Below are 54,985 nucleotides of genomic sequence, written 5' to 3' on the forward strand. Positions count from 1 at the left end.
CCTGAAACTAATATAACACTGTATGTTAACTACACTGGAATTAAAACAATAATAACTTAAAAATAATAAATTAAAAATTTTAGAAATTGACTAATCTCTATATTAAGTATGCATTGCAGACAAATCAAAAGGAGCTGAAATGACATTTTATAAAATGTAATAATATGCATCAAATGCAAGTTCACTGGAACTATAAGGAGGACAAACTTGAGCAACTGCTGAATTTCAAATACAAATTTCCTTCATCTCAAGATGTACCATTCCATAATATATTCCTTTAAGGTTAAGAAAAATCTATTAAACAATAGGATGCAACCATAAAAAACTATAATAGATTGAAAGTAATAGGATGGGAAAGGTATACCAAGAAAACCCTAAACACAAGAAAGTTGGAGAGGCTATATTAAAATAGACTTTAAGGAAATAACTAGAGACAGAGAATAACATTTTATAATTATAACGGGGTCAATTCATCAAAAAGATATAGCAATTCCAAATATACTTGCATGTAACAAGGGAACCCCAAAATATATGAAACAAAAATTGATAACTTTGAAAGGAGAAACATATTATTCAGTAATTACAGTTGGATATTTCAATATTTCTCTCTCACTAATTGATAATACTAATTGACAATTAACTATACAGAAAATCAGAAAGGATATAGAATACCTAAGCAATACTATTAAACAACTAGAACACTCCATCCAACAACAGTAGATTATACACTCTTTCTAGTACACATGAAAGATTCTCTAGAATATACCATATGTTAGGTGATAGAACAAGTCACAGTAACATTTATATGGACTGAAATCATACAAAGTACATTCTCTGACCATACTGAAATTAAATTGGAAACCAATGATAGAAGGAAATCTGGAAAATCTCTATATAGTTGGAAATTAAACAATATGCTTCCAAGTAATTCATGGAAGAAATCACAAAGGAAATTTAAAAATATCTCTACTGCAACTTTGGGTAGAATTTTTGGGGTTTTCCACATAGAGTATCATGTCATCTGCAAAGAGTGAGAGTATGGCTTCTTTTTTGCCTATTTGGATGACTTTTATTTCTTTTATTGTCTGATTGCTGAGGTTAGGACTTCTAGTACTATGTTGAACACAGTGGTGATAGTGGACTTCCCTGTTGTCTACTCAACCTTAGGGGAAAAGCTCTCAGTCTTTTCCCTATTGAGAATAATATTTGCTGTGGGCTTTTCATATATGGCTTTTATGATATTGAGGTATGTTTCCTCTATCCCTACACTGTGAAGAGTTTTAATCAAGAAGGCATGCTATACTTTGTCAAATGCTTTTTCTGCATCTATCAAAAGGATCATATGGTCCTTGTCCTTTCTTTTATTAGTGTAGTATATCACATTGATTGATTTGTGGATGTTGAGCCACCTTTGCAGCCCAGGAATAAATTCTACTTGGTCATAGTGAATAATCCTTTTAATGTACTTTTGGATCCTAATGGCTAGTATCTTGGAGAGAATTTTTGCATCCATGTTCATCAGGGATATTGGTCTGTAATTCTCCTTTTTGGTGGGGTCTTTGTCTGGGTTTGGGAGCAAGGTAATGCTGGCCTTAAAGAAAGAGTTAGGAAGTTTTCCTTCCATTTCTATTTTTGAAAACAGCTTCAGAAGAATAGGTATGAATTCTTCTTTAAATGTTTGGTAGAATTCCCCTGGGAAGCCATCTGATCCTGGACTCTTGTTCATTGGGAGACTTTTGATTATTGCTTCAGTATCCTTGCTGATTATGGGTCTGTTCAGGTTTTCTATTTCTTCCAGTTTTAGTTTTGGTTGTTTATGCATTTCTAGGAATGCATCCATTTCTTCCAGACTCCCTAATTTTTTGGCATGTAGTTGCTTATAATACGTTCTTATAATTGTATTTTGCCAGTGTTGGTTGTGATCTTTCATTCATTCATTTTATTTATTTGGGGCCTTCCTCTCTCTTTTCTTGATGAGTCTGGCCAGGGGTTTATCAATCTTTTAATTCTTTCAAAGAATGAGCTCCTAGTTTCTTTGATTTGTTCTACTGTTCTTTTGGTTTCTATTTCATTGATTTCTGCTCTAATCTTTATTAAATTTCTTCTCCTGCTAGGTTTAGGCTTTTTTTTTTCCTGTTATTTCTCCAGTTCCTTTAGATGTAAGGTTAGGTTCTATATTTAAGACCTTTCATGTTCCTTGGAAAAGGCTTGTATTGTTATATATTTCCCTCTTAGGACTGCCTTAGCTGCATCTCGAAGGTTTTGAGTAGTTGTGTTTTCATTTTCATTTGTTTCCATGAATTTTTTGGTTCTTCTTTAATTTCCAGGCTGACCCATTCGTTCTTTAGTAGGATGCTCTTTAATAACCATGTATTGAGTTCTTTCCAAATTTCCTCTTGTGGTTGAGTTCAAGTTTCAAAGCATTGTGGTCTGAAAATATGCAGGGAATGATCCCAATCTTTTGGTAATGGTTGAGACCTGATTTGTAACTCAGTATATGGCCTATTCTGGAGAATAGTCCATGTGCACCTGAAAAGAATGTGTATTCTCTTGTTTTAGGAAGGAATGTTCTGAATATATTTGTGAAGTCCATCTAGTCCAGTATGTCATTCAAAGTCCTTGTTTCCTTGTTGATCTTCTGCTTAGATGATCTGTCCATTGCAATGAATGGGGTGTTAAAGTCCCCTACTATTACTCTATTATTATCAATGTGTTTCATTAATTCTGTTATTAATTAGCTTATATAATTGGCTGCTCCCATGTTACAGGCATAAATATTTACAGTTGTTAGGTATTCTTGTTGGATAAACCCTTTAATTATTATATAGTGTCCTTCCTCATCTCTTATGAGAGTCTTTGGACTTATGAGAGTCAGTTGCATTTCTATACACTAAAAAAGAGACAGAAGAAAGAGAAATTAAGGAATCAATCCCATTTATAATTGCACCCACAACCATAAGATACTTAGGAATAAACCCAACCAAAAAGGCAAAAGATCTGTACTCAGAAAAATATAGAGCACTCAGGAAAGAAACCAAGGAAGACATAAAAAAATGAAAAAGTGTTCCATGTTCATAGGTTGGAAGAATAAATATTGTTAAAATGTCTATGCTACCTAGAGCAATCTATACATTCAATGCAATCCCTATCAAATGCCATCAATTTTTTTCACAGAGCTGGAACAAATAGTCCTAAAATTTGTATGAAACCAGAAATGACCCTGAATAGTCAAAGGAATGTTGAAAAAGAAAACCAAAGCTGGTGGCATCACAATTCTGGACTTCAAGCTATGTTACAAATCTATAATCATCAAGACACTATGGTACTGACACAAAAACAAACATCTATTCAATGGAACAGAATAGAGAATTCAGAAATGGACCCCCAACTCCATGGTCAACAAATCTTCAACAAAGCAGGAAAGAATATCCAATGGAAAAGGGACGGTCTCCTCAACATTGGATAATTGGACAGCCACATGCAGAAGAATGACACTGGACCATTTCCTTATACCACACACAAAAATAGACTCAAAATGGATGGATGAGAGATCTAAATGTCATACAGGAATCCATCAAAATCCTAGAGGAGAACACAGGCAGCAACGTCTGTGACCTCAGTCGCAGCAACTTCTTGCTAGACATGTCTCCAAAGACAAGGGGAGCAAAGGCAAAAATGAACTATTGTGACTTCATCAAGATAAAAAGCTTTTGCACAGCAAGGGAAAGAGAAAAAAAAAGACAACTAACAGAATGGAAAATGATATTTGCAAATGTCTTATCAAATAAAGGGCTAGTCTCCAAAATTTATAAAGAACATATCAAACTCAACACCCAAAGAACAAATAATCCAATCAAGAAATGGGCAGAGGACATGAACAGACAGTTCTCTAAAGAAGACATCCAAATGGCCAACAGACACATGAAAAAATGTTCAACATCACTTGGCATCAGGGAAATACAAATCAAAGTCACCATGAGATACCACCTCATACCAGTCAGAATAGCTACAAGTAATAAGTCAGGAAATGACAGATGTTGGTGAGGATGTAGAGAAATGGGAACCCTCCTACACTGTCGGTGGGAATGCAAGCTGGTGCAGCTACTCTGGAAAACAGTATGGAAGTTCTTCAAAAAGTTTAAAATAGAGCTACCCTACAACCCAGCAATTACACTACTGGGTATTTACCCCAAAGATACAAATGTAGGGATCCGAAGGGGGCATATGAACCCCAATGTTTATAGCAACAATGTCCACAATAGCCAAAATGGAACAAGCCTAGATGTCCATCAACAGATGAATATATAAAGAAGATGTGGTATATACATATACAATGGAATATTACTCGGCCACCAAAAAATGAAATCTTGCCATTTGCAATGACAGGGATGGAACTAGAGGGTATTATGAGGGTATTATGCAAAATAAGTCAATCAGAGAAAGAAAATCATCATATGATCTCACTTATTTGTGGAATTTAAGAATCCACTGATATGTGGAATTTAAGGATCATAGGGGAAGGGAGGGAAAAATAAAACAAGACTAAACCAGAGAGGGAGAAAAACCAGAAGAGACTCTTAATCATGGGAAACAATCTAAGGGTTGCTGGAGGGGAGGTGTTGGGGGATAGGGTAACTGGGTAATGGACATTAAGGAGGACACATGATGTAATGAGCACTGGGTATTATAGAAGACTGATGAGTCACAGACCTGTACCTCTGAAACCAATAATATATGTTAATTAACTGAATTTAAATAAAAATAAAAAACTGAACTGTACCTCTGAAACTAATAATACACTATATGTTAATTAATTGAATTTAAATATATATATAAATAAATAAACAAGAAAAATACCTACTGCATGAACATAAAATCATGATATATCAAAACTTATGGCATACAGGTAAAGCAGTACACAGAAGGAAATCTATAGTCTTAAATGCTTGTATTAGAAAGGAAACAAGAGGGGCACCTGGGTGGCTCAGTGGGTTAAAGCCTCTGCCTTTCGCTCGGGTCATGATCCCAGGGTCCTGGGATTGAGCCCCGTGTCGGGCTCCCTGCTTGGCAGGGAGCCTGCTTCCTCCTCTCTCTCTCTCTCTGCCTGCCTCTCTCCCTACTTGTGGTCTCTGTCTGTCAAATAAATAAATAAAATTTTAAAAAAATCAAATAAATAAAAATAAAATCTTTAAAAAAAAAAGGAAACAAGATTAAAGTCAACAACCTAAAAAAATCCAATTAACTAATCTCTCAACTTAAGAATTAGAAGAACAAAGCAAACCCAAATAAGTAGATTGAAGGAAATACAAAATCTGAATGGGCCAATATCAAGTAAAGACATTATTTACTTGGGTTACTGAAAAATAAAGGCAAGTTGAGGCCCAGAGGCTTTCTTTATTGGTGAATTCTTTTTTTTTTTTTAAGATTCATTTATTTATTTGAGAGAGAAAGAGAGAGTGTGAGAGAGAGAGAGGAGTGCACAGGGGGAGGAGCAGAGGGAGAGGGAGAGAAATCCTCAGGCAGACTCCCATCTGAGTGCTAGGCCTAATGTGGGGCCCAATCCCAGGAACCTGAGACCATGACCTGAGTTGAAATCAAGAGCTGGACACCCAACTGACTGAGCCACCCAGATGCCCCTTTACTGGTAAATTCTATCAACATTTAAGGAATTAATAATAGCAATTAAATACAAACCCTTTAAAAAACAGAAGAGAAGGGAATACTTTCTGACATCAAAACTGCAAATATGTCAAAAGAAAAGTACACACCAATACCCTTCATGAATATACATGTTAAAATTCTAAAAAGAATAGTATTTGGATCCAGTAATGTATAAAAAGGATTATATATTTTGACCAAGTAAGGTTTACCCGGATTAACTTAACATCTCAATATCACTTAATTCAGTGCATATATTAATAGAATAAAGCAGGAGTCAACAAACTATGGCCCACAGACCAAATTTGGTATGTCTTTGTTTCTGTAAATAAAGTTTTATTGGAATACAATTACGCCCATTCATTCATATGTTGTCTAAAATTACCTTCATCCTACAAGAGCAGAGTTGATTTATTGCAACAGAGATCATATAGGCCACAAAACCAAAAATATTTACTATATGGTCATTTCTGAAAAATGTTGCTGACCCATGGAATAAAGGATAAAGTCATATGATCATTTCAATAGATGTAGAAAATGCATTTGATAAAATCCAATAAACATAATAAAGCTCTCAACAAAGTAATAGAACTCCTTTAATTTGATGAGATGCAACTATATAAAACCTACAACTAACATCATGCTTAAAGATGAAAGACAATGCTTTGCTTTCCCTCAATATTAAGTATAAAACAAGGATATCCACTCTTGTCACTTCTATTCAACATTGGACTGGAGCTTCTAGCCAGTGCAACAGATAAGAAAATAAGAATATAATATCAATATACAACCAAGTAGAAATGAAATTAAGAAAAATTACATTCACAACAGTATAAAAATATTCAGGAATAAATTTAACAAAAGAAGTGCAGACTGTACACCAAGATTACAGGACATTATCAAGAAAAACTAAAGACCTAAATAAATGCAGATATGCCTTAAGTCTGGGAATCAGAAGACTCAATATTGTTAAGATAATCTCTTTTCTCAAAGTTGATCCACAGATTCAACGCAATTCTTATGTAAATACCAATAAGGGTTTTTTTTTGGGGGGGGGGAATCTGTAAGCTAATGCTAAAATTTATATGGAAACCCAAAAGCCCAAACACCTAATAGGATTTTGAGAAAGAACTAAGATTGAGAACTTATTTGACCTAATTTCAAAATTTACCATAAAGCTGTAGTAATCAAGACAGTATGACAGAACACTTTCAGAAAAAAACCTTTTTAACCTTAGGTTAGGCAAAGATTTCTTAGATATGATGACAGGCATATTGATAAATTAGACTCCACTGAAGTTAAAAGCTTCTGCTCTTCAAAAGGCATCATTAAGAATAAAAAATAAAAAGAATGAAAAGAAGCCACAGACTGGAAGAAAATATTTGCAAATGTGTATCTAATAAAGAACCTGTATCCAGAACATAGTAAGAAACCCTAAAATAAAAATAATCCCTAGGGACACCTGGGTGGCTCAGTAGTTAAGCGTCTGCCTTTGGCTCAGGTCATGATCCCCGGGGTCCTGGGATTGAGCCCCGCATGGGGCTCCCTGCTTAGCAGGAAGCCTGCTTCTCCCTCTCCCACTCCCTCTGCTTGTGTTCCCTCTCTTTCTGTGTATCTCTCTGTCAAGTAAATAAAATCTTTGAAAAAAAAAAACCATTAAAAATCAAAATTAAGAAAACCAACAACCTAATCTAAAAAAATGGGCAAAAAGTTTAATAGACATTAGGCAATGAATATATATGAATAGCAATTAAACATATGAAAAAACACTCAGTGTTGCTTATTTTAACACTGTAACAATTACTTATTGTGAAATGTAACTTAATTTATTTTTAAAAATTATTTATTTATTTGAGAGAGAGAGCAGAGAGCAACACAAGCTGGGGAAGGGGCATAAGCAAAAGGAGAAGCAATATTCCACGCTAGGCAGGGAGCCCGAAATGGGGCTCAATCCCAACACCTAGGGATCAAGACCTGAGCCAAAGGCAGATGCTTAACCCACTAAGCCACCCCCTGAAAATGTGATTTTATTTTAAATCACAATTATTTACTACTACCTATACTACATACCCACTGGAATGGCTAAAATTTAAATGACTGATGATACCAAATGTTAGAAAGAAGCAGGGAGGGACGCCTGGGTGGCTCAGTTGGTTAAGCAGCTGCCTTCGGCTCAGGTCATGATCCTAGCGTCCTGGGATCAAGTCCCACATCGGGCTCCTTGCTCGGCAGGGAGCCTGCTTCGCCCTCTGCCACTGCCTGCCACTCTGTCTGCCTGTGCTCTCTCTCTCTCTCTCTCTCTGACTAATAAATAAAATCTTAAAAAAAAAAAAAAAAGAAAGAAGCAGGGAAGCTGGGACCCTCATATATTGTGAGTGGAAAATGTAAAATGGTACATACATTATACAAAGCACTTTGACAGTTTTATAAGATGTTATACATATACTTATCATATAACCTAGCAATTCTGTTCCTAGGTGCCACAAATATGTGTATATGAATGGACATTATGTTCACAGCAGCCAAAACCTAGAAATAATCCAAATACCCATCAGCTAGTGAATAGATAAACCATATCAATGAGAGACATCTTACAACAAAATATCTATTTTGGTATTTCCATACAAAGGAATACCACTCTGCAGTAAAAAAAGAATGAATTACAAATACATTCAACTTTGATGAACTTCAAAAAAATTATGCTAAGTTAAAGAAGCCAACAGTTAAGCTTACATATGATTCTGTTTAAATGAAATTTCTAGAAAAAAGAAAATTACAGGGGTGCCTGGGTGTCTCAGTGGCTTGAGCCTCTGCCTTCAGCTCGGGTCCTGATCTTGGGGTCCTGGGATCGAGCCCCACATCAGGCTCTTTCTCAGCAGGGAGCCTGCTTCTTCCTCTCTCTCTGCCTGCTGCTCTGCCTACTTATGATCTCTCTGTCAAATAAATAAAATTCAAAAAAAAAAAAAGAAAAGAGAAAATTACAGAGACAGAAAGCACCTGGGGTTGGAGGGAGGTGGGGCAGAATTTACTACAAATGGAAATGAAAGTTTTTCAGGTTTCACTTTTGACCTTTTTTGAGTTGATGGAAATGTTCTCAAATGAGATTGTAGTGATGGTTATACAACTTTATAAATTCACTAAAACTCATCAAACTGTACATTTAATTGTAAACTTATAGAAATCGAATGACAAAGGAGCTATTTTTTGTTAAAAAAAAGACCGCTTTGGGGCACCTGGGTGGCTCAGTGGGTTAAGCCTCTGCCTTCGGCTCGGGTCATGATCTCAGGATCCTGGGATCGAGCCCCGCATCGGGCTCTCTGCTCAACGGAGAGCCTGCTTCCTCCTCTCTCTTTATCTCTGCCTGCCTCTCTGCCTACTTGTGATCTCTCTCTGCCAAATAAATAAATAAAATCTTTTAAAAAAAAAAGACTGCTTTCTGCTTAAAATATATTCCCTGTATACTATTTGCATTGCTGTTACACAGGACTGTCATATCAGCTTTCTAGGTTACTAACTCAGATTGGAATATGAACTATTCATGCACAAAATCAACACTAACTTGATTTATCTCTCTGTCTCTTTTATCATTCTTTGTCACATAGTTGGCTCTTCTATTTAAACCCTAGTTCAGCAGTTCTCAAGGGGTGATTCAGGGACCAATTCTTTGAGTCTGGTAGGTTTATAATATTTTCACAGTAATTCTAAGACAATATTTGCCTTTATCACTTCTTCCCTCCTGAATGCACAGTGAAGCATTCCATACGACATGTAAATCACAACAGGCTGCATGAAGCAGACATGAGACTCCAACTGTTTTCTTTTCTTTTTTTAAAAAATTAAGCCAGACACTAGATTTAAATGCCACTCTTCTAATTTTGAGGAAAACATAGTTTTAGCATAAAATTGTGTTATGTTAATATATACTAGGTTTATTATTGATATTTTAAGTGAATTGATAACCATTTTTAAAGTCCTTAGTTTTTAATTATAATACGGCAAATATTTATAAGTAAAACCATATTGGCAAATAAAACTACAAATATTGATAAAAAAGCTGTTTGGAATCTTCAATCATTTTTGTGGGTGTAAAGGGTTCCAAGATAATAAAGTAGGAGAGCCACTGCCCTGTCTACCTGCCAGGTATAAGAACTCCTGTTTGTCACATTTGACAACAGGTCATTAGAGAACTGGGCAGTTCTTTGAAAGATAACTTGTCTTGGTTGCAAAAATCATCTGCCTCAAGATAAATCTATAGCTTTTAGTCAGGACATCATTTAGAAATGTAGCAAATGTTAATCCACTATTTCTTTTTCTTGATGAAAATAAGCACAGTCCTAGAAAAGGAGAAGCATAATCATGGAAGGGACTTGGAGCAGTGCCTAGGATAAGAGTAAACTCCTAAAATAGGTAGTAATTACTATGTTATTATTAGACTATGGCAGTCCTTATTTATCTAACAAGTATTCACTGAATGCCTACTAAAGCCAGGCTCTTTGGGTCAACATTGAGGATTCAAAACACTGCCTGTCCCCAAGGAGTTTATAGTCAAGTAGTGGAGTCAGTAGAATAATGACATAAAGGAACACATAATTACGAATTGTGGGAAAAGTTTTAAGTGATCACATCCATCACAAAGAAGTGATGGACATACGAGTGCATAAGGGAGATCTGACCTGATTTTCAGAATCAGATAATAAGAATTCTCTGAGAAAGTGACATTTGGACTGCAATTTTAAGAATGCGCAGCAGGAGGCAAGGAGACACAAGAGAGGAACAGTGTTCAAAGCCCCTTAAGGTAGAAAGATGAGTGGCCAGGGTGGCTGGAGTCCACAGAGCCAGAGCCATTTGAGGCTTTATATGCTTTGCAAGCATATTAGACCATTATCATGCAGTCAGTGGGGAGCCATGGGAATATTTAGGAGCGCGAGGTGTGACAGAACAGAACTATATTTGCACTTTAAAAAAGATCTCTGGCAGCTGGAACATAGTGGAACAAGGGTGAAAATGGAGACTATTCCCACAGCCATGGCAGTATCCAGGCGAAAGATGGAAGCCTGGAACAGAGTAATGGTGGTGGAAGGCCAAAGAAGGAGACGGATTTGGCATGCGTTTCTGCAAGTAGGGCCCAAAGAACCTTATGATTAATTCAAAGTTGAATAGTACAGTTATTGTACAAAAGGGGGAGTTACAAAGCCTCCCCCCTTTCCCCTTGGTGTGGATCCAAAGGCCCCCAGTGATGCCCAGAGCCTTCCGTGTACTCGGCAGAGCAAATGGCACATACAAGGCCAGGTTCCCCAGGCCGCGTACAGGACTCACTGGACTTTATCCTCCGGAGGTCAGTGGCGTGGAACCGCACCGTCTCCTGGGCAACACCATTGTCGGCTCTCCGGGCGGGGGAAGGGTAACTAAGGACAACGGCCGGATGAGAACTCCGGAAGAGAGGCAAAGTCAGAGGGGGAAAATGGGCAGCACGTGCCACAGCCCAGGCGATCGCGGGTGATTCGAGGGCCCAGCACGAGGAGAGAGCGGAGGGCCGGAAGCGCCGCAGAATGCGCCTGTGATTGGAGGGCCGAGGGTATCGGGACGCTTGAGATTGGGCGAGACCAAGACGGAGGGCCGCTTTTTGAACCGCGTAGGGTTCTGGGTAGCAAGGACCTTGGAAGGGTCTTAACCGAAAGGGGGAGGGGGAAGGTCGCCAACAAACGGCTGAGCTCACAATCCGGGCCGGGACCGGGCCGGGGCGTCCCCCTCCCCCCATGGAGAGAGCCAGGCCGGAGCCACAACCTCAGCCGCGCCAACTGCCGCGGGCGACCCCGCCGCGCCCGCTCCGCCCTGCTCCCCCACAGCTGCCGGTCGAGGGCGCCTCCTTTAGGGCTGCGGCCGCAGAGCTGTCCCCGTCGCCGCCCACCCCGTGCGCGGCCGCCATCGCGACAGTGGCCTCGTCGTGCGGGGAGGCCCAGGCGTCGGGTGTACAGCCCGTGGCGCGGCGGCTGCTGCAGGTTAAGCCGGAGCAGGTCTTGCTCCTGCCGCCGGGGCCACCGCTGGCTCAGGCCCGGGACGAAGGCGTCGTCGCCTCACCAGCGCAAGCACGGCTGCTGCAGCTGAGGCCCGAGCTGCTGCTGCTGCCGCCTCCGCCTCCGCCCGCGTCCGACGGCGCCCCCTGCCGACCGGAGTTGCACCCGGCGCAGTCCCGGGCGCTGCAGGTCAAGGCCGAGAAGCAGGAGCAGGGGCCCGATTTGGATCCGTCCGCCGGGACGCGAAGGCCTGTGGAAGCAGGCCCTAGGGCCTCCAGGGCGGCCAAGGTAGAAGGCCCGGGGCCAGCTCTCGACTGCCACGGAGGGGACGAGAAGAAGGGCAGGCTGGAGGCGGAGGAGGTCATGAGGGACGTGGTGAAAGGCGGGGAAGGCAAAAACCTGGCGACCATCAGAGAAGGAGTCATCAAAACGGAGGAGCCCGAGAGACTGCGCGAGGACTGCAGGCTGGGCACGGAGCCCGCGTCCAATGGCCTGGTCCATGGCAGCAAAGAAGTCATCCTAGCCCAGCCATCCAGTGCCTTTGGGCCACACCAGCAAGACCTCAGGATCCCTTTGACTCTCCACACGGTCCCCCCTGGGGCCCGGATCCAATTTCAGGGACCTCCGCCTTCAGAGCTGATAAGGTTGACCAAGGTCCCCTTGACACCAGTGCCTATTAAAATGCAGTCCTTACTGGAGCCTTCTGTAAAAATTGAAACCAAAGATGTCCCGCTCACCGTGCTTCCCTCAGATGCAGGTATTAGACGGCAGGGGAATCTGGTTTTCAAACTTCGTCCATGTTGCCCCATAGCTGACATGTCAGCAGTTCAGAAGCCTAAACTAGAAAAATAAAATCATGGAACTGATTCATTACAGGGCAAAGTCTGCACAGGTATCACTTCCAATTGACTTGTACGCATGCCAGTAAAATACACTAAGATGTTCTAAGATTCCCAAACATTTTTCTAAAAATCTATTTTAAGGCCCAGTGAATGATGAGATTTAGAGGTGACTAATGTTTATACACAAAATAAGAATATTCTCACTATAAACACCGTTATTTCAGCCCTCAGTTTCTAAGCTACACTTTATTGTATTAGTTCAATATTTTTACATGTATCAAGAAGAAAATTTTATTTTTAAAAACATTTTATTTGAGAGAGTGAGTGAGAGAGAGAGAAAGCACAAACGAGGGGAGGGGCAAAGGGAGAGGGAGAGCTGACTTCCCACTGAGCAGGAAGCAGGACCTGAGGCTCCGTCCCAGGACCCTGGGATCCTGATCTGAGCCAAAGGCAGATGCTTAATAGTCTGAGCCCCCCAGGCACCCCAAGAAGAAAATTTTAAATAGTGTTTAATGAAAAAATGTTTATACTCAAATAGGAAAGTTTATACTGAATTTGGAGATGATTTCTCTTCTTTAAAAATGAATAGTAACCATTTTTCTAAGAAAACAGTACATGGTTAATGTAAGACTTTAGTATTCTAAAAGCTAAGAATGTAGAGAAATACAGAAAACGAAGATAGAATAAGCTAGAAATTGTTTTCAAAAATGACTATAGTTAGCAATAACAACTACAAATAGATATTTTGTCACTAATTATTTACAAATATATAGTTAGGAAATTCTTAAGATTTAATTCAGATAATTTTATGCCAATGAATATCATGGAAAATCATACCATCAGTTCATATTTTTATTCACTTTAATATTTGCTATTTTCTTATTTTCCTTGCTGTTCCTTTCCATGTCACCCTCTTGCTTTTAATAACTTCATTTTCTAAAGGAGAGAAAGGGAAAGATTTCTTTATAATACTTATTTAATCCTTTGTGTATCTAAAAAAATTTTGTATAATAAGTAACTAAAATAAAGAGAGACAATATAAGAAGTTTATATGAATTAGGTGAGAGGTGTGAATTTTGCAACCTTTCTTTATTGTAATTTCACCTGGTTCTATGACTCTCTAAAAGTCACTTTTATTATTTTTCTTTTATTTTTTTTCTCCCAGGTCATAGGATTAGTGTCAATCACCCACTTTGGTAAGAGCTTCACCTTCATAATGAAATAGAATATTGTATATTACAAATATTTTAACTTAATGGACACTATAGGGGCATGTAAATGAGTTCCTTTAAACATTTAGGGAGCACCTAGCAAGTGGTAAGATTATAGTTATGAATAATTCCTAGTTCCTGTTCCCCAGTAATAGAAGATTTTAAGTGGGAAAGAAACTAAATGTTAACTATTGGCAGAGGTATTCCCAAAGCCCAAGGAAGTAATAAGCCAACAGTTTACTGTGTCTTCAACATTATCACTCCTACAATATCTTCAACAATATTACTTTTTTGAGGAAAAGAAGAGTCATTCTCAGCTATAGTTTAGAATGCTGAGTTCAGGGGTTATGAGGCATTCTGGAATACTGGCAGTTCTTTGTATTTCCTCCAGTTAAAAATAAATACAGATGAAGGTGCACTTCATTTTAACATTGTGTTTGCGTCTGTGTGTATGGCACATTAATTCAGCCTTTTAATTTTTGTCATGTAGGAATACCAGATACTCCCTTCAGTAAGGACAGAAATGGTCATGTGAAGCGACCCATGAATGCATTTATGGTTTGGGCAAGGATTCACCGGCCAGCACTAGCTAAAGCTAACCCAGCAGCCAACAATGCAGAAATCAGTGTCCAGCTCGGGTTAGAGTGGAACAAACTTAGTGAAGAACAAAAGAAACCCTATTATGATGAAGCACAAAAGATTAAAGAAAAGCACAGAGAGGAATTTCCTGGTAATCAAATGAAACTTCGTTCTAATTTCTTTTAAATTTATTTAGGTAAAGATTAGACAAAAGTGCATAGAATAAAGTGCAAGAATAAAGGCTAATAGTATAGTAATGATGGAATTGACACAGGCCATACATTTTCTTAAATAGAAGCAAGTAGAGGACTATCTGGTCTCATATTTGCCAACTAATAACAAACCGGGGGACATAATTTTGCTGTGTGTGTTTTTTTTTTAAGATTTTATTTATCTACCTGACAGACAGAGATCACAAGTAGGCAGAGAGGCAGGCGGGGCGGGGGGGGGGCAGGCTAGCTGCTGAGCAGAGAGCCCGATGTGGGGCTCGATCCCAGGACCCTGGGATCATGACCTGAGCCAAAGGCAGAGGCTTTAACCCACTGAGCCACCCAGGCACCCCTTTTACTGTGGTTTTGATTAAATATACAGATATGAATTTAATGAAGGTAAAACTCCAGAATGTAAGTCTACAATTTTGCAAGTATACTAGAAAATGAAGAGTTAAAATCATAGCAACAGAAACAAATACGCATCATACACTTAAAGACAATGAGAATGCAGGGATTGGCACCATGCTCCATTTTGATGTTATATGGTTATCAGAACACAGTTATGTCTTCTAATTGCCAAATTTATCCTCATCATGATGTAGTTTGAAACAATTTCTGATTTACTCCCCAGCCATGAGGGCATTTCAATTAAGCTTGGGTAAAGGCAAAGTGTATGACCAACATGATCATGCATGATGAGAAAATAATTATTTTTTTCTAAATTATGAGCAGAAAGGTATTGGGTGTCAGAGGCAACAGTTACAGAGAACCAGTTATTCTGGTTATACAATGACTGCAAACTGTTAAACTTCACTCTTCTGACTTTGGAAGGAAATTGGGTTGTTTGTGGACTTGAGACTGCCAAGGAGTCTTAGGAGACTGACTCTTCCTAAGCTAGGTATAAATATAGTGACTGGTCATTAATGACCATTCCATTGTAAGATATAAACAATTATATCTCATAGAAAGTGAGGGAACAGGAGGAAATGAATATCTTACAGAGGCACTTTTATAGGTAAAGGAAAAGCTTTGGGATTCAAACTCAGTGTCTTTAATGTTGATTTTACTGTGGATTCAATATGTGTCTTTGGCTATAAAACTCTTCCTTTGAATTATGGGTTACAATATTGACCACTAGTTGGGAACTATATAGACATTAAAATGGACAGAAATTGCATAATAAAGTTGGGAAAGACATTTTACTTTTACAATAATTTGTTTTTTTAAGAAGTTTTTTTTTGTGAAAAGAACTATTTAAAGGCTAGATAGGGGTCCTTACGTTCAAACTAAAACTTGCTTATCTTCTTCTATAGGTTGGGTTTATCAGCCTCGTCCAGGGAAGCGAAAACGCTTCCCTCTAAGTGTTTCCAATGTATTTTCTGGTACCACACAGAATATCATCTCTACAAATCCTACAACAATATATCCTTATCGCTCACCTACCTACTCTGTGGTAATTCCCAGCCTACAGAACACCATCACTCATCCAGTTGGTGAGTTTATTGTAGATTATGAATTTTTTTTAAAGATCTTATTTATTTATTTATTTGACAGACAGAGATCACAAGTAGGCAGAGAGGCAGGCAGAGAGAGAGGAAGTTAGCAGGCTCCCCGCTGAGCAGAGAACCTGATGCGGGGCTCCATCCCAGGACCTGGGATCATGACCTGAGCCGAAGTCAGAGGCTTCAAACCACTGAGCCACCCAGGTGCCCCAGCAGATTACGAATTTTTAATAGTTGTGTGAAAATTTTACCTTAAGTTGAAATTTTGTTTCTGTTAACTTAAGGATTTTTAGAACAATTGTATTAAGGGAAAAAAAATCAAGAAGAAAGTAAAAACATGAAATTGGAGAAAGAAAAATTTCAGTAGATATGAAAGTATTTGGGTTTGCCAGAGTAGCAAATGTTCTGTGTGTAAAACCTCAGACTATTTAACTAAATTGGATAAGCCCATAGATTAGGCAGATAATGCAGGAAATGATGAGGTAATTCAAAAGGAAATAGGAGTATCTTTTTACTATTAGCATAAAAGAATGCCTTGCTAATGGGGTACAGAGCATCCTGTTCTGGAATTTAGCAATGATGACTGATCTGTTAAGACCATTCTCTTGCTGCTCTAGACAAGCAGTGGAAGTAATCTATTTTCTACCAAATATTTGGTTCTCTATATTGTCTTTACCTAAATTTCTCCTCTATTATCAGTTCTTTATAACATTCCTGTCTGTTCCTTTTAATAACCTAAAGTTGAAAAACTAGTATCTTAAGAACTTGTAAGGCTGTCCCATCATGGGTTTGTTCTTCCAGAATCTATTTTAACCACCTCTTAGGCAGAGCTTTATACATTCACTACTTACTATTACTTGGCCTAAAACTACTGCTCTTTTCAGTTTCCACCTGCTCAGATCCTTTTGGTAATAAAGCCACCCCTATGTGCTGAGAGGTTTAGATATCTTAAAAATTGACTTCTTAGAATATTACACATTTTCAATGTTTTTTTCTCTATGTATCATTATAGCAATTGACAGCAACAAAGCTGCAGTCAAGATGTCTAGTCTCAAGAGAAAGATGCAGAAAGCTCATTCTATTGCCCTATTCTCTTTCAGCAGTCAAGCACTTCCATACTTCACTATTTGGCAGTATCTCCTTTAATTCTGTATTTCAACCTAGGCTTAATTGTGCCTTTCTTAACTTACTTTGTTTTGTCTGCTATGTTATTTATGATTTCTACTTTCATAATCTATGAATTATAGGTTCTAATCTATAATCTATAGATTCTATAATCCTTGAACATAATCTGTGTTTCTCTTTATCCCTTTTTCTAAGACCTCTCTTTTATCTGCTTCTATCCACAGTTAAATGCCTTATGAGACCATTTGTATTTACTTCAGCTGGTATTTTCTCAGTTCTGACTTGGAGTTTCTCTACAGATCTTAGGTGGCATTCACCTAAAATCTACTTCTATTAATTTTGTCAGTCTAGATTAGAACACTCTGTGAACTTGACATTATACCACAGTAGTGTATATATTCTTAACATATCTGCTATGAAAATGACTTGGGGTTCAGACATCTTACAGTCTTTTGTGTCAGAAGGGGTTTATTGAGTCTTTCTGTTCTTCTCTCTGTTCTTCTTTCAGTTGCCTTTTATACTGTAGTGACTATTCCATTGATTCCACTGGGTTTCTTCTTTCTGTGATAGAGTCACTTAGCATTGATGTTGAGGTCCCTCAGATGTGACTCCTTCAATTTTCCTTTGGACTGCCTAATTTTTATTTGCACTTACACACTTGGACTTCTTATTTTACACATTTGGACAAGCTTTTCATCTTTAAAAGATGTCTTTCCTTTTTGATGGGTTCTTTCTGAATTGCTCAGTTAACGATTAACAACTTTCTGAATTATTTGAGGCACAATTTTTCCTTCTGGGTTTTTAGCATTATCATATAAAATAGCCTTCATTTTTTAATGAACTCTTAATTTTAGTTACCCCCATTAGCTTTATTTCCCCCTAGCTGACATCTGTATTTCCAAAAACCTAATACCCCCGGATGGACTTTTTTGTCCTTTCTTGTTGTTGTTAGGATCTTAATATAAGTATGTTGTGATCACTACTGCCTGTATATTTCATATACAGAATTCATGCACTTTATATTAGTCTTTATCCATTATTTGGTTCTCAATCAAGGTTATCTCATTTTACTGTGTATTCTACTAAACCTATTTGTTCTAATAAGCAATTATGTGTTATGTACTATAATACATCAGATGCATGCATCTTAGTATATTTTTATCTCATTAAGTCAATCTCTTTGAAATCTAGCAATGTAATTTGGTATTCTCCCTTGTTTTGGTGAATATTTCCATCTCAGATGTTTTCTCAGTCTGTAGTATATTCCACTGTTAAATTTGCATGCCTGCCTACCTATCCCCCATTACAGAATTTTTATTAAGTACTAAATATAGGTCAAACTCTGCATTTGAGATAGAATACAAAGGTATCTTGATAGTTTCCTATTGAAGAGCTTATAAGGTAGTTGTAGAAAGAATAGATAACAATACAAGTAATTTTACTATTTCTTTGATGGCATCTATAGCACCTTATCTGTTATTATTTCTATGACCAATGCATTGTGTCCACTGTGTCTTTCAGATTTATTTTTTTTAAGATTTTATTTATTTATTTATTTATTTGAGAGAGAATGAGTGAGAGAGAGCATGAGAGAGGAGAAGGTCAGAGGGAGAAGCAGACTTCCCAAGGAGCTGCGAGCCCAATGTGGGACTCGATTCTGGAAGTCCGGGATCATGACCTGAGCCGAAGGCAGTCGCTCAACCAACTGAGCCACCGAGGCGCCCTGTCTTTCAGATTTAATGTCATATCCCAAGCTCTTCTATTTCTCATTTCCAAAAATGATTACAGCATGATAATCTAGAATTCTTTTTAGATATCTTTCTTTTATCAAATGTCTTTGATACTGGTTATTCCAGCATTCTCATTTTATATTAAATATCAAATTTGTTTATTTTAAAGTCTTCTAGAACTCTGGTGGAAGCTATATTTATTTTAGGCTGCCTTTTAAATGTCACTTTATACATATATGAATTTTCTGGTGAATTATTTTGTTCTCTACATTTTATTTCTAAAGCACAAAATTGGTTTGCCTTATTATATTGTCAGTTGACATCTTTCACTCTTCTGAATTTATACATTTTCTCTAAATTTTTGATTTAAAAAGTTTACTACTATTTCAGTTGTTTGGTAGTAGATATGTGTGCCTTTTCAGTTTACCCACCTCTTCTTATTTAACTGAAACAAACCAAAAAACCTCCATTATTCTGATACTGTTATAATCCAAAAAAAATCTGGTCTTCTCTTTGCCTTAAGATCCATTCCAGCAAAGTATCATGTCCATGAGAAACACAAATCTGGCTCAAAAATTCCTTGAAAAGTGATGTAGTTCTTTATTGTAGGTTTTCTTGAGGGGGGCAGGGAAGGAAGAATCACATGGTTCAACATACTGTAAATCATCTTGGGGCTCCTCATTACCATTGTCTCTTTACAAAGTCCCACTTTTTTTTTTTAAATCAGTTCTGTGTTTATCCCAATTCTCCATTTCCCATCTCTGTCTCTGTGTCTCTGCCTGTTACTCTATTTCTCTCCCCTCTCCTCCTCTCTTTGCCTCTTTTTGTCATTGTTCAGCCACATGCTGGTCCTTCTTTCCATACTACCTCCACATAACTTTTTCTTGTAGAGAAATTTGGTCTGTTCTCAGTTTCTGCCATTCTTCATTCCTTCACTATTTATCCCAGTCACACAACAACAGCCTCAGTGCACCCTCCGTCCAGTCAGTACAGACAGTGGATTCTTTCCCTTTCAGAGAGATGGTGGGGGAGTATTGAAAATTAATAACTTCTTTTGTTCCTATTGTATTATATCATAGATCTAGAATTCTGCTCTTTAACTCTTGTAATGATTAGATAATGCTAGCTGCTTTATAAGCACCTAAACATAATGGTTTAAACAGAATTATGGTTTATTTTTATCCATTTAAAGTCTAAAATAGGTATTTCTAGTCAGTGTATGGCTGTCTTTGAAGGAGTGACTCCTGGGCACAAAATTCTACGCTGTGGCACTGCCATCTTTAATATTTGGCATCCAAGGCCACTGGACTATTGTGCATGAATCTACAGAACAGGAAAGAGCATGGAAGATAATGCCTGAAAGGTTTTCAGGGGCCAGGCTCAGAAGTGGTGCACATCTCTTCTACCTTCCTTTAGGTAGCTCTTGGTCACATGGCAACTCCTCTGACTTCAAGGGAGGCTGGGAAAGGTAATTTAACTATGTGCTAGAAGAAGAGAAAATGGATGACTGGCTAGTCTTTTCAATCCCTTATCTAAAGTCTGATACATTAGAGCTCTGCACTTCCCACAAGTCTTCTCTCTTCACTGACAGTTTATGGAGATGACTGGATGTTGCAGACTTTAACTTCTTGCTTAGCAACCAGAATTTCAACATTTAGGACATCTTCCTTATACTTCTATATAACTCTCTATGCATCTCTTTTATTTTTAACCTCAGACCAAAACAGTGCCTGACATATGTTAGTTACTTGGTGAATATTGAGTTAAAGGATGCCTGATTTATCATCTCATGCCTCGTACTGCTTTTTTATAGAAATATCTTTGGTAAAAAAGAACATTTCATTTCAGCTAAAAAATGAGTTCCTTCTTTCTTCAGTAACTAAAATAATACCAGTTGGTCTATATAACTTCACTTTGCCTAGGAAGATCATACTTCTTTACTGAGGACTGAGAGCTTCTTGTACTAGCTATAGGGAAGAGAAACCTGGGTCAGAGGTCTAGCTTTTAGGAGCAGATGGCTTGAGTACAGTGATAATTCAATTACAAGTCATTCTGGCTTCATTGCTGTTTAGATAAGGGAGTTCTCCTTGTACCAGATCAGTGGTAGAAGTGTTATCAGGTATAGATTTATTTGTTAGGGTTTCTTTTCCCCCCCATCTAGTCACAGCTTTCTTAACTATTATTAGCCAAGTTCCGTGCCAAAAACTGGGATGCAGGTATGAATGAAAGTGCTCCTGCTCTCAAGCTTCCAGTTTTGTGATTGTGGGTAAGGGTGGTAGAGAAGCAAGTAACAGAGATTTATAATATTTTGTGATAAGTTATAGACTTATGTGTTCTAAGGAACATGGAAGAGGGAAATTATTTTATGCTTGATCAATCAGGAAAGGTCTAAGGCCTGTGCCTCACGGGGATCGGTGGGGCACATACCTTAACAACTATGAGTCAGGACAGCTTCACTCACACCCTGACTCTGTATTGTCTGTGCTTGACTGGGTCAGGAGCCATCTTTGAAACAGATAGATAGATCCCTTAATTCCCTACTTGCAGGTTTAAGAGGAGCATTATATTCCTTTTCTGGAGAGAAAGAAGGAAGGAAAGGCCTTCCCTGGGCAATGCTAAGAAAAGATCTACATTTCTTTCAGCCTCTTGCAGAGACATATTTCTAATCATAGAGTCTGTTCTTGGACTGCACTGAAGATCTAACTGCACTGGAATAAACCAGATCATGACTCTATTGCTGTGGCTTCTCTCTATATTTCTTTGGGAAAGTTTAATTAAGTTTAGGCTAAATGTGCTATTTGAATAACTTGGTAACTCAATTAGTAGTCCTCTCTTGTTCAAGAACATGATTGTTTCACCTACCTATAAAATTCTGCCATATTTGTTATGCCTTGCTGCAATAATACTGTTTTCATATCTGTCACAAATTGTTGACCTGTGGCAAGTTCTCTTCTCACCTGGGAATTTCCTTTTGTAATCGCATTGACATTGAATGCAATAAAGCAAAATAATTTTACTGATTGTTTATTTTTTCAATTAAAAAATTAAATGTCATTCTAATGTCAATTTAATATAGTGAAGTATATGAAATAGTAGAAAATGACCCATATACTAGCCTGAAATCTCAATATTCAAAGTAAGGTTAATATATTTACACAATAGAAAATTCAAACAATACCAATAGATATATAATAAAAGTCTAGCTGCCCTATTGTCCTTTTCCTTCTCCCAGATGATTGTTCCTTAAAAGTAACCACTGTCAGTAGTTTCATATTATTTTTTTAAATAAACATTCATATATACACATTAGCTTTTGTATGTCTTCATCTTTTACTCAATCACTCAACTTTAGTCATTTATTTATCCATTCAGAAATATTTGTTGAAGGCCATACAGACTTTTGAGCCCTGGATATACAGCAGGGAGCAAAACAGAACAGGTCTCTCCTCTCATGTCACTTAGAATCTAGATGGGAAAGAGATGAAAAAATGTAAAATAGGTAAACAGAATTATTTCAATTTGTTCAAATTCTGTAAAGGAAATAGAGTGGTGTGATGTGATAATGTTATTAGGTGAGATGGTTAGTGCGGACTTTTGGTTGTACAGTTTATTAAATACTGGATAAAGAAAAACATGGAGCAACTCAATTAATGTCAGACCTATGCTGTTTTTATTTCTGAAGGTGATGCCCCACCTGCCATCCAACTGCCCACACCTGCAGTCCAGCGCCCAAGCCCCATCTCTCTTTTCCAACCCAGCGTCTCCAGTACTGCCCAGGTGGGCGTCCAGGCTCCAAGTCTGCCTCTCTGTCCAGCACTCCCACCCCAGCGCTTTGCTGGGCCCTCCCAAACAGACACTCATCGGCTGCACTCCGGAGCCAGTCGCTCTGTGAAGAGACCTACTCCCGTCTCTCTGGAGAACACCAACAGGATTCCAACTAGTGCAAGTACTGCCCATGCCAGATTTGCAACCTCAACCATCCAACCTTCCAAGGAGTATCCCAGCGTTTCCCCTTGTCCCAGAAGTGCTCCAATCCCCCAGGCTCCTCCTATTCCACACTCACATGTCTACCAAGCTCCTCCCCTTGGCCATCCAGCCACGTTGTTTGGGACACCACCACGATTTTCTTTTCATCACCCTTACTTCCTACCTGGACCTCACTACTTCCCATCAAGGTAAATGAACATTTTTTTTCTTTCACCTGAAGACACATACAGCTAATGAATTTTTACCTCTGAAGGTACCCCTTATTTAGAAAGGGACTCCCTCAATTCTGGTTGGAATCTGATTTATATTAGAGGCTGAACAGGGGCCGAGCAGTTAACATAAATACATGAAGGAGGCTAGATGCGGACTAGGAGGTCAAAGAGAGTTCATGCCCCATCTACTGGGGTAGCTGCTACTCAGCTGTAGCTGATGGTAACCACAAGATAATACAGGCTCCAATGTTGTCAGATCTGAATTTTTGGAAGAATCAGTTATAAGGGTCAGTTATAAAGATCATTTACTTACTCTCCCCATACATTATTCATAGAGTTGTGCCTCTCAGACTTACCTTTTGTATCATTCCTAGATGATCTTGTTACAATGAAGATTCTGAGTCAGTAGGTCTGGGGTAGAGCAGTATCCCATACCAGGGTATAGTAGGCCTGATATTCTGCATCTCTAACAAGCTCCCAAGTGATGCTAGTTCTGTTGGTTTGTAGACCAAACTTTGAATAGCAACACTATAGAGGAAAATGCTTGGTCTGGGAGGTTTAATGACTTGTTCAAAGTTACACAGTGGTCTTTTTATTTTATTTATTTATTTTTGTTTGTTTGTTTAGATTTTATTTGAAGACAGAGATCATAAGTAGTCACAGAGGCAGGCAGAGAGAGAGGAGGAAGCAGCTCCCTGCTGAGCAGAGAGCCCGATGCGGGGCCCGATCCCAGGACCCTGGAATCATGACCTGAGCCGAAGGCAGAGGCTCCAACCCACTGAGCCACCCAGGCGCCCCCACAGTGGTCTTTTTAACCCAAAAAATTCCCATATAAATTATCAGTAAAAGAATTGATTTTTATAGGAAAGCATCTAGGGAAAACAAATTTATAATTTTCATTTTGGAGTGATAGAATTTAGCTTCCTTGCAAATATTCTAATATAGTAAAAGTTCTACTTTTCAATTGTTAAGTGCATAAGCAGATAGTTTCTACTAAGATTAGAGTGTTACATGTTCAGTACCAATCTTCTATTGTTACTTACTTAGGAAAATAAAATTACTTCCCACTTAGGCATACCAATAGCTCAAAGAACTTTTCAGGTATATATTACGTTACTCCAATTCATAGTAATATTGCTTGTTTTCAAGGCTTTAGCTCAGTTTACCACAACTGTTCCCCGTTTTATGGTTTAGTGGTGATTGAGGGGTCTGTGACTCATGTTCTGGTACAACTTTTTGCTGTTAGAGGAAGCAATATAGACCTTTTTTCTCAAAGCAATATGGTTGTGCATTTTGACTTATTTGGTGGCTTCCTGAAGAATTGGTTCAAGGGCTTGCCTTCATTTCATGTACCGTAAAACACTCTCAGGGTTTGAGTTGTCTCTCAAGTGGTGCTTGTGAAAAATATTCAAAGGCATATGCTACTTCAGCTTTCTTGGGGGTAAGGGACAACAGTTGGGGCAAGCAGGAGGCACACTGAAAATCCTAGAAGAGGCTGGGAAAGGAGGTACATGTGGAATAAGACCTTTGAAAAGCTCCCATGTATACTGAGAAATCCAGAATGGCACACACGTCCAGGACTAGACACATATTCAGCAAACACCTGAGAAGACTGTAAGCTTTCACCTCTGACTGATCTTTAGGCTCCGTGTAAGTAGAAAATTGAGTCTAAGAAAGAACTATAAACAACCTGGACAAGCACTGAAGGAGTACCCCAACTCAGAAACAATCTGCATAGACTGGGAGGCTGTTTTTTGCTCTGCTTTGCTTTGTCTGGCTCTACATGTTTAAGGAAAGCTCTGCCAAATCACTAACTTAATGGAACAGAGACTTAAATAATCACAAAAGACAGAGAATGAAGTCTTTACAAAAATAGTCTAGAAAAGTCACCAATGAAACACACAAGCACAACTCAAAAGAAACAACAGCATCATACCCTGGGGAGGGGGAGAAACCTGATTTTTAGAAATACTGTATTATAATATTAAAAATGTCCAGTTTTCAACAAAAAATTCCTATACATGTAAGGAAACAAGAAGGTATGGTATTTACAAGGAAAAAAATTAACAGAAACTAACCCCGAGGAAGCCCAGACATTGGATTTACTAGACAAAGACTTTAAATCAACTGTCTTGAGCTAAAGGGCAATAAAAGAAACTATGGACAGAGAACTAAATGAAACAAGGAGAACAGAGTACCACCAAAATGAGAAAAACATCAATAAAAATACAGAAATTATAAAAAGGAACCAAATAGAAATCTTGGATCTTAAAATTACAGTAACTGAAATGAAAAATCACTATGGAGACCCAGCAGCATGTTTGAGCAGACAGAGGAATTAGTGAATATAAAGTGATTAGACTTAGTGAATATAAAGTGAAAGAATTAGTGAATATAAAGAATTAGTGAATATAAAGATAAATATAAAAATATAATTAGTGAATATAAAGATAGGTTAATTGCAGTCATCCAATCTAAGAGGCAGAAGAAAAAATAGTTAAGAGTAAACAGAATCTAAGGGACCTGTGTGACACCATCAGATCTACCAACATAATCATCAGAGTTCCTAGAGAAAAGTGAAAAAAGAAAGGGCAGAAATAATATTTAAAGAGATAGTGGCCAAAAATGATCCAAATTTGAAGAAAGATGTGAATCTAAGAAATTCAATGAATACTAACTAGGATAAATTTGAAGATATCCACACTGAGATACATTATAATCAAACTATTAAATATCAAAGATGAAGAAAGAATCTTGAGTGCAGCTAGAATAAATGACTTATCTTGTACAGGAGATTCTCAATAAAACTAACAGCCAATTTCACATCAGAAACCATGGAGGACAGAAGGCAGTGGGAAACATAGTGCTGAAAGAAAAAAGCCATCAACCAAGAATTCTATAATTGACAAAGTATCCTTCAAAAATAAAGGAGAAATAAAAGCCTGCCAGATAACAAAAGTTGAGGAATTTCAGAACTAGTAGACATGTCCTACAAGAAACGCTGAAGGGACTACTCCAGGCTGAAATGAAAAGACACTAGACAGTAACTCAATGCCAAACAAAGAAATAGAGAACACTGGTAAAAGTTACTATATAGGTAGATATAAAACCCAGTGTTACTGCATTTTCGGTTAGTAACTTCTCTTTTTTTCCTGTATTATTTAAAATGTAAATGCATAAGCAATTATTATAAATCTATGTCAGTGGATAAATAAAGTATATATATATATAATTTATGACAATATAAAGTGGGAGTGGTGTTTTATACAGAGTTTTCATATGCCAATGAAGGTAAGTATCAGTTTAAATTAGATTGTTATACATTTAGGATTTTAATTGTAATCTCCAAGGCAACCATTTAAGAAAATAACTAGAAATATGCAAAAAAAAAAAAAAAAAATAAGGGAACACAGTAGCCCTCTAGAAAAATCCATTAAGTATAGAAGAAGACCTTAAAGGAAAAACTGAGGAAAAACAAAAAAATGACATATATAAAGCAAAATAGCAAAATGGCAAAATAAGTTCTTCCTTACTAGTAATCAATTTAAATGTAAGTGGATTAAACTCTCTAATTAAAAGCAGAAATTGGCAGAATGTATTAAATAGTATCAAAATATATCCTATCTGCAAAAGACTCACTTTAAATCTAAAGACACAAATAGGTTGAAAGGGGAAAAAATAAAAGAAGATATTCCATGCAAATAGTAACCAAAAAGAGATGGGCTTCTATAATAATATTAGACAAAATAGATTTTATGTCACAAATTGTTGCAGTAGACAAAGAAGGACATTACATATTGATTAAAAAGTTAATACATTAAAAAGATACGGTGATTATAACCATATACATATGCAACAAAGGGCCCTAAAACATATGAAGCCAAAATTGGCAGAATTAAAAGGAGAAATAGATAAACTTAACAATGACAGTTGATGTCTTAAATATTTTTTTGAGATATAATGGATATATACCATTAGTTTCATGTGTACAACATAAATTTTTTTTTTTGCTAGTTATGAGAACTTTTAAGATTTAGTCTCTCAGCAACTTTCAAATATACAACATGGTATTATTAATGCTGTACATTATGTCTCCAGGACTTATTTATCTTATAACTGGAAGTTTGTAACTTTAGACCACCTTCACCCTTTTTTGCCCATTTCCTACCCCATACCCCTTCTGGCAACCACCAATCTGTTCTCTATGAATTCATGTTTTTTTAACTTCCACGTATAAGTGAGATCATACCATACCTGTCTTTCTGTGACTTATTTTACTTAGCATAATGTCCTCATGATTCATCCATATTATTACAGGATTTCTTCCCTTTTATACAGCTGAATAATATTCCATTGTATGTATGGAACTTCTTCTGTACATGTACATGGGGGTGCAGTTATTTTTTCAAGTTAGTGTCTTCATTTCCTTCAAATAAATACCCAGAAGTGGAATTGCTGGATCATAAGACAGTTCTACTTTTAATTTTTTGAGGAATGTTCATACTTTCTCTCATAGTGGCTCTACCAATTTACTTTACCACCAATAATATGCAAAGGTTCCCTTTTCTCCACATCCTCACCAACACTTGTTAGTCCTTGTCTTTTTTATAAAACCGTTTTAACAGGTGTAAGGTAATGTCTCATTGTGTTTTTTTATGTGTATTTCCCTGATGATTAGTGATGTTGAGTACCTTATCATATACCTGTTGGCCATCTGTATGTCTTCTTTGGGAAAATGTCTATTTAGATCCTGTGCCTATTTTTTAATTGGATTGTTGTTTTGTTGCTATTGACTTGTATGAGTTCTTTATAGATTTTGGATATTAAGGCCTTATCAGATATATGGGTTGCAAATATTTTCTCCTATTTTGTAGCTTGCTGTTTCATTTTGTTACTGGTTTCCTTTGCTGTGGAGAAGCTTTTTATTTTGATGTGTTCCCACTTGTTTATTTCTGTTTTTATTGCGTTATGATGTCAAGTCCAAAACATCATCAGCAAGGCCAATGTCAAGGAGCTTACTGCCTATGTTTTCTTCTAGGAATTTTATGATATGGGGTCTTATGTTCAAGTCTTTAATCTTTAATTTTTGGGGTGATTTTTATGTATGGTGTAAAATAGGGGTTTCATTATTTCCATGTGACTGTTCAGTTTTCTTAACACCATTTATTGAAGAGACTATTCTTTCCTGATTGTATGTTCTTGAATCCTTTGTAAATTAATTGACCATGTATGTGTGAGTTTATTTCTGGTCTCTCTATTCTTTTCCATTGATCTGTGTCTGTTTTTATGCAAATACCATATTGTTTTATTATAGCTTTATAATATAGTTTGAAATCAGGGAATATAATGCCCCTAGCTTTGTTCTTTCTCAAGATTGCTTTGACTTTGGGGTCTTTTGTGGTTCCATACAAATTTTAGGATTGTTTGTTCTATTTTTGTGAAAAATTCCATTGGAATTTTTTTTTTGAAGATTTTATTTATTTGACAGACAGAGATCACAAGTAGGCAGAGAGGCAGGCAGAGAAAGAAGAGGAAGCAGGCTCCCTGCTGAGCAGAGAGCCCGATGCAGGGCTCGATTCCAGGACCCTGAAATCATGACCTGAGCTGAGGGCAGAGGCTTTAATCCACTGAACTACACAGGCGCCCCTCCATTGGAATTTTGATAGGGGTTGCATTGAATCTATAGATTCCTTTGGGCAGTATAGACATTTTAGCAATACTTCTTTTGATCCATGAGCACAGAATATCTTTCCATTTATTTATGTTTTCTTCAGTTTCTTTCACCAACGTCTTATCATTTTTTAGCATACAAGTCTTTCACCTTTCTGGTTAAATTTATTTTTGGTATTTTATTCTTCGTGAAGCAGTTGTAAATGGATTTGTTTTCTTAATTCCTTTTTATAATAGTTTGTTTTTAGTGTATAGAAATGCAGATGATTTTTGTTTATTCATTTTTTACCCTCAAACTTTACTGAATTTGTTGATTAGTTCTAACTTTTTTTTCAATGGAATCTTTAGGGTTTTCTAAGTATAATATGTCAGTGCAAATAAAGACAGTTTTACTTCTTCTTTTCCAGTTTGGGTGCCTTTTATTTCTTTTTCTTGCCTGAAATCTCTGGCTTGGAGTTCCAACACTATGTTGAATAGAAGTGGCAAGTGTGAGCATCCTTGTCTTACTCTCTTCTTTTTTTAAGATCTTATTTATTCATAGAGAGAGCATAAAAAGGGGAGGGCAGAAGGAGAGGTAGAGAAAGACTCTTAAGAATGCTCCTTGCTCAGCATGGAGTCTAATGCAGGGCTCAGTCCCACGACCCTGAGATCATGATCTGAGCAGGAATCAAGAGTTGGTTGCTTAACTGACTGAGTCACCCAGCACCCCTCCTAAACTTAATCTTAGAGAAAAAGCTTTCAGCTTTTCACCATTGAGTATGATGTTAGCTATGAATACTTTAAATAATGGATAGATCATTCCTTCAAAATGAATGAAGATTATAAGGAAATAGAACACTATACAATACTGGAAAGAACAACTACATAACAGGCATATATAATGTTTCACCCAATGTTCGAATATAGATTCTTCATAATGGCACACAATTGCACATAGGATAACCATATGTTAGATCACAAAGCAAGTATCAAAAGTACTTAAAAAGATTTAAATCATACAAAGTTTATTCTCCAACCATGATAGAATAATTATTCTATAGAAAAATTATAGCTGCAATGACCTACATTCAAAAAGATCTCAAATGAACAAGAATGTTACAACCTAACGAGAGCAAACAAAATCTTCTCTTCTAAGAGAAGAGCAAACATAACCTAAAGCTTGCAGAAGGAAAGGAATGATTAGAGAAAACAGAGAGTTTAATGAAGTAAAAGAAAATCAAGCTTTTTAAAAAGATCAATTGAATTGGTGAAACTTTAGCTAGACTAAGAAAAAAAGAGAAGACATAAATTACTAAAATGAGATGTGAAATTGGGTACATTGCTACCAACTTTACAGAAACAAAAATGACTATATGAGAATACAGTGAATAATTGTACACCAACCAGTTAGATACCTAGATAAAGTGGACAAATAAGTGAATTATCAAAACTGACTCAAGAAGAAAATGCAAATCTGAACAGACCTATATTAAGAGGTTGAATCAGTTATGAGGAATTTGAGAAACAAGACAGGATTATAGGGGAAGGGAGGGAAAAAAAGGAAGCGAGATGAAACCAGAGAGGGAGATAAACTATAAGTCTCTTAATCTCAGGAAACAAACGGAGGTTTGCTGGAGGGGGGGGGGGGGAGGGATGGGGTGGCTGGGTAATGGACAATGGGGAGGGTATGTGCTATAGTGAGTACTGTGAGTTGTGTAAGACTGATGAATCACCAACTTGTACCCCTGAAACAAATAATACTTTATATGTTAATTTAAAAAAAAGAGATTGAATTAGTAATCAAAAACCTCCCACCAAAGAAAAGCCCTGGGCTAGATAGCTTCATTGGTCAATTCTACCAAACATTTAAAGAGGAATTAATACCAATTCTCAAATTCTTCCAAAAAATATGAGGGGGCACTTCTAGGACTAACATTACTCTGCTACCAAAGCCAGACAAAGATACCACATATTACAGACTAATATATTTTGTGAATATAGTTGTAAAATATGCTCAATAAAATACTAGCAAACTGAGTCCAGCAGGATATTAAGAGGATGATACACCAAGACCAAGTGAGATTTACCCTAGCAATGTACATGTGGTTCAACATCTGAAAATCAGTGTAATACACCTTATAAAAAGAATGAAGGAACAAAACCACCTGATCATCTCAACTGATGCAGAAAAAAAAGCATTTGATAAAATCCAACATCTTTTTTATTATAAAAAACAATTCCTGATTTCAAAACCTAATCGTCAGACTAGGAAGAGAAGAGAACTTCCTCAACATGAAAAGAACTTCCTTAACATTGAACAAAACCCAAGGTTAATATCATCTTCATTGATGATGGACCAAAACCTATCCTCCTGAGACTGGGAACCAGAAAAGGATGTCTGCTTTCACAATTGCTGTTCAACATTGTACTAGAAGTTCTAGTCAGAGAAATTAAGCAAGAAAAAAAAAAAAAAAAAGACATCGAGAAGGGAGTTGGGAGAAATTGGAGGGGGAGACGAACCATGAGAGACTGTGGACTCTGATAAACAATCTGAGGGTTTTGGAGGAGTAGGGGGTGGGATGTTGGGTGAGCCTGGTGGTGGGTATTATGGCGAGCACGTATTGCATGGAACACTGGGTATGGTGCATAAACAATGAATTCTGGAACACTGAAAAGAAATTTAAAAAATAAAAAATTTTTAAAAAGACATCCAAAACAAAAGAAATAAAATTATCTCTTTTTACACATGATCCTATGTATGAAAAATCATATATTAAGAAAATCCTAAAGAATCTGCAGAAGTTTATTAGAGCTAATGATAAGCTGCAGGGTATAAGATCAATATACATAAATCACTTGAATTTTCTATACACTAGCAATGTGCAATCCAAAAAGGAAATAAAGAAAACAATTCTATTTAAAGTAGCATCAAAAAGATTAAAATACCTAGGAATAAATCTAATGAGGGAGAAGTACAAGACTTATAAACTGAAAACTACAAATCATTACTGAAAGAAATTAAAGATCTAAATAAATGCAAAGTATTTATGTTCGTCCTTAGAAGGTTTACTATTGTTAAGAAGACAGTACTTCCCGATGTGATTTGCAGAGTCAATACAATCCCTCTCAAAAATCCCAAAGACTTATTTTTACAGAAATGGAAAAACTGACCCTAAAGTTTAAATGGAATTGTAAGTGACCCGGAATAGTTTTAAAACAATCTTGAGAAGGGGGAACAAATTTGGAGGACCACAGTTCCTGACTTCAAACTTACTATACAATGCTACTATATCAAATAATGTGGCATCAAGAGAATGAAAAGCAAGTCACAGACTGGGAGATAATTTTTGCAAAAGATGTATCTGATTAAGGAATGTTATACAAAATGTGCAAAATATTGAATTCTTAAAACTCAACAATAAGAAAACAGCCTATTAAAAATGGACAAAAAAACCCTGGACACCTCACCAAAGAACATATACAGATGGCATTTAAGCACGTGAAAAGATGCTTCACATTATGTATCTTTAGGAAATTACAAATTTAAATGGCATATCACTACAAATCTATCAGAATTGCCAAAATCCAAAATATGGACAACACCAAATACTGAACACCAAATACTGGTCAGGATGTGGAGCAAAGGAAATTCTAATTTATTGCTAGTAGAAATGTGTAATGGTATAGCCACTTTGGAAGATAGTTTGGCAGTTCCCTATAAAGCTGAAAATACTCTTACCATATGATCCAGCAATCACACTCCTTGATATTTACTACACACACACACACACAAAAGAAAGAAAATTGTGTTTACACAACTGTGTAAATCTGCACACAGATGCTTATAGCAGTTTTATTCATAGTTGCCAAAACAGAACAAATCAAGATGTGTTTCAGTAGGTGAATAGATAAACTATGGTATGTGTAAACAGCGGGATATAAACAGGATCTAAACAAGATATACATATTGGATGTGATTATGTTTCTTAAGCCTCTTTCATGCTAGAACAGTACTCTATCCTCTTTTATTGTTTTTTAATGCCTTGTATTCGTTGAAGAAACATGTTATCCTCATCCTGGATTTTGCTTATTTTATCCTTGCATATTATTTACATGTTACCTTATTACCCTTTTCCCCCCTGTGAAATGATAGCTTTTGCAACTTGATTTGATTCAGTTTCAGTTTTTATTTTTTCTTTTACTCTCCTCCTTTCGCTTCCTTTTTCTTTTCTCTCTCCTTCTCTTTTTTTGGCAATGATACCTATGGGTGGTGCTGTGTAATTTGTAGTGTATCACATCAAGAGGTACACAACGTTTGGTTTATTCTAATAGTGATGTTAAGAATGATCTGTAGGTTCAGGTATTATCATGATAGGTAAGTGATGCTTCTCAATTCTTGACTGTACAGTAGCATCACTTGAAGAATTCAGATCAAATAAATTGGACTTTTTGTGTGTGTGTGGGACCTGGGCAGCAGAATTCTTTAAAAGTTTCTCCAGGTGATTGTAATGGTCAGCTAAAGTTGAGAAATACCAGTGTAATGATTTTAGTGCCTATGGGGATCGTTGCCTAGAACCATGAGATTGCAAAATGGTGATTTTTTTTGATTCAGTATTCCTTCACTCATTAGCTAGAATGCTTTTTTGAAGAAAAACTTACCCTCATCAATTAGTTACTCAGAAATACAGAAGGGTAGGATAAATTCTTGATTTTTTCCCCTCACATCACTGAGTCTTGTTTTGTTTTAGGAACACCATCATGAACAAGTAGATTTTTGTATATTTGGTATTTTGTATATTTGATACATTACAGTCATTATTATATCTTTTGATGCTCAAATTATCCATTTATTTCTCTTTGATTTGTCCAGTTGGCTACAAGTTATATCCTATGTCTTTAATCTTTGATAGCTTTTTTGTTCTCTGGCACAATAAGTCCTAGGCTTATCTTGTACATTTTGTACACACCAGACCTGGAATCAGCCATTTTACCCAGAAATCCAGGTTCCTTTTACTGAAATCACAATGTGGGCAATAAGGATGCTCATTGCTACTGAATTTAAAAAGTATCTAGGGATTTGCAGTGGAGAATATGAGAAAATAAGTATTTTTTTGAATGAGAAAAAAATTCATGAGTATATATTGATATTTCCAAAATAAATTTAATATTATAGTTTCAAATCAGGTGCTTTGATCTTATGTGCTAGTATCTTTCCCCCTAAAGGCTTGTTTCCTAATGGTAATAACATATTTGCTTTATCCTACCAAACGTGGTTTTTTTTCTGATGTGTGTCTATATGTTTGTATATATAGAGAGAGAGAGAGAATAACTTCAAAACAATTATATCAATAGTTTCAAAGCAGCAATATCACAAACAATAAAATTACCAAATGCAGTGTAAGATTTGTTTGTGATTCTTTTCTCTTTAGGGTGTATCTTACCAGGAAGGCACAATAAAAATATCAGATTTAAATTATCTTGATATAATGTTTGTGTAGTTAAGGCAACTACAACTTGATATAACTGGGGTTCATCTGTTTTCATTTGCTTTTAATTTTTAGGGATTACTTTTTAAAATACCACATTTGTTTTAAAATTATATAAAGTAATTACGTGGTTTCAAAGTCAAAACCATAAGGCAAAGTCCATTCTCGAAAGTCTAGCTTCTTTGCCTATTTCTTCCCCACTTCTATCTTGCCTCCTACATGCCAGCATTTCAGTTAGTTTTTGTTCTATCTTTGCATTCTTTCTTTTTGAAAATCAATGTTAAACACACATGTAAGTGTCTGTGTTTATGAATATATTATTACCTGTAACTTCTTGTAAAACTAAATAATAATTCATTAAAAGTGTTCTTTGTTTCTAAAGTATGCCTAGATATCCTCTCTCAGGTTCCTCCTGGCAGATCCTTTAAGTTGGCAGAACAGGTGATATTATCTCTGTTTTATATAAGGGGTCCAAGGCTCAGAAAAACTTAGGTTTACTTAAGGTTACCAGGTTTTTAAGTGGCAAAGTAGAGCAAGTAGTGTGGCGCAGTAGTTAGGAGAACAAGTTCTAGAGTTAGCTTGCCTGATTCGGTTTCACTACTCCCTAATTATATGACTTTGAGCAAGTTACTCAGTCTCTTTAAGGTTCTCTACTCCCAGCTGTAAAATGGAGATATAGTATCTGTCTCTACAGATACTATATCTGTCTATACAGATATACAGTATGTTGTTCTAAAGAATAATTGAGATAACACATAAACTCCTTAGCTAATGCCTAGAGAACCTACTAAATGCTTATTGTTGGTTAACATGTTGGCTAATATTACCATTCTAATAATCTAATTGATGCTTTTCTCACTATACCACAGTGCTTCTAAACTTATTTTTCATCCATGCAAACTTCTAGGATTACTCTTATCTTAATTGATCTGTTTTCTGAATATAATGTGTTTTTAACGTATCTATATGGCCATGTAATGTTTGATTTGCATTATAGACTTTAGCACATGTCTAGTATATACCTAGATTCTAGATCTTCTTTTAAAATTAAATTCTCCACAAAGTCTTACATAATATCTTGCTTACATTGAGTCCTGAAAACAAATAGTGGGTAAAATGTTTCTAGCTGAAGTGAGTGCTTTACGGAGGGAGAGGTATCTGTGTGATTCAGTGGATGGAGGGCTGAGGGTAGAGGAGCGACAGAAGCAAAGTCATACTAGCTAAAAGGATAATGTGTTCAGGACATATGTGTTATATTAAAAATTCCTGAAGGAAGATGTGGCAGTAGGAAAGGAAACCTGAAACATTTTGGAACTTTAGCCTCATTATTGTGATATTTAACAAGGGCAAGGCACCCAGCACTTGGGAGATTTGGGAGTGGGATACCAAACCACTCAAGATACCCCATATTTTCAAAGAGTTTGAGATAATAGTCTAGTTTGTCAATTGTACTTATATTTTTAAAGGGAAGAAAACTAAGTTGACCTTTTTTAAAAAATGTAGGCACATGAAGTGAAACCCTCAACTTGTGGGTTTTGCTGAGTGTGATTATTATGTTTATGTTATTCTGTCACTAGATGGAGTCCATGAGTCCAGAGAGCTCTTGCTTGGACATTTGTATACCCCTTCCTATGTTTCCCATTCTGTGCCTTTGAAAGAGAGAATATTCTTAAAAAAAAAAAAAAAATTAGCAAACAGATTGGGATGACGGAATTTTTAGATTTGCCTTAAAAAGCGGTTTGTTAAACAGCAAAATAATCTTTTCGGTTGTTCACTTTGCAAAAATTTTATTTGGGAAAGATCTTTAAAACCACAGTTTAATATCCATTCTAAATCTTTCCTACAGGAACAATATTTTTAATTTAACTTATTATGGAGATCCAATTAAAAAGTTAGGTTGTTATCCTCTGTTCCAGGGTCATGGCCCCCCTGCCCAGGAACTCTCTTTTTTTTTTTTCTCAGTATAGTTGACACACAATTTTATATTAGTTTCAGATGTACAACATAGTGATTTGATGAGTTTATACATTGTGTTATGTTCATCATAAGTATAGCTGCCATCTGAGCCCAAACATTGCTATCATAATATCATTGACTATGTTGCTTATGCAATACCTTTTGTTCCCATGACTTATTTACTTTATAACTAGAAGACTATATCTCCACTCCCCTTCACTCATTTTGTGCAACCTCCCATTCTGAGGTAACCATCAGTTTGTTCTCTGTATTTACAGTCTGGTTCTGCTTTTTGTTTATTTATTTACTTTTTAAGATATCACTTACAAGTGAAATCATATAGTATTTGTCTTTCTCAGTCTGACTTATTTCACTTAGTATAGATGCCCTCTAAGTCTATTTATGTTGTCACAAATGGCAAGATCTCATCCTTTTTTATGACCGCATAATATTCCTCTGTGTGTGTGTGTGTGTGTGTGTGTGTGTGTGTGTGTGTGTGTGTAAAACATCTTTTTTTAAAGTTAACATATAATGTATTACTGGTTTCAGAGGTACAGGTCTGTGATTCATCACAGTCTAATATAGTACCCAGTGCTCATGACATCACATGTACTCCTTAATGTCTATTATGCAGTTACCCCATCATTCTACTCCTCTCCCCTCCAGCAACCCTGTTTGTTTCCTATGATTAAGAGTCTCTTCTGGTTTTTCTCCCTCTCTGGTTTCATTTTGTTTTATTTTCCCCTCCCTTCCCCTATGGTCTTCTGTTTTGTTTCTTAAATTCCATGTATCAGTGAGATCATGTGATAATTGTCTTTCTCTGATTGACTTATTTCACTTAGCATAATACCCTCTAGTCCCATCCATGTCATTGCAAATGACAAGATTCCATTTTTGATGGCTAAGTAATATTCCATTGTATGTGTATATATATATACCACATCTGCTTTATCCATTCATCTGTTGATGGATATCTAGGCTCCTTTCATAATTTGGGTATTGTGGACATTGCTGCTATAAACATCAGGGTGCATGTGCCCAGAGCCCGATGCGGGGCTCGATCCCAGGACCCTGAGACCATGACCCGAGCCGAAGGCAGAGGCCCAAACCACTGAGCCACCCAGGCGCCCCTATTTCAAACTTTTTGAAGAACTTTCATACTGTTTTCCAGAGTGGCTGTACCAGCTTGCATTCCCACTGACAGTGTAGGAGGGTTCCCCTTTTGCCACATCTTCACCAAAATCTGTCATTTCCTGACTTGTTACTTGTAGCTATTCTGACTGGTGTGAAGTGGTATCTCATGGTGACTTTGATTTGTATTTCCCTGATGCCAAGTGATGTTGAGCATTTTTTCAAGTGTCTGTTGGCCATTTGGAGAAATGTCTGTTCATGTCCTCTGCCCATTTCTTGATTGGATTATTTGTTCTTTGGGTGTTGAGTTTGATATGTTCTTTATAAATTTTGGATACTAGCCCTTTATTTGATAAGACATTTGCAAATATCTTTTTCTGTTCTATCTTATTGTCTTTTTTTTTTTTTTTTTACTGTTTCCTTTGCTGTGCAAAAGCTTTTTATCTTGAAGTCCCAATAGTTCATTTTGCATCCCTTGCCTTTGGGGACATGTCTAGCAAGAAGTTTCTGTGGCTGAGGTCACAGACATTGCTGCCTGTGTTCTCCTCTAGGATTTTGATGGATTCCTGTCTGACATTTAAGTCTCTCATCCATTTTGAGTCTATTTTTGTGTGTGGTATAAGGAAATGGTCCAGTGTCATTCTTCTGCATGTGGCTGTCCAATTGTCCCAACACCATATGTAGAAGAGACTGTCCATTTTCCATTGGATATTCTTTCCTGCTTTGTTGAGGACTCGTTGACCATGAAGTTGGGGGTCCATTTCTGGGATCTCTATTCTGTTCTATTTAATAGATGTCTGTTTTTGTGTCAGTACCATACTGTCTTGATGGTTATAGCTTTGTAACACAGCTTGAAGTCCAGAATGGTGATGCCACCAGCTTTGGTTTTCTTTTTAAAAATTCCTTTGGCTATTTGGGCTTTTCTTATTCCATACAACTGTTAGGACTATTTGTTTCAGCTCTGTGAAAAAGATTGATGGCATTTTGACAGGGATTACATTGAATGTATAGATTGCTCTAGGTAGCACAGACATTTTCACAATATTTGTTCTTCCAATCCATGAGCGTGGAATATTTTTCCAGTTCTTTGTGTCTTCCTCAATTTCTTTTATGAGTGTTCTATAGTTTTCTGAGTACAGATCCTTTGCTTCTTTGGTTAGGTTTATTCCTAAGTATCTTACTGTTCTGGGTTCAATTATAAATGGGATTGACCCCTTACTTTCTTTTTCTTCATTGTTAGTGTGTAGAAATGCCACTCATTTCTGCGCATTGATTTTATATCCTGCCACATTGCTGAATTCCTGTATGAGTATTACAATTTTGGGATGGAGCCTTTTGGGTTTTCCACATAGAGTATCATGTCATCTGCAAAGAGTGAGAGTTTGACTTCTTTTTTGCCAATTTGGATGACTTTTGTTTCTTTTGTTGTCTGATTGCTGAGGTTAGGACTTCTAGTACTATGTTGAACAATAATGGTGACAATGGACCTCCCTGTTGTGTACCTGACCTTACTGGAAAATCTCTCAGTCTTTTCCCCATTGAGAATAATATTTGCTGTGGGCTTTTCATATATGGCTTTTATGATATTGAGGTATGTTTCCTCTATCCCTACACTGTGAAGAGTTTTAAGCAATAAAGCATGCTATACTTTGTCAAATGCTTTTTCTGCATCTATCAAAAGGATCATATGGTCCTTGTCCTTTCTTTTATTAATGTAGTATATCACATTGATTGATTTGTGGATGTTGAGCCACCTTTGCAGCCCAGGAATAAATCCCACTTGGTCATGGTGAATAATCCTTCTAAGGTACTGTTGGATCCTATTGGCTAGTATCTTGGTGAGAATTTTTACATCCATGTTCATCAGGGATATTGGTCTGTAATTCTCCTTTTTGGTGGGGTCTTTGTCTGGGTTTGGGAGCAAGGTAATGCTGGACTTAAAGAAAGAGTTAGGAAGTTTTCCTTCCATTTCTATTTTTGAAAACAGCTTCAGAAGAATAGGTATGAATTCTTCTTTAAATGTTTGGTAGAATTCCCCTGGGAAGCCATCTGATCCTGGACTCTTGTTCATTGGGAGACTTTTGATTACTGATTTTGATTGTTGCCATGTAGTTGCTTATAATATGTTCTTATAATTGTTTGTATTTAGCCACTGTTGATTGTGATCTCTCCTCTTTCATTCATGATAAAACACATCTCCTTTATCCATTCATCTATTGATGGACTCTTAGGTTATTTCCATTTCTTAGCTTTTATAAATAATACTAAAGTAAACATAGGGGTGAGTATATCTTTTTGAATTGGTGTCTTCATTTTCCTTGGGTAAATACCCCATAGTGGAATTATTGGATCATATGGTATTTCTATTTTTAAATTTTTGAGGAATCTCCATGCTGTTTTCTATGGTGGCTGTACCAGTTTACATCCCCACCAACAGTATATGAGGTTCCCTTTTCTCCACATCCTTGCCAACAGTTGTTATTTTTTTGTCTTTTTGACTTCAGCCATTCTCACAAGTGTAAGATGATATCTCATTGTGGTTTTACTTTGCATTTCCCTGGTAATGAGAATGTTGAGCATCTTTTCATGTGTCTGTTGACCATCTGTGTATCTTCTTTGGAAAAATGCCTATTCAGGTCCTCTGCCCATTTTTTAACCAGATTGTTTTTTGGTGTTGAATTGTAGAACGGGTACTAGTGGATATGTCATTTGCAAATATTTTCTCCCATTTAGTAGGCTGTCTTTTAGTTTTGTTGATTGTTTCATTTGCTGTGCAGAAGCTTTTTATTTTGATATAGTCTCAATCGTTCATTTTTGCTTTAGTTTCTCTTGTCTTAGGAAACATATCTAGAAAAATGTTATGACTAATGTTAAAGAAATTATTGCCTGTGTTCTAGGATTTTTATGGTTTCAGGCCTCACATTTAGGTCTTTAATCCATTTTGAGTTTATTTTTGTGTATGGTGTTCAAAGGTGGCCCAGTTTCATTCTCTTTACATGTCGTTGTTCAGTTTTCCTAGCATCATTTACTGAAGACAGTCTTTTCCCCATTGTACATTCTTGCTTCTTTTGTCATAAATTAATTGACCATATAATCATGGATTTATTTCTGGGTTCTCTATTCTGTTATATTGATCTATATGTCTATTTTTGTACCAGTGAAATACTGTTTTGATTACTGTAACTTTGTAGTATGTCTTGAAATATGGAATTGTGATATTGCCAGGTTTTTTTTTTTCTCAAGATTGTGTTAGCTATCCAGGATCTTTTATGATTCCACTCAGATTTTAGGAATTACTTATTCTAGTTTTGTGAAAAATGCAGTTGATTAGTATTGATTCCAACTCAATTATATGTCTCCCTAACCCATAAGTTTTGTTTCAAATACTAGTAAAAATAATTGTTGCACTACTTACTAAGCATTGATTTTTAGCACAATATAACACAAGCCTACATTTCCAAAATCTTGCATGGTGTAATGAGAGAAAAGCCCAGATTAGCAATTTTTCTTTGTCAGGGTTGTCAAAGGTAAGAAGTCCAAGGCTGATACTAGATACTAGCTCTGGTGAGTCACAGGCTTACTTTGCCATTTACTTTATGTTGGGACTTGGTAGTAGTAAAAGTGCAGATGAATACATGAAGTGGTTGCAGAAGGTTATCTTGGGCACTTTCCAGGCCCCAAAGAGGGTGCAGTTACCCTTGCTCAATTAGTCTGTATGCAAGTCAGCATGGGAGCAAGGTATGATCTAATTCCTTTTTTATCTTTCTGCTACAGCACCTGCCCTTATAGTCGGCCTCCCTTTGGCTATGGAAATTTTCCAAGTTCAATGCCAGAATGCCTTGGTTATTATGAAGACAGGTACCAAAAACACGAGGCTATGTTTTCAGCTTTAAATAGAGACTATCCTTTTAGAGACTATCCAGATGAACGTACACACAGTGAAGATTCTCGGAGTTGTGAGAGCATGGATGGGACCTCTTACTATAACAGTCATAGCCACAGTGGGGAAGAATACTTAAATCCCATGCCTCAGCTGGACATTGGAGCCTTGGAGAACGTCTTCACAGCCCCAACATCAACTCCCTCTAGCATCCAGCAAGTCAATGTCACTGACAGTGATGAGGAGGAAGAAGAAAAAGTGCTCAGGAATTTATAATTTTAAAACAAATATGCACAGAAAATAAACATTTCTTAAAATATATTCTGGGTCAGTTGGTGTGAGAAAAAAAAAGCCTAGAATGCTTTGCTGAGAGTTGTCAGCCATGATTTGAGGAGTCAAATCAAACATAATTTATACCTTCATAAAGTTTTGATTAGTGAAACTGGAGTCCTGATGTTTCATCGTAGGAATATTTAAGATATGAAATAATTTATTTTTGTGTCTGAAATTTGTATCAACATATATTATCATTACTTTATCTTGGAATGTGCAAAATACTGAATCCTCACAATTTTATTGAGGGGATAGGGAGTATATATCTGGCATGACAAGTGTGATTTGTATTTTATCTCAGGATACATTTATTTATTTTTCTCATATGATTTTTTGTTTGGTGTTTATGTAATACTTATGGATATTGTCTGTTTTTATGTAACAGTTTGAAAATATTTTGATAATTTTTAGTAGTGAATTGAGACTCAGTTACTAAATTTAATTTACTTTAATAACCAATTATAAGTTTCAAATATGTTTTTATGGCACTTGGATAATTCCTTCAGCTAAATTAGTCATTTCTCTTCCTAAACATTTTCATCATCTTTTTTGGATTTCCTTTTCCATTTGGTATATGCATTGTTCTACTTTTGTTATAATTAAATAAACCTAGATAAAATTGTTCTTGTTGGATGTTTTCTGTTTGGGGGATAGAAATAATCAAAACAAGTACTGTTCAAATGAGGATGGTTTCCATACCACGTACAGATAATTTATTTTTACTTAATAGTCTCCAGAATTGCACAGATCCTGTTAGCTTACATGCGACTTGAAACTTTTTCAACAAAGATGTTGTGCACATACTCTGATGCCATTTCCAAACTCTTTACATGTGTTGTACGTGTGACTTAAGCACCCCCACGAATGGAAGAGCTCCTCCAGATTTGGTGCAAGCAGCTGTCTCTGAAACCATGGAGTTCATGTGTAAGAGCACATGGAATTTGTTTAATTCGTGGTGAGCAATAAAAATCCTTCTTGTGATGTGTCCTCATGGTGAGTGTCCACTATGGATGGAAAGAACCTATTTAGAACAGGATCAGGACCACCAGAATTGGGATCATGGTAGAAGAGATCTACAAGGCACCTGAACTGAGGATCAGAAGTAGCCACACACCAATATACTTTTCCTTCAATGAGCTGTATAATTTATGAAAATTGAGATTTTGTTATTGAAACTACTTGGAAATTTTGTATGGAAAGCTGTTCTAAGATTCCAACTTCTTCCTTTACTAAGTTTGCATTTGTTCCTTAAGGAAAGGTGTTAATACATTTCATCAGTCTTATACTTAATTGTATCTAAGATTTCCTCTACCCAATAAAAATTTTATTCTCATATTTTATATTCTTTATCATTCTGTGCAATATCACTTCAATGTGGTTAAAGAGAAAAATGAATATCTTGGTGGAAAGAGCAAACGTGTAACCTCTTGTAGGAACTAAAGCAACACCTGGTTGTCTTCACAATTGATGAGGGAAAAATGTGTGTGACAGTTTGACCCATTTTATCCCATATCATTTTATTTTATTTAAAGATTTTATTTATTTATTTGACAGACAGAGATCACAAGTAGGCAGAGAGGCAGTTGTGGGGCTCCCTGCTGGAGCAGAGAGCCCGATGTGGGGTCCATCCCAGGACCCTGGGATCATGACCTGAGCCGAAGGCAGAGGCTTTAACCCACTGAGCCACCCAGGTGCCCCAATCCCATCTCATTTTAATGACAGCATAGTGACTTAACTGGGTTTTGATGACAGACCTTATTCTTATGGACAAATTAGTTGGAGGAATCCCTTTGTAAGACAGCTGAATGTTATAGGGCATTGTTTAGTGTTTCCTAACTGCCTGTCTTTGGACTAGCCCGGCACCATCAATTCCTTCCTTCCTTCTCCTTAACGGCTGTTTGAGGATGAGCAACAGTACTGGGATCAGAAGTCAGGAGCTTAGATTCTGTACAGATCCACAGTATCATTTGGGCTGGAAAATATGGACAGCTCTTATGCAGAAAAGTCACCCAATTGCAAATAAGCCTGCCTAGCTACAAATGCCCCTATCTGCTCATTTCTAGCTCTTTAAATCACAGTTGGCTCAGACTAGAGATCTACAGACTAAACAAAGCCCTGCCCCATTGACAGTAATTCATCTGCCTCTCCAAGTCACCAGAGTGAATTCTCTAAGCTTAGAGCCATGAGCACATTCTAATAGGATTCATTGCCTTGTTTGTCCTTATAAATCAGAGGTTATATTTGTAATAAGACTAGCCTTCTTTAAAAGTGTGTTGAAATGTCAATATGTTTAAAATGCCAAACTTTTCTATGCTTTGGACAAAACTGCTCTGGCTAGTTGCAAATTAAGAAAACTGCTCTCTGTGAAAATAAAACAAAAATAAATATAATCCCAATTTCAAGAGCTTAGTTATCAAATTTAGAAAGGCAAGAGCAGTGTTTCTTTAAATATGTTAGTTAGAACCTAAGCGTTTTAGAGATTCTGACAATATTTAAGTTTGGGAAACACATGCTATTTCCCCACCTTGGAGATTGTGAATGCCCATTATCATTGTAAAGGTTGTCAAAAGTTTTGCAGTGAAGAATCATGTTTAACAGTTTATCTCAGTGCTACCCAAACTTACTGGAATGAGACTCCCTTTTTTGTTTTATTGATGTCTGCTAACATCTCATAGAATCCACTTTGGAAATTGCTAATACAATTATAGCTGGTGGCTTCGGTTTTCAATTGTTAACTTCACACATGGTTTCCTGCCTTAGTAGCTAAATAAACTGGTTTTTGTTTTTTTTTGTTTTGTTTTTGCACTAAGTATGTGATGATCTTAAAAAGGTAAAGAACTGAAACTTATAGTTGTGAGTTGCCTTTCTCTTCGAAACTGACTCTTTAATGGAAGTTGATATTGCGTCCAAGAATTCAAGTGGGCAAATGTGCTAAATTCCCATACAAGTATATTTTCCACAGTGCAAACCAGCTGTCAGTAGGATTGTTCCTGAGCCAAAAAAAATTATAAGCTACATTTGAAAGTTGTAGTTTAGAACAGAAGTTGAAATTCTGGGGATTCTATGAACCACATGCACTATTTTAAAGCAGTATAATTTTGATGTGGGCAGGGTAATTCTGAAAAATTTCTGGCCTATATTTTGGAACAGATTGCTGAAGCACATATTTTTAGCTTTCTGAATCATTTAAACTTTTTGAATTTTAGAGGAATTCCAAAGGCTTCATAATAAAATCAGCTTTCTAAAAACAAGTGTATAAGGAGTTACATTCTAATTCTTGATGAAAAATTCCACATCCTCTGGACAGACATGTACCCTTTGTCTCTACATTCTGCATTCTAACTACTTGATGCAATGTTACCTATCTCCTGTCTCCTTTCTGATAATTTTAACATACACAAATCTTAGTAAACTTTTCACCAAGTGATGAATGCTCATAGAGAAGTTGGGGGTTCTGCTTGCTCTAGACCCTTATATCTCTGGCTCCTTTTCTGAAACCAGGAAAATTTTTATTTCTAAAAATAATGAACAGCATCTTACGTGTATTCTTTTTCAAGGAAATATCTTCAAAACTCTAAGCATTTGCCTGTGTTCCCTGAGACACTGTCTGTGGGGCCTGAGTTCACTGGAGCTCACTTAGACAATAAAGAACACAATGCTGGGCTACTTTAGCACAGATAATGTCTCAGCTCTATACTACTTTTCTACATTCTCTGAAACATTAACTAGGACAGTTTTTCAAATGTGGTCCGTGCGTCACTTCCCACAACATGATCTGGGATGCTTGGTAAGAATGCAGTCATTCCCCAGACCTATAGAATCACAGTCTCTCTGGCTAGAATCCAGAAATCTACAGTTTTAATAAGCTCCTCAGGTAATTCTTCAGCACACCTACATTTGACAGCATGTAAAGTTTGTGAGACTTATTTCAAATTGTATCTGCCATAAAGGTAATGTAACCACACTGGTTTTTAGAAAAGAAAAACCTTTCATCCACCCAACAATTGCTTTTGTTTTATGATATTCTTTCTAAATTTGTCCATATACACATTCTTTCACATAATTAGAATCACAACAAATGCATACACTATATGTACTTCCTCAGCATTTCATCCTGAGCTATTTTTCATGCCCTTTGACTTTATAATTGATTAACTTTCATGCTTGCATAACACTGCTTCAGGCAGATGTGCCATAATTAACCACGTGAAAGAGTTAGGATTGTAGTTTTTTCCAAATTGGTTTCAGTAATTTGTCCTAGTAATTTCAATGATGTGATTTCAATTTATTTATTTATTTTTTCAGCGTAACAGTATTCATTGTTTTTGCACAACACCCAGTGCTCCATGCAATATGTGCCCTCTTTATTACCCACCACCTGGTTCCCCCAACCTCCCACCCCCTCAATGATGTGATTTCAAAGTGAGCTCTCTCACAGACCAGAAGGAGTGGGGGTACCTTTAAGCAACCATTATTCCAGTGACATGAGGGGTTTTGATATCATTTAAGAGGCCATATTAGAACTGAGCACTGAATGGCCAGGGTAGATAGGCTCATTCTAGGGGGGCTTCGAGTCCCAATATGAAGGATGATGAACAGAGCATGTGGAAAGAAAAGTGTGGCATGGTGTCCCATCCTGCTAATGGAGACACACTAGTACGCTCTTCTTGAGTCTACTCTGTGACTTACGCTCCCTAATGGCTAATCATTTTTAATATCTCAGCTAAGAGATCGTCCAGTTGTCTCCCAATGCTTTCCTTTTCTTTTTTGGTAATAGAACTTAATATTTTTAGCTATGCTTCATTTCTTAAATGTACCTAAGTTCTGAACTATAAGATGTCAAAGGAATTTTCATGTGCAACTTCCAGAATGTACCCTTAAATGGAGAGGTTATGCCTTTCTTTGCTCCTTTGTCCTTCTTGCTGGAGGGAATACAGAAGTGAGGGCTGGAATCTGAGCAATCATCTTGGACTGTTTAGGCCTCATGCTGAGAATGAGGAAAAAACAAGAGAGGAATCTAAAACACCATATCAGCATAAAGGATTACTTTCCTCAAGACCTTTATGTGACAGAAAAAGAAATTTCTACCTAGTTTAATCCACTATAATTTTGTGTTTTCTGTCATGTGCAGCTGAACCAAATTCTAACTTATCCGGGATTCTTCCTTCCATAAAGTTTTCTTCAACCCTCACAGACTACATTGTTCCTGCTTTATACTCCCACAACACCTTTGTTCATATCTCCTGCTAGATTCTGAACCCCTTGAGGCCCAATAGGCACAAATATCCTAGAAACTAGAAACATAAACATATGGTAGTAAGCAGAGCAATAGACACAGCTCTGTATTCTCAGCCTTGGTGACTAATGGAATTCATAGACTGGCTGGCAAGAATGCTTCTCATCTGATTGCCCATAAAAAAAAAAAAAAGCTTAAAAAACACCCTAGACCACCATAATTTAAACATTTGGGGATGGAAACTGGGAACTACCTTTTAAAGTCTCCCCCAGGTGATTCTGGACCCTACCAGGCAAAGGTTGACAAAATGGCACTTGGACATCCTGTAGATGTGTGTCAGGATTTTCCTCCTATCAACAATCCATTTTCCTTTCCTCTTCATGTCCCTTAGGAGCCCATGGTTTAATGCCTTTCCAAGCTCAAGCTTACTGTAAATGCTGAACTCCTTGAGAATGGCTCCCAACACATAGATAAAAGGGTGGAGAGAAAGATTGAACAGGAAGGTTTTATATCAGTTATAAGTATGGAAACAATTTCAGTTTTTTCCAAAGTAATTATCACCATCTGTAACTATCTTGTTTACTTCCTTGTTTATTTTCTCCTCACCAACCCCTGCTGTGAGAAGCTCCAGGAGAATAGAAACCTTGTCTGTCTTTCTTGATTCATGATCCCTGATGCCCAACACTGTGTCTTGCAATGTAGTACATGCTAAGTATTTGTTGAATTAATTAAATAAAAGCTACACTTTGTTGAGCACCTGCTATGTGCCACTGTATCTGGTATTTTATATGATTATCTCACTGAATCCTCATGAGAACCTTGTAAATAGGTGTTACCATCTTTATTTAACCAGTGAAAAATCTGGAGACTTAAAGAAGTGAAGTAACTTATCCAAGGCAACCCAGCAAGTTAGCAAAAGAGTTGACACTTGAACTCAAGTCTCTCTGCCTCCAAACTCAACACTCATCCTGCTTTACCAAGTTTCCCTTGCTTACAAACAATTCTGGAACAAAATCTGCCTCAGCTGGAACTCGCAAATTGATGGAACTCTCTTCCACCAGATGTGGAAGCCTGACTTAGCTTAGGGTGAAAGAAAACATGAAAGGAAGCTGCAAGATTAAAGGGGCCATCAACTCATCCCTAATTTTGTCACCAGCTTCCAGAGCACAGTGGTGGACTTCCACATTTCCCTCTTGGGACTATCACTCCCCACCCATTCTTGTGGAGATCCTTTGAAGCCAAGTGGCTCTCTCTGCTGCAGGCAATCACAGTAGTGCTTTGTATGCCGTGTTGGGTCCCGGACTGGTTGCGCTAGTCAACAGGCCAGTCAGAGCCTTCACATGGATTTTTCTAAGTGGACATGGTGGGACAGCTTTCCTTCCCTCATCAAAAATGATTCTCTAAGAAGTGACTTTGGAGACATCCATGGCCATGTTTCCTCTCTGTGGGGTAAGGCACATCTCTGGTAGGAGCGGGTGACACCAACACAGAAGCAGAGGAAGGAAGACAGAGAGAGAACCCAGAGTCTTTGGTTCCAGTCACCACAGAGCTTTGCTTCATACCTGCCTATACTGGTTCTTGAGCCAGTTAGCTAGTTCAAGCATTTTTTTCCTCAATGGTGGTAGGTTTTTATTTCTTGCATATTAGTCTTGACAATCACAGGGACATATAAAAAGTCTCCTTCATGTGGTACAAGGAGCCAGTCAACTCTTGAAACTCTGAATATTCCTTACAATGTGCTTTTTTTTACCTCTAGTGATACTGGATAGAATAATGTTTAAGAATTTCTGCAAGTTTTGGGATCAGACATAATGAGAAAAGAGTCCTGCTCCATCATTCTAGAACTGTGTGACATAGGGCAAGTAATTTCAGCTCTCTGAACCCGTTTTCTGAACAATAAGAATTATACATATCTCCTGGGATTTTTTTGGAGGCTTAATGATTGCGCACAACGCTGGGGGCATATTATGAGCAGTAGTTGTGTCCTGGTGTTTCCCTCTTCCCTTTCAGCGACAGCACACAGCATCCCCCTCCCCACATTTTATAATGTCTCTGGGACACCTCCAGGTTGCTAGAACAAGGCCAACCCTGAGAACATGATTGGGAGGGAAATTAATTTGTCTTACTCAGGTGTTTACCTGCCCCAGTGTTGGCTTTTTTCCCTCCTTAAGATGTGATGGTATAATTGTTGGGAGAGTACTAGCCACTACTACCTCCTGACACCTGTATAAATCCAACCAGAACAATTTGCTTTCCCATTTGAGTCTCATGAAAAACGCAAGGTGAAGAAACTGAGGCCCAGAGAACAGCCATTGACTTGTCTCACATCAAAGAGTTCCTCCTTGTTGGAAGGAAGGTCTGCCAGGGAGAAGTTCAACTTTGTACAGACGTAGAATCATTAGACGCTAGTTATGAAATATTCAGACATTTTCTTATAATGTCTTAATATAAAGCTGAGGTGTACTTGTTCTAAACTTCTTTGTACAAACAAACTGTACTCTTTGTGTGAATTGGGAAAACACAGAAAAGTCCCAAATTCTTCCGTAAGGACTCTCTCTCTGTAACTTCTTCTGTGAAAATATAGTTATGCATATATTTTTTCTAATTACAAATAGATTTATTGTTATTTTCTGTTTATAAGAGTAACAATGATTATTGGAAAAAACTCAGAGTAGTAAATGCCATAAAAATTGCTTAAACTTAAAAACTGCTGTAATCCAGGCATTCATAATTAATCATAGTTCATTAATCATTTTGGTTCACGTATTTCAGTAGATTCCTTCACACATATACTCACACAGTTACAAAAATGAGATAGAACTTAAGATATAACCCCTTGTAGACTCTTTTCATGTAATATGACATAAACACTTACCTGTGACACAGATTTTCCTCTCCACTATGTTTTCTAAAACTTTTTGTTATGGTAATTTCAAACTATACAAAAATAGCATAAGCATTGTAATAAACCTCCTGTACCTATTACCCACATTCAGCAACTACCAATTATATACCCCCTACGCACTTTATTCAATGGATTTGGTGGTGGGTATTATGAAGGGCACATATTGCATGAAGCACTGGGTGTGATGCATAAACAATGAATTTTGGAACACTGAAGAAAATTTTTAAAAAAGCAAATTGCAAGTATTATTTTGTCCATAAATATTCAGTATATATCTCTAAAAGATTAGGACTCCTTTTTTGACTTCTTCTTTGCCAATTTGAATACTTTTTATTTCTTTTTGTTGTCTGATTGCTGTTGCTAGGACTTCTAGGACTATGTTGAACAATAGTGGCGAGAGTGGACATCCTTGTCCTGGTCCTGATCTCAAAGGGAAGACTGTCAGCTTTTCCCCATTGAGAATGATATTCATTGTGAGTTTTTTCATAGATAGGACTTAAAAAAAAAAAAAGATTTATTTATTTGAGAAAAGGATCACAAGTGGGAGGGACACAGAGAGAGAGAATCCAAAGCAGACTCCATCCTGAGCTCAGAACATGATATGGGGCTCAATCTCAGAACCCTGAGTTCACAACCTGAGCCAAAACCAAGAGTTGGATGCTCAACCAACTGTGCCACCCGGGTGCTCCAAGATTAGAGCTCTTTTAACTAATTGCAATCATTCATTAGTACCATCAAATATCCAGTGTTCAACTTTCCCAATTGTCTCATAAATGACTTTTTAAAAAAAATAATTACATGTTTCAAACAGGATTTAAGCAAGGTCTACTTACTGCATTTGTTTCAGATATTTCCTAAGTCTCTTTTTCTTTATGTATGCCTAATGTTGTTTTGTTTTATTTGTTAAAGAAGAAGCTAGTTTGTTTTATAGAGTGCTTACGTTCTGATTTTTGCTGATTGTATCCTCTTGATGTCATTTAACATGTTCCTTTGTCCCCTAAATTTTCTAACAATTAGTAGTTAGATCTAGAGTTTTGATCAGAATTTTCTTAGGTGGTGTGTTGTATTTATACCAGAAGGAACTAGTCTAGAACACAACTCTTAATGGTTGACTCATATAGATAGACTAAAATGTCTTTAACCAATCACTTACTATTGGAATTTAAATTGTTTCTTACATGTATCGTGATTAAAAGCACTGATACAACAGCCTTTTGGCCAAAAAAAATTCCTTTCTTTAGACTAGATTCCTATAAGTAAATGCAGAACCAGCGCTCAAAATATATCACCTTTGAGAAGGTTCCAAGGAGTTAAACTTTCTAAGAGGCTCTCTTGATAACTCCGAACTAGGCCACGGCATAAAGGCTGGCTGGGTTTAAGGGTAAGTGGAAGTACATCTCACTCTAGTGAGGATGCTCTTACTTTGCTTTACCGTGGCCTAAACCAGTGACTAGTGCAAAGGCTGCCTATCCATCTGGGGTCCATGATGGCCAATGTAGGCACCCTCTACCCTCACCCTAGGCACCCCTTCTTCATGGGGGAGCTGCCCACACATTGGTCTCAGCACCCATGTGGAGTAAAGGGCTGCCAGGCCAGAGGAGACTGTCTGGGATCATTTCCTTGGATCCTTTGTTAGGACTATAATGCCTTGATTCTGGATTTATAACCTCTTGTGAGACTTGTACTTAGCTGAGCTCCTCCCATGTGATACCCTTGTCGTACTCAAAGGCGTCAGTGTACCAGGCTGGCCTGAGTTTCCTTCACAACTTTTGTTGGGAGTCAAGATGTTTGAATCATTCTGAAATCTTTAGTAGCTCTATCTCTATTGTAGTTTGAAGGAGAAGGGAGGCGGAGAAACGCCTCCTAGCTCCATCCTGGAAGTGTTGAACTTTGTCATATAATGGTGCAGACCCATGACAGGTAGGGGTATAGCAGGCCAACTTCTGACTCCCCTTGCCCTGAGAAGGCAATTCAGAGCACTGATGAATCCAGAAGCACTTTGTACTTGCAAAGTGTCTGACTACAAAGGCAAGAAGACCCAGCAGGTGACTTTATGGAGCTAAGTAGAAGCAACTTGAGCAGAGGCCCTGTGCTCCTGATACCCCAGTCTTGGGCAGAATCACATTGGCAACAAGTGGGCAAATGTCAGGGAAGACCAGAAATAGATAAAGATGCTGAATATAAATGAAGTTGATAATAGAGGCCGTGATTCAGAATACTGATTTCTGCTGCCCTGAGGGGAACACTGGAGCCAGCCTTTGTAACAGTCCAGCCTTGTTTAGCTTATCAAATCTGGCTAGGGCAAAAGCCCCAGGATCCACCACTTCATCAGAAACAAGTCTGAACAAGTCAGGCACTGTGTGCTTCAGATACCCAGGCATTTTGACAGTTCAGTTCTGACCACCAGCCAAATGTAAATTGAGAATTCCAAGTCATCCATCATGGGTTAGCCACGTGTGAGGGTAATGCCCCATCTTCTAGAAGCACACAAAAGACCGTTTGAGCAGGAAAGTCCCACCACCTCCTGCTGAAACACATAGCCTACATTCGGATCATCTTTCTGAACAGCATCGTGGTTTGGAAGGCACAGCTGTTGCTGAGATCCCTGAATATAGCCTGCTGTTCTCTGTGGAAGCTAGGGTAGATTAGTGTGGTTAACTTGAGATGCAGTAAAGCCCTCCAGTCTGCCCCTCCTCCAAATAGCCAACCTGCTGGCAGCCAGATGCTGATGTTTGCTCAATTATCCATGTCTGCTTGCAAATGGGAAAAGCTGGGGGGTAGGTGAACTCATCATATGACCTTAGGAACATCAGCAGCCCTCTCAGGAGCTTGGTTCCACTGAATCTGGACAGGAACAGGCTCTACTTCATACAGAAAAGTCCCCTTGGGAATGAGCACTCAGTACTTCTGATCCCGGGAGTGTAGTGATTGACAGAAGTGGCCTTCCTTGACTTGACTCCCAGAGGTGTGGCTTTTAGAGAATTCCATGAAACGTGAGACATGGACCAAGAACAGATCTAGAGTCAGGTTTATGCCTCTAACAGCTGCGGCTTTCAAATTCTTTCAGATTGAAGAAGTTGAAACAACAGCTGCACGTTTAGTCTTTGTTCTGGGCATGGGAGGTGATGGAGGCAAATATGATGGAGACACAAAGGCCATGACTATTTTCTTCTTCAGTAAACCCCAATTATGTCTTGGGTCCCATAAAATAAGATGGAAAATGACCACATGGAGTTAGGTTCCCCCAACCCCTGTGACTTTTCAAATTCAGATTAATATTTTTGCTGGAAGATGCCCCAGGCTCATAGTGTTTCAAGAAACCTTAAAGTTATCTAGTCTACATATAGGAACTGCATGGTACTCCTGTATCATTCCACATGCTTACATCCATGACACACATTGTTAGTCACAGCGCTCTAGCCCACTTTCAAACATTCATTCTCATCACAGAGGTGGTCCAGGCAGTCTCTAGAAATGATACAGTGCTTGACACTCAAGGTAAACTCATTTGCCATCCCCAATCTAGTCCAACTCATGCATTTTACACATGGAAAACTGAGGGCCAGAGAGCGGAAAAACCTGCCCAGTCACACAGTGAATTGGTGTTACTTGTGGAAAGCTAAATAAAGGGCGTAGAATTCTTAGAAATGTCAAGCAAAATATAGGGCACTGCTTATTTACCTATTGTGTTGTATTTGTTCTGTTTTCCTAGATTCATTGAGCTGTTTCTCTAAATTTTGAGGGCTTTTTTTCCTAATATAAAAGCAATGTATCTCTATAGAAATACAAATAAACAAAACAAAAAAACCTACTCAAAAGCAGCACCCACACATGAAACTACTGTGTTAAGCCATGGTCTATAGACCTTTCCTACATGTATGTATACATCTACCCACATATCTATATTCTTATATGGGAGTAAATCAATTTTTCTTTTTAGAGCTCCTGGTCACAAGAAATTCTTAATGAAAGCAATGCTTCAGTTCATACCCTTGATTGGACCCATTGTGTACATATTGTTTTGTGACCTGGTTTGAGTAAATGTTCAATTGTAATGTCTAAATATTCATGGAAATTCCGTTGTTAGACACTTAGACTATTACCAGTTTTTTGCTACTCTAATATCCACTCTAAATTTTTGCTCACAAACTTAATTGTTTTCTTTAGGGCAAACATATTTTAAAGGCTCTTGACACACATTGACAAATTGCTCTCCAATAGAGCTGGAAGCAGGAGGCTAGCAGGGTCTCTGAAGTACATTTTTTTAGCAACTTTACCCACACAAGATCTCATTATTTCTGTTGTTCTTTTATTCTCCTGTTGGTATGCTTTGTGTATCAAGAAAGAGTGTAGAATTTCCAAAGGTAAAACCACATTTTTGCAGTTCCTAGCGTAACAGACATGACTGAACACATAATAATGAATTAACATTTACTGAAAATTTACCAAGTGTCATTACTTTACCAAGTAATGAATTAACATTTACTGAAAATTAACATTTACTGAAAATTTACCAATGTGTCAGGCATTAACTCATAGGGTTGACAACAAACCATCTTGTAGGGAAAGTTCAAAAGGGTTGAGTTACTTGCCTGATGCTTCATGGGACCAAGCTTGGTTAAGTCTGACCTGCATACCAACCCCTTTGCCATGCTGCCTCCACATAGTCACTACAAGTAAATATTTGTATGTGGGCTGATGGATTATTTTCCATCTGTCCTTTGGTAGGACAGACCTGAGCAACTCAGAAGGGAGCAGCCATAAAAATAGGCTAAAAACACAATCTTAGTTCTCCTAGTCAGTCCTGACTGGAATAGCCCCAGTGGATTTCAGCAATGTTTAAGCTGGGTTTGAGGGTATGACCTGAGGTAGTATTTTTATTAAGGATTTCTTATGACTGGGAACTCAAAGAAGGAAACTTGAATTATCCCATATAAAAATATAGCTACCCAAGTTTATCAGTGGCATTTCCTTTTTATAGTGTTTGGTGCTAATAATAGCCCCAAACTCCTCAACCCAACTTTCCAGCTTTTTAAAAGAACAGTACTTATAAGAATGAATAATTGTGACTGGAGGGATTTATTCCATCCAGTGTTTCCTGTGGTTTCTCTGGAAAAAGCAAAGGGTTTGGGAGTTGGTGGCTATGTACAGTCTCTGTGCTGCCTCAGGGATCTTGTGAGTGAGAGCCAGAGAGGGGCTCCTAAGGAAGTGAGAGGGGATGTGAAGTAAGAGGAGGAGAGAGGCATGACAATTTTTACAGAGAACTCAGAATAAATCAGATTATCTTCTTGGATTCCAGGAAGCCGAGTAAGAAAACTGGGCCCCTTTCTCCCTGTT

General features: G+C 37.3%; 1 protein-coding gene across 2 annotated transcripts; it reads left to right on the forward strand.

Annotated features, from left to right (window-relative positions):
• The first annotated feature begins 11,414 nt into the window (after positions 1-11,414).
• SOX30 (SRY-box transcription factor 30) lies at positions 11,415-41,450 on the forward strand. 2 transcript variants are annotated; one of them, XM_046000286.1, is made up of 5 exons: positions 11,415-12,429; positions 14,216-14,455; positions 15,830-16,009; positions 22,556-23,048; positions 41,069-41,450. In XM_046000286.1, the coding sequence occupies exons 1-5, from the start codon at positions 11,415-11,417 to the stop codon at positions 41,448-41,450; spliced, it is 2,310 nt and encodes a 769-aa protein (XP_045856242.1). The 2 variants fall into 2 exon arrangements, with proteins under 2 accessions (XP_045856242.1, XP_045856243.1); XM_046000287.1 differs by lacking the exon at positions 22,556-23,048 and having other exon boundaries at positions 41,069-41,187.
• The last annotated feature ends 13,535 nt before the right edge of the window (positions 41,451-54,985 follow it).

This window comes from Meles meles, chromosome 3 (genome assembly GCF_922984935.1).
Source record: "Meles meles chromosome 3, mMelMel3.1 paternal haplotype, whole genome shotgun sequence".
Classification (NCBI taxonomy): Eukaryota; Metazoa; Chordata; class Mammalia; order Carnivora; family Mustelidae; genus Meles; species Meles meles.

What these genes read in the sequence shown, in the direction of transcription:
- SOX30 (XM_046000286.1), top strand. Translation starts at nt 11,415, where the DNA reads ATGGAGAGAGCCAGGCCGGAGCCACAACCTCAGCCGCGCCAACTGCCG. An exon ending in CGTGCTTCCCTCAGATGCAG is followed by an intron (nt 12,430 to 14,215) that starts GTATTAGACGGC and finishes TTTGTCATGTAG; the next exon opens with GAATACCAGATACTCCCTTC. An exon ending in CCTCACTACTTCCCATCAAG is followed by an intron (nt 23,049 to 41,068) that starts GTAAATGAACAT and finishes TTTCTGCTACAG; the next exon opens with CACCTGCCCTTATAGTCGGC.